At 39.7% G+C, this 72,089-nt stretch overlaps 2 protein-coding genes across 2 annotated transcripts; both read left to right on the top strand.

The window, feature by feature from the left end:
- The first annotated feature begins 16,986 nt into the window (after window positions 1-16,986).
- LOC140242373 (uncharacterized) lies at window positions 16,987-48,802 on the top strand. Its single transcript, XM_072322110.1, has 8 exons — window positions 16,987-17,052; window positions 39,173-39,425; window positions 39,896-40,029; window positions 42,622-42,815; window positions 43,392-43,587; window positions 44,226-45,030; window positions 45,900-46,103; window positions 46,864-48,802. Exons 1-8 carry the CDS (start codon window positions 16,987-16,989, stop codon window positions 48,636-48,638), a joined length of 3,627 nt encoding a protein of 1,208 aa, XP_072178211.1. The 3' UTR covers window positions 48,639-48,802.
- An 11,751-nt stretch (window positions 48,803-60,553) lies between these two features.
- On the top strand, window positions 60,554-63,161 carry LOC140242745 (uncharacterized). The gene is made up of 2 exons (XM_072322502.1): window positions 60,554-60,949; window positions 62,892-63,161. Exons 1-2 carry the CDS (start codon window positions 60,554-60,556, stop codon window positions 63,159-63,161), a joined length of 666 nt encoding a protein of 221 aa, XP_072178603.1.
- Window positions 63,162-72,089: the final 8,928 nt, after the last annotated feature.

Raw genomic sequence — 72,089 nt, 5'->3', positions numbered from 1 at the left:
AAGCTCGCTCGCTTCGCTCGCTCGCATTTAATCGCTATGCCATTCTCCTGATGCTGCTGCCAGTGAATGGCAGCAGTTGCTCCCGGTGCGCCCCGGCCCCTTAAAAAAAGCGAAAAATATAGCTACAAACGGCAGTTTTTGGACTGTAAAATGTCAAAATTTTGAAGCTCGCTCGCTTCGCTCGCTCGCATTTAATCATTACGCCATTCTCCTGATGTTGCAGCTAGTAATTGCCAGCATGTGCAGTTTTCGCCCGATGCGCCCCCCTTAATTTCCAAAGCGAAAAATATAGCTACAAACGGCAGTTTGGGGAGTGTAAAATGTCAAAATTTTGAAGCTCGCTCGCTTCGCTCGCTCGCATTTAATCGTTATGCCATTCTCCTGATGTTGCTGCTAGTGATTGCCGACAGTTGCGCCCGGTGTGTCCCCCCCCCCCCTCATGATTTCCAAAGCGAAAAAATACAGCCACAAACAACAGTATGGGGACTGTAAAATGTCAAAATTTTCAAACTCGCTCGCTTTCATTTAATCGTTATGCCATTCTCCTGATGTTGCATGCTGCCAGTAAATGCCAGCAGTTGTGCCCGGTGCGCCCCCCCCCCCCTTAATTTCCAAAGCGAAAAATATAGCTACAAACGACAGTTTTGGGACTGTAAAAAGTCACAATTTTCAAGCTCACTCGCTTCGCTCGCTCGTATTCAATCGTTATGCCATTCCCCTGATGTTGCTGCCAGTAACTGCCAGTAGTTGCGCCCGGTGCGCCCGCCTTAATTTCCAAAGCGAAGAAATACAGCCAAAAGCGGCAGTTTTGGGACTGTAAAATGTCAAAATTTTCATTCTCCTGATGTCGCTGCCAGTAATTGCCAGCAGTTAAAGGGTGCAAGGGTGGTATCGTCCAGATTCGCATTCAGCACAGTGATCGAAATAGGGTAGAATCATCAATAAAATTGTTCTCAATTGCGAAACATTAAAATTGAAATACGTGGAAATTTCCGGTTTGGGCGGCCATTTTGAAATCGGAATAGGATACAGTAGAACCATCAATTGTTCTCAATTTTGAACCATTGAGAATGAAATACGTGAGAATTTACGGTTTTGGCGGCCATTTTGGCGGCCATCTTGAATATCTCAAAATCCTCAAGGATGCAGGAGATGCATCATCCAGATTCGGATTCAGCACCCTCCAGACAGGGTAAAACCATCAATTGTTTTTCAATTTCTTACCATTTAGAAGGAAATTCCATAGTATTTTTAAGCTCGCTCGCTCCGCTCGCTCGCATTTAATCGCTATGCCATTCTCCTGATGCTGGTGCCAGTGAATGGCAGCAGTTGCGCCCGGTGCGCCCCGGCCCCTTAATTTCCAAAGCGAAAAATATAGCTGCAAACGGCAGTTTTTGGACTGTAAAATGTCAAAATTTTGAAGCTCGTTCGCTTCGCTCGCTCGCATTTAATCGTTATGCCATTCTCCTGATGTTGCTGCTAGTAATTGCCAGTAGTTTTCGCCCGGTGCGCCTCCTTAGTTTCCAAAGCGAAAAAATACAGCCACAAACGACAGTTTGGGGGACTGTAAAATGTCAAAATTTTCAAGCTCACTCGCTTCGCTCGCTCGCATTTAATCATTATGCCATTCTCCTGATGATGCTGCCAGTAACTGCCGGCAATTTTCGCCCGGTGCGCCCCCCTTAATTTCCAAAGCGAAAAAATACAGCCACAAAGGACAGTTTTTGGGACTGTAAAATATCACAATTTTCAAGCTCACTCGCTTCGCTCGCTCGCATTTAATCGTTATGCCATTCTCCTGATGTTACTGCCAGTAATTGCCGACAGTTGCGCCCGGTGTGTCCCCCCCCCCCCCCCATGATTTCCAAAGCGAAAAAATACAGCCACAAACGACAGTATGGGGACTGTAAAATGTCAAAATTTTCAAACTCGCTCGCTTTCATTTAATCGTTATGCCATTCTCCTGATGTTGCATGCTGCCAGTAATTGCCAGCAGTTGTGCCCGGTGCGCCCCCCCCCCCCTTAATTTCCAAAGCGAAAAATATAGCTACAAACGACAGTTTTGGGACTGTAAAAAGTCACAATTTTCAAGCTCACTCGCTTCGCTCGCTCGTATTCAATCGTTATGTCATTCCCCTGATGTTGCTGCCAGTAACTGCCAGTAGTTGCGCCCGGTGCGCCCCCCTTAATTTCCAAAGCGAAGAAATACAGCCAAAAGCGGCAGTTTTTGGGCTGAAAAATGTCAAAATTTTCAAGCTCACTCGCTTCGCTCGCTCGCATTTAATCGCTATACCATTCTCCTGATGTTGCTGCCAGCTAGTGATTGACAACAGTTGCGTCCGGTGCGGCCCCCCTTGATTTCCAATTAAGCGAAGAAGTATAGCTACAAACGGCAGTTTTTAGCATGTAAAAGCATTAGGGCCTATGTCAAACTTTTCAAGCTCGCTCGCTCCGCTCGCTTGCATTTAATCGCTATGCCATTCTCCTGATGTTGCTGCCAGTGATTGACAGCAGTTGCGCACGGTGTGCCTCCCCCTTAATTTCCAAAGCGAAGAATATAGCTACAAACGGCAGATTTTGGACTGTAAAATGTCACAATTTTCAATGTAAAAAGATTTCACCGTGGGAGGGAGAAACCCCCCTACATACCCTCCCCCCCCCCCCTCGCTTGCTTCGCTCCCTCACGATCTCATAACTGCTCCCCCAATCCTGTCTACGCCGGTGATAGGCCCCACTATTTAGTAGGCCTTCGCAGTGATGTCGCACAGGCGGAGCAAGAGCTGAAATACCACGATTTAGTCATTCAATAATATATTGTGAATATTTCATTTTCTATTGGTTTTTTAAAGAAAAAAACAAACAAAAATTTCACCAAAAGTGTGCTCCAGATCGCTGAATTTCAGGTCTGAAAATGCAAAATCTTCCTCGTGTGGGAGAGGACACCCCCCCCCCCCCCATACACACCCTCCCCCCGTTAACCCGGTCGCTCCGCTCTCTCTCACAGATATTTCAAAAACAAAAAATGTCTTCATACTTTTAAGGTCTGATTTTCCTCCGCAAGTCATCTGACAAGCAAAAAAAAAAAAGCAACAACAAGAACAAAAAGTCTTCATATTTTTGCTGCCACTTTCCTCTCACTTTATATTTCATGCAAAAGAGTGGGACATCCGATCCCTGTAAAGTGTGCGTGTGGGGGGGGGGGCACCAATCTCTCCCCCCCCCCCCCCCCCCCCCCAAGGCTGCGCCGGTCCGGTTATGGGCTTGTAATCGTGGTGATGGTGACCATCCCCCCCACTCCTCAGTACGGATTTACGCCGTTGGTAGGTACAACAAGTAAGTTTCGAGCAGAGGATCGGAGACATCTAGAAGGCTTGTATGGGGTAATGAGTTCTGTAATGTAGTGCGGGGCTGTTCCATTTACTCCGGATCTCGCGATGTCACGCAAGAAAGGCGCATCTTTCTGGTCGTCTTTTCCATTTGTAACTTTTAATCATGTTTAACACAATGAGTAAGGACAAGCCAGTACAACATTAAAATTGTATAGGCCGACATAACTTTATACCTAGGACATTTTCGTTGGGTATTCGTAAAAGAAGGCACGTGGAATGGCAGGCAGGGCAGATGTGACTTTACTTGGATGAGTTCGGTAACATAGCGCGTTTGCCTCAAAGGACCCTAGTTCGATTCCCGGGTCCCACTGAGCAATGTTGTGTGTATAATCGTACCGTCCCCTCAACCAAGATACAAAACACTCTGTCCCCTCGGACAGGACATAAAATGGAGGTCCCGTGTGTGAGAGATTCACAACTCATGCACATTAAAGATCCCGCCTCATTCATTCATCGCAAAGAGCAGGGTGCGTAACCCGGTGAAGTGGTCCGGCTTTACATCCAACTGGACCCCATGGAAGACCAGATATGGCAGCTGAATATCGAATGGGCTATCCAGCCATCTTCTCAGACAGAAATGATAAAACAACTAGCAAACAAGCGAACAACAAGCAAACATGCTTACGCCATACAATACAACTATATAAAAATTAAGTAGGCCTACATGTTGTTGATTCATGTATCAATTCAATTCACTTCATCATCTTTATTTATCTATTCATTGGCATTATCCAACATCCAACAAAATCACCTGAGACCAACAGAATGTATCTTTGCCCGAGCCTACTTGAACAATGGGTTGCTCTCGCTGTCAAGAAGAAAGTGTGCCCAAAACTTGCCTGACGTTAGCATATTATCTGCTGAATTAAGCGTGCTGGCTAATTGATTTCCAAGGCAGATGCCTATGGTGTACGCAAATGAGTTCGACCATTTGTACAGATACTGTACAAGGTTACCTGTTTTATTTCATTTCTATAAGATTGTTATAACATAGATACAGAAAGATAGATAGATATGTACTGAGAGAGAGATAGATAGATTAGGTAGGTAGGTAGATCGATAGATAGATAGATAGATAGATAGATAGATAGATAGATAGATAGATAGCTAGCTATAGCTATAGATAGATAGATAGATAGATAGATAGGTAGGTAAATGCAGAGCTAGAGAGGGAGAGTATAATATCATAATGTACGTCAATTATTTAAGCATTGTTTAATATTTTCACTTTCATTTATCCTATTCTTTTGTAACTGCGCTTTCAGTTTCAAAAGCTGGGAATGGGGTAAGCTGCTGCAAGTTCGAAAGCAACCCACCGATAAAGCGTACATGTTGATACTTGTATACTATAGCGTATATTGACTTGATCTTCCTCTATATACTCTGCACAATGTATAACTAATGTGCGGTGATACAAATTGAATAGGAGCTGCTATGACACACTCTAGATTAGTGTACACTAAGAGTTTGCATTGTCAAGTACGTTTCAAAAATCATTCACTGACACTTCTGTATATTGCTAGAAGTGACCGAACCTCCCTCAAATTATCAGATTTCATTTTGGTACATGTAGCTATCGTGTATCAGAAAAGGATTTCTACACAGCAATCAAATAATGAAAATAGCCTGAAATTCAAGAAGACATCACGATAGATCGGGTGTTGAAGAATAATGCTAGTATCAGTTGATAATTATTATTATTCTCGACAGGCACTTGCACGCATCACCCATTGAAATATTATGACATAGCGCCATCACGTGACTAAACATTAGTGTTGAACGGCCCTCACTATTTGAGGTAACTGTGTTACATTCAGTGTCATTATCTTATTCTGTAATAAATTTTATTACTCCGTTAAGTACACAGTGAAGAGTATGAGAGAGAAATGTGTGTTGAAATACAGATGCAAATAAATGGCTTCAGGTATATCAGTTTGCTTACATAAATCCAAATAAATTGTGACTTTTCAGCCCTATATAGACAATAGTAATGTTTACATAACATTTTATGAGAAAATGTATGAGCCAACATTTAGTGGAACTGTGCTTTGAGTTTGAGCGATACACTTTGCTCAATACAACTGCCTTCCCTGCATTCCTTCTGAACAATCAACTTCGAAATTTCACAGGTAGACAACACTGAATCCTGACATTTCGTACATAATTATTTGGTACATGTAAAGCGCGTTTAGTTGCGGGGTTCTCTTTGTACTCGAGGATTTTGTAATGATAGGCGGGCATGATCATAACTAAGCGTGTTCGAAACCGTCAAGGACCTATATATACAGCCATAATACAATGAAGTAATTTTACGTCAACCTGTGTGTTCCTTTGCCCGTGTGATAATTTTCCCAGCCTCATTCTATTTTCATTAACCTTAAGATTTCACAAATTACTTTCTAAATTGGCAGAGTCGTATACTTCGCAAGTTTTCCTCGAACCTATAGTTTTGCTCACCTCATCGGATACATTTCGTCCTATAATGGTGGTATATCAGTATATAGTTTTCTCTTTGGTGAGTCATCAGTTTTCACGTCTGCAAAGACCAAAACTGTGTATTTGAGTCAAGTGCAATGCTTTTGTAACTCTAGGGTTTTCGACATTCTTGCTTGAATGTTACGTAACAGCATCCCATGCTGCACTTTCACGTCAAAACCGGACATAACAAAGATAACAACAAATGCCAGGAAATAAACTCGGAAGGACACTTCGAACAGGACTAAGTTTGTCAAAAATAGCCTGACAACAAAATTAAGAGAGAAAAAAGGGAGAAAAAGAAATAAAACTGCAAAAGAGTCTCAGTTGATACACTGTCAAACAAGCCTCTATTCTCCCAGTGTCCAGCTGGTACCTAATGGAATCATAATTAATCAGTTTTTCTTGTTCTTTTCTATTCTGTCCCGGCCAGCAACATGTACAATAATCAGTTATTGACTGTGTGTAGGGTTTAAGTTGTTCGACCGCCCTTCAGTTTAAAAGTGGATCAACTTTATCTTGAGGTTAGTTATATTTAGGTGCATCTCGTCCCATTCAAATACTCGATGGAAATTTATAATCATGTGCAATGTGATTATAAGTATGCTGACAGTTTTTTCAAGGACATCACAAGAGTGTCAACTTCATGTGATATAGCGGGGACTCTGTGGTATTTGTTCAGGGGTCGCATTTTTTTTTTTTTTTTTGGGGGGGGGGGGGGTTGCTGAGACAAAAAAAAATCTCCTGGTGGAACCCTCGGGAGTCATGGGTTCTGTTGTCTTGTGTGTGTTTTAAAAAATCTTGTGTTGTGTTTTTTTTTTTTTTTTGGGGGGGGGGGGGGGAGAGATGCAGCCCACAAAAAAAGAGGAAACTTTGGACTGTTTACATCAATACAAAGAGGTAATATTGAAGGGAGCGATGTGAATATACATCAATATCGCCAAAGCCAGTCGTTTGTTCAGACTTTGATGTAAGTGTTGACTTGCAGACAATGTTTGCCAGTTAGTATAGTATTAAATTGCCATTGACTTTTTCGTGAACGTGATAACGCGGTATGAAGGAGGCATTATAGCTACATTGTAGGATGAGTATACATTAAAGGGACAGTATAGTTTTGGTTGAGACCTAATTTCAGGTTTCTAACATTTTTGGTGAGATAATGAGAAATCTCTTATGAAATATGAAAGAACGTATAATTCTATGAGGAATTCAACGTTTATTTGATGAAAATTGGTTTTGAAATGGCTGAGATATCCAAAAAAGAGCGATTCAAAATAAATATGGGACCCACACTTTATTACGATCGCTTTGTTTTACTTTGTTTTTGGATGTTTCAGTCATTCCAAACCCGATTCTCATCAAATAAACTTTGAATTCCTCTTAAAATAGTATGTTCTGTGCTATATCAACGGTGTTTTCTTGGTATCTCGCAAAAACTTAAAAGCCCAATTCTCATCTCCATCAATACTGTACCATCCCTTTAATTTTTTTCGATGTTTTACGTATTATATCGTCTTTATCACTTCAGTCAATTTTCATTACAACGTATTTCTTATCCCAAGGTTCCTCGATTATATTTTTGTCATTTACTTTGTTTTGACTATGCAACCTTATTCTCTGTTACCAAAGAAAGAGAAATGTTTATGTTCTTTTCGAAAAATGAAATAAAGCATGAATTGAATTGAATTGAATTGAATTGAAAAAGCATGATCGCACAATGCAATTGCACAATGTTTGACAAAACGAAGCACACATTGACAGAGCATGTGCCCATGTTAACCCACCATGAGCCTATACACCGTTAGTTGTATGTCAGTATAGATAAACAAACCAAATACGCAGCGACTGCCATCGTTAATGTTCATGTTCATGTTCATTATTCATGTTTTCGCTCCCTCTCTCCTACCACGCACCCCTCCCTCTCGCCCCACCTTGCCGTGCCAGCACCACGACTCTCGAATTGCACCCCTCTGAATGCCACCAGTCTAGGTTCTTATTGAATTTATACAAGTATAGCATGCTGCCAACGGGACTTGAAGAGTTAATTCTAGGCCTATTATACATCACCATGCCACGCTTCAAGTTGATAGTATATGAGGTGAGACGAGCTAAAGATATCTCGAGCAAACGGTTTCTTTCCCTTTCTCTTAATCTGTCTGTCTGTCTGTCCGCCTGTCTGTCTCTCCCTCTTTTAAACGCAACCACCATTTCGCACACATAGACACAGACGCACACTCCATATCACATACAAAAACCTTTCCGCACATTAACCATGGAGCTACAAGTAGCGCCATGCTTATACACAGCTCACGGCAGCACGGCATATTAGCTTTGGTAAATCATCCGAGACATGCGGACACACGAGCGCGAACGCGCGACCACCCTTCCGGTAAGTTTACATCGCGGCCGTAAACTCCGTTCTGTTCCGAGATGAGCAAGGGAGCTGCACCCTACGTCCTTTCTCCGTTCTCTCCTCCTCTATCCCACACCGTCTTCAGAGAGGGAAAGCTAGCGGACCGCGATCTCGCGATTAGGCGTCCAAAGTGGGAGTGACTATCATCCGAACTGCCACTGTGTCTGCTCTCTGCCGTTAGTCTGTGCTTCTTGAAGACCTCGGAATGATAATGAGACATGGGGAATGGAAACAGTAACATACTAAAGGTAAGTGAATGGAGCTATTCCTGCAGTCACAGAAAATGAGGGGTTAGTAGCTTTCATCACTCGAGATGTACAAGAGGAAAACCATCTACAGTTTTAGTTGAGAGGTTGAAGCATACATGATTCGCCTTGCGTGGGGGCCCATTGTGCAATGACGCGTGGCTGCGTTCATTGTGTGGCTATATCAAGGGCGACACCGCCATCACATTGTCCAGGGGTGTTTTTATATTATGCGGAGTTATTCTCTCTAATCTAGGAACTTAGAATAACGCATTGCATTATGCATGATTATGTTACAACACAGCTGCTCGCAGTTGATCAAAGAGATGCATGGGAAAAGGCTTCCATCTCTCTCCGCCCACATCCCTGTCTATAGAGTGATATATTGATTATTTTGATTAATGGCACCAGGGATGTGCAGCACCTCCCTAATGGCACCAGGGAGGTGCAGCACCTCCCTGATGGCACAAAGGATGTGACTTTTATTATCGGCGCGTTCCGACAGGTCAGCAACTATCAGTGTTTGGTAGTAGGATTGTCCGAGATGATAAGGCGATGAAGTGATCATTGTGTAACATCACGCATTCCACCTGTTTTGATGGGTAGTACGTAGCGCACACCAGACGGGCTGGAATAACTTAGGCCTTCGGATACTTTCACATGTAGGATAATTTCAAATAGGCAAGTCATAATAGCTCTCCCTTTTCATGAATGTTATGGTGGCAAATGCCATTGCATGCCCGTTTTTGTCAGCGATCAATTAATTTTGACGAAATGAATAAATAAAGGCACGTGTTCCGCTTGCGCTGGCACAAGACCTTGTTTAACTGTTGTATGATCATTGAACGCCGGACGTACCTTACTGCAATAATTAAACAATAGGGGACAATGGTAAAGCACAACAATTGACATCATGACGGGTCTACGTGTCCTGGGAATTTCGCAAGGCCTATGGGTGAGGCACCTCCCTGGGTGAGGGGAGCCCCGGAGGGGACCTATATGGTCCTCTATTACCCTTTTCTCTCCATTATAACCTTGTTCTCAATGAGAGTTAAGTAAGAGAGAAAAAAAAAATTATCTCTTGCTAATAATATGTAACAAAGTAACAAAGATATTCACACACAGTCATTTCGCATTGTTTCTACGACATCCTATTTTATTTCTTCCGTCGATACTTTTGTCAATGGCGGGTGGTCTGGGAGTCGCCTATACTTCTTGCTTTATTATGTACGGAGCTAGGTATCACAAGAATAGTCACCGCATGGTAGCTGCATGCCACTCGTGACAGACAATCAAGTGAAAGTATTAACTTTGGTTGATAGTCAAATGGGGGACACTCGTGGCTCGGTTTCTGAGGAGACGGTAAAAATCAATAGCCGTGTTTAAACAGTCAATCCTATAGAACCGGGACGTGTCTTAGGGATGCTAATGGCTAACTGTATACTGACTGACAGGGTTTTATGCGCTTATACGGTGTTCCCTTGTGTAATGTTCTATTTTTCAGCACTCTGTACTCTATCTCTCTCTGGTTTGCTTTGCAGTATTTTAATTCATATTTCCAATGTCTTTCCTTCCTTTACTGTATTTCCTTTTTTTTATGAGAAAACACACATTTTTTTCTTCTTCTTCAACTACTTTCAAAGTTCTATGGGCCCACTTATTCTCGCAGTGGATTATACCGCAGGGCATAGCAGGGTCATTCATGAGTCATCATCCAAACTCACAAGCTTTGCGTCAGATTACCTTTCAAGGAAGCTGCACAAAATGCAGTTTTCATTGCGTGAATTCCTCTTGAATGAAGGAAATGAAATTGGAAATGTTATATCCCAAGTGACTTCTCTTTGTTACATTCACCATCCACAGTCCTCTGTAACCAAGTAAAAGTGGTACAGGCCTATACATGCACTACTGAATAGAGGCACTTTCATAATTACGTGACTAGTATTAACGACTGAAATTCTGAAATAGTGAGAGGTAAACGTAAAAACTCGACCAGACAAACAATCCTTTAAACCTGCATCGACAGTTACTTTTCGGATTTTTTCATAACTTTACTGATGTGTACGAATCAAATTTCTGTATTTACTCAATCCACATTTACATTTCAGTTAAAACACCCTTATACATTATCTTTCCTCTCGGAGACCTGTACTTTCATCAACAAATCACTTTCCTGTTATTCTTTTAGCACACAGGATCTAGAAGTCCAAAAATGTTCTTGTGAACACATGGTGAAGGTGACATTTCTTATTGACAGGCATCTGAGTTGCAAAAAAAAGTAACTACTTTGGCTTTCGAAACCTGCTATGTAGGTGTGTATCAATAATCTAGTCTAATCTTTTCCTCTTTGCACACTGATTTTGAGGATGGAATGAGGAAAACAAATAATTGGGGAGGGTCATTGCACGACGCCATTTCTGCCTCAAAGCTTTTTAGACAGCTTCAAAGTATTACATGAAATGTCAGCTTTCAAGATGCGCTGTTTCTTCGTTTTTACTTTTTTTTTATGGTACGTTCCCACTGCCGATCAGATCAACTCGATCAATCCCGATCAAGCTTTTTCAGCCTGGTCGGGCTGGCTCGGCATTGGTATTCGGGGTCGATCTACCTTGATCGGCATCGCTCCTGCTTCCTTCACGATAATTTTGGACATGTCTAAAATATTCGAGTAGGAAGCCCGAACACCAACAGCTCGGGTAGTGATCGAGAAGAGATCATGCTGATCGGGAATCGGTCGTATAGAAATCTAGTGTGGTCGGGACGGATTTTTCCCCGAGCTCAGTTCCCGATCATCTCGAGTTATACTCGAATGCTACACGATTGATATCAGATCATCTCGATCCAGGATTCATCAGTTTCATGAATAACTCGACCGCTACACGACCGATACAGGACTGCTATCGACTGATACTCGACTAAACTCGATCATGCTTCGACCGGCACTCGATCAAATACCGAGCACTTTTTGACAGTGGTTGCAGCAGGTGCAGACGTACTTTCTTAGCACTCATTTATTTTTCAAGTATTAAGAAAAAACATATGCAGTCCTTGGTAACGTTAAAAAGTTAGATGTCGTCAGTTTCTTCATCCACTCCTGGCCCACTGAAGAAAAGAAAAGGGCCACGAAGAGAGGGAAAAGAGAACAAACCCTAAACAGCAGACATGACAGAATTAGACTCTCCAGACAAAAATACCAGAAGTAAGAAAAGAAACACAACTGAAACTGAGAAAAAATTGGTATTCTGGTAATATGACTGTAACGTGAAAGGAAATTTTCTAGATTATATACTTTACTTATAAACTGAGAAATGTTTCTTGATTTCTTTTGCTAGCTTGTCTGTTTCAAAGTTGAAGTTGGTTACGTTGATATAAAATCTATTTCTTACGCTGACGTGTTAAAACAGTAGTTGTAACGTAGATTCATAAATGCTCAGTGACTTAATTTACTTTTATTTACGTAGATGTTACACTTTTGCTTCGCTTAATAAGGTTTTTTTTTTTTTTTATTGAGAGTTGTATGTACATTGCTTGAAGTCCACCTCGATATCGATTGGCTGGGATGAGTTGACAAAAAAAAAAAAAAACCAACCAAGATTTTCATATTTTTTTTGCTAGTGTAAAATGTTATATTATTTTATTTTCATGATAATGTACTCTGTTCCACATATCAGCACACTTCATGAATTTAGAAATTAATATGATACATGTATTTTCTTTTACACACTCTTGGGCCTATATAATTTATAAATGAATACATATATATTTTTCATTCACTTTTTCATTCTTTGATAATGAGAACAATAATGACAGAGATAGCACGACTCATTTGGGGTGTAGAATAGTCATTTTTTTCCAACTCTATATAATGGTGCATTTATGGGCATATAGGCCTATGTTTCATTTTAGACCAAATTAATTTCAGCCCACCTATAATGTCATGCACTTATACGAAGCGTGGCGGTGTGACATTTCTTTTCTTTTAATGAGATATCAAACTTAGATTTGCTATTCTTCACATCCAGTGAAAATATCGAATGCATATGAACGAACCTATTATAGGTATTATACATGGTGTCCCGGCAGACAGAGTGCTACAAAATTGTCTCTTATTTAAAAAGATATGAAAGACTGAATGAAATCGTTACATCATTCAATAGATAGAACACCTCAAATTTTATTTGACACAATGATAATCAATCTTCGTGCAGGCGCTTTGATCTCCATGAAAATTTGTGATTTACAAAATCTGTAACTTTCCGAACTGATATCCTACTTGACTGAGCGATAGTGAAGCCGTAAAAACTGATAACGAATGCGTCAAAAATAGCTACTGAAAACGGATGAAATGAATGAATACAAGTGAATGCATTTTTGGTACCTTTTTCAGTGGCTTACAAACAGTAGTGATCAGTCTTTGTCATCGGTTTTTTTTTTTTTTTTTTCAGGAAATATGAGTACAGAATCGAAACGCCTGCACGAGAATTGATGATTGTGCCTGGTTTCAAAATAGGAAGTGTTCTTCTATCAACTATAGGTTTTCCCGGCCAATTTCGCACTTTATCAATTTGTCAGTCCAATTCCTAATTGCTGCGTTCAATTTAGCAAAATATACCAAAGATGACATGTTTGGTATAGTTTAATTTTATGATCTCTTCATTTAAATTTATATTGGAGTATTCAAATTACCTTCAGCCTCATTCTAAGTAACACTTTTTCTATTGAAATTCGTAAAACAAGCACCATTTGGTTATTCGTTCATTCAGTTTAGAATGATAGTCACGTGATCACGGACATGCTGCTCTCGTTTATTCCAATTCATTTTTGGGCAATCAATTTAACATCTTTTGCAGTCAATTTAGCACGCATGTTTATGGTTTGCTTCTTTCTTTATTTTCTTAATATAGTTATTGTTTTCCAAGCGTCATTACATATCATATTTTCGTACTTATTTCAGAGATTTTGGCAACATCTTTTTTTTCTTTAAGGTGCTTGGTGACTCTTCAATTCCGAAGATAGTGAAACATGTGCATGGCCACAACGTATCTCGCCGTTGTGCGCTTTATTCCTTGTGTCGGCCAGTTGTAGGAAGTCAAGGTTATGATCATCAAATATTCCTATAATTCGTTTTCTGTCCCCTTGAGAAATACGTCTGTATCTAACTTGTGCCGTCATGACTGTAAGAAGATGAAGTTAAATTAGAGTATTGGTACATGTAGGCCTAAAATGTCATGTATGAAAGAAAAGGGGCGTTACAGAACAGCAAAGTTATATAATATGGTCAAAAATACGATACTGTGTGGATGAAACAATAAGTCACATAGAAATACGCTCTTAAATGTTATCACCTTTTCAAAAAAAAAAAAAAAAGAAAGGGCATGACGTTAATTTCAATGAACATGTTGGGAATTTGACTGCCCATACGCGAAACTGAATGACTGAAATATCCCTTTCGCTAGTGCTGGCGAATTTGAATGACTGAAGAGCACGTGCCAATTTGAATGCCCGTTTTACGAATTCGAAAGGCACATGTGCAAATCTCATTGATCGGAATGCTAAATTGAACGAACAACTTGCAATTTTGAATGACTGAATGTGCAGTGATGAGGATTTTCGCTAAATTGAATGAACCTTTCATCAAATGGACTGACAAAAGGGCGAAATTGGCCGGTAAAACATATACTAAAGATAATCATTTCTGTCGTTCATTCATGCTTTTGCAATTAATAGTCAGTTTGTAGCACTCTTTTTGGCCACGCCGTATTCAAGCATAAATACTGAGTTGTCTCATATAACCAAACGAATACTGTAACCAATTCTTACTTCACCCGATCACTGTACGAACCTGCCGACCCCTTCGATGCAAGATCTTACACAGATCGAGTCATGTCGAGCTGGTCTAGGAAGTCTAGTAGAAATCGAGTATTGACCGTGTAGCGATTGTGTATTGATTGTGTGTATATCGGGATGTTCGAGTAGAGATCTGTGTGGCTGTCGAGGAGAGATTCTGGAGATATCGAGAATGGTCGGATGCGGATCGTAAAAGATCGAATAGCGGTCGGGAAGGGATCGTGTTGAAGGACGATCGAGCATTTGGTCGGGATTGCTCTGGCAAAAATAGATGATCGGGATTGATCTCGCTTGATCGAGTTGATCTGATCGGCAGTGGGAACGGGGTATAAGAGTTAGGTTTCAGACCTTATATGCAGACAACATTTGCATGCCTTCAGGGAACTACGCATTTTCGCTTCTACTCGATTTTCCCACGTTTATCGCTGTCACAATAGAGAGTTGTATTTTTTGTGTGTATGTGTGCGTGTAGTTTCAATAGATAGTCTTTCAAATTGTTATTCACAACCATGGGCTGTGCACAGTTTACCCATACTCCACCACCTACCTAGATGTACATTATACACAGTCATGTAACGGTGCATGGTAACCCAGCCACCGTGAAACTATAAAAAATTGATGTCTTTATCCCGATCGTTTGCATGGTAACCCAGCCACCGTGTAACTATAAAAAATTGCTGTCTTTATCCCGATCGTTATAGGATTTTCGTGTAGGGCCTACATGTATTTCTGATTTGCTTCAATGCGCGTGTTAACTTTACGCACAGCTCTCGCAGACACAGCAGGGCATTTGTCTCTGTTGTACTGCGTATGTACACTATTTACGAATTGTTTACTCTGGCACATTCTGGGCTACCAGTGTGTGCGCAGTGTACACCTGTAATATATCGTATGTATAGAAATCCATCATTTAGAGATGATTCGCCTTTAGGAAGTATTGTTATTTCTGTCACTGAAGAGCTATTGGTATATTGCTTTGTTTATGAATTATAAATAATATATCGACAGTGGTATCGTATTTGTTGGAACCGTCTATACAATATTAACCCATCGTCAACGTAATTTACGTTATTATGTTCTGGTGCGTACCTGTGTAAATTCTATAAGTTGCACTAGTAACCACGAGTACTAGAGCTCTTGAATTTATAGAGTTGAGGACAGTGAGGGGGCAGTTAAATATTAACATTCAATGGTCACTCTAAACGGTATGTAAACAAGCAGTTAGAACGGACGCCAACAAGGGATAACTTGGACTTCGCCCTGTCCGGGCCCCTATAGTGTAATGTTTCTAATAAAACTCTAACCACTTTCAATGATTGTAGACAGTCATCTGAAAGTATTCATCGACGTAGATTGACACAAAATTTAGTGTGTATTTAACCCCATTACCCTTGATAAAAGAAAAATACCATAATGACACTATTTAAAGGACAAGTTCACCTTCATATACATGTGGATTACGTGAATGCAGCAATATTATGAGAACACATGAATGAAAGTTTGGGGAAAATCGGACAATCCGTTAAAAACTTGTGAATTTTTTAATTTTCTGTGCAGTAACTGCTGGATTAAAAGACTACTACAGTGTATGATGTCACATGCGTACAACAATATAAGGAAATTATAAAAAGAATTTTACAAAATTTAACTTTTTGAAAAAAGGTGCACATTTTTTCCTCAGCCTGTCACTGATGTATGTTAAAGGTAATATTATTCCCCCTGCCTTCTAAAAGAGGCAAGTCAAGCTTTCTTTTATTAATCGAGAAAAGTGAAAATATGTTGGAATTTTCTTTATGTTTTCTTTATATCGTTGTACTCATGTGACATCACAAGCTGTAGTAGTTTTCCCCTCCAGCAGTGACTGAGCAGAAACTTCAAAAATTCATAACTTTTGAAAGGGTTGTCCAATTTTCCTCAAACTCTCACTGATATGTTCTATTAATATTGCTGCATTCACTCAATCCACATGTCTATGAAGGTGAACTTGTCCTTTAAAGACCATGGGATGTGATTCGGTACTTATAAAGCTGCAACACCCTGAGAAGTTTCAGCGTTAGGTGATATTATATTGATTGGGAGGAGAGGATGAATGTCGGAGTGGGTTCTGCTGGTATCAGCTGCTCATTGGTAGTAAAGAAAGGTAATAGAAGATGAATTATAGAAGATGAAGGAGGAGGAGGCGGAGGAGAAGGAGGAGGAGGAGGTGAAGGAGAAGGAGGAGAAGGAGGAGGAGGAAGGGAGGAGGAGGAGGAAAAGGAAGAAGAGGAGAAGGAGAAGAAGGATGAGGAGGAAGAGGAGGAGGAGGGAGAGGAAGTGAAGGTTACATGAAACGCATAGAGGCAGAGGAACAAGGATGAAAAAGAGAGCGAATGTTGATGGGTTATGTAACAAAGTCGATGGTAGGTAATGATAGGTATACATATCGATGAAGAGAAGAAAAGGAAGATGATGAAGACGAGGAAGAGGAAGAGGAGAAGGAACAGGAGGAGGAGGAAGAGAGGAAGAGGGGGAGGAGGAGGAAGAAGACGGAAGGCACGCGAGACGAGTAATAGAAGAACGATTATGAGTAAAGAGGATTTAATGTGTTGGATGGCAATATTGATGGAAGTTGGAGGTTATGTTCGATGAAGAGAAGATGAGGAAACGGAAGGATATGAAGAGGAGGAGGAAGAGGAAGACGAAGGTGAGGACAGAGAGAATGGATGGGTTAGGTGATTATGTTGATGATAGTGGTATAAATAATTGATGAAGAGGAGCTGGGTTGCGGGATATTTATCAATTTAGCGTTTGAACCCGGAGCGGCTATTGATGCATAGTGTGACAAATCAATTCCATCCCGCCCCCCCCCCCCCCCCCTCCCCACCACTACCACCACCACCACCCTCCCATACCCGGTCCGATCTCGAGTAACGAGGATGCGGAGAAATGCAATGATGAGTCAGACCACGAAGAGCCAGACGAATTCATTATGACAGAAAAAAAAAAAGAGGAACCGATAGCGTTTATGCAAAGAGGTCATTCATTATGTGTGGGGAAAACTCTCACGTGAATTAGAAGAGCGGGCATATGGTGATGGGACGGGGGAAGAAACCTGCACCAAACCTAAATGAGTTTCAGTAGCTTCGCTTCTATGTTCTACGTGCTCTCTTTCTTTCTCTCAATGGGTATTGGAAAAGATATAGCAACAATTACCACCAGAATAAGAGAGAAGAAAATGCACTTGTACAAGAAATGTCAGATTTTATTCGTCCACACGGACTCGTTATAACATCATCATGATCCTTATGATACCTGGAAAATTAGTTTGCATGCAAAGCGCCAGGAGAAAGAGCAAGATTACACGAAGAGCTTGATCACAAAACGGAATAAGTGTCCATAAACATTTCAAAGTAAGTCCATCATCAGATATAAGAGCAAAATAAGACTTCTTCAGTGAAACCTCACTTGTTGCACAACAAGGATTATTTTTCACTTTATGGTAAGAATATTCTAATATAATATTCTCACTATTTTCTTTGTGGTTTTAGCGGGTCTAATCGCAGTAATATCTCAAATTTCCAAGCAATGAGTTAACTTATTTTGATGACACCAAATTAGAACGCGTATCTCATATGAAATTCCTTGGGATTACATTAGACGATAAACTATCATGGAGGCCTCATATTATTAACATTAGTACAATAATTTCACGTAATATTGGTATCATTAATAGACTTAAGTTTCATATTCCATTGTCTTCTTTGCTGACGTAGTATTTCTCTTTAATTTTACCTTATCTTAATTACGGTCTTTTAGCATGGGGTAGCGCTCATCAAATTTTATTAGATAGACTATTGTTATTACAAAAAAGGGCACTTCGTGTTATTTGTGGCGTCCCGCCACGTTCCCATACAGATCCATTATTCACTAAATATAAAATTTTAAAGATTGAGGATTTGTATTTTTTCAACTTGGACAGTTTATGTTTAATTTCAACGCAAATGCACTTCCCTGTATATTCAATTCAATGTTTAAAAGGAATCAGTTTTTCCATAATTATTCCACCAGGCAATCTTCTGAGTTTCATTTATTCCTTCTGAGAACATTATTGGTTCAGAATACATTTATATACACAGGCCCTAGATTCTGGAATTCATTAAAGGACAAGTCCACCTACATATATATAAGGATTGAGAGAATGCAGCAATATTAGTAGAACACATCAGTGAAAGTTTGAGGAAAATCGGACAATCCGTTCAAAAGTTACGAATATTTCAAGTATCTGCACAGTCACTGCTGGAAGAGAAGACTACTACAGTGTATGATGTCACATGCGTACAACTATATAAGGAAAATAAAAAGAGAATTTCACAAAACTTTACTTTTTGAATAAAGTGCACTTTTCTTCGACTTGCTACCGACGTATCTTAAGGATAATATTATTCCCCCTGCCTCCTGAAAGAAAGAAGTCGAGTGTTCTTTTGTTATGCGAGAAAATTGGAAATATGTTGAATTTTCTTTATTCTTTCTTTATATCGTTGTACTAATGTGACATCACAAGCTATAGTAGTCTTTTCATCCAGCCGTGACTGAGCAGAAACTTCAAAAATTCATAACTTTTGAACGGATTGTCCGATTTTTCTCAAACTCTCACTGATGTGTTCTACTAATATTGCTGCATTCACTCAACCCACATGTCTATGAAGGTGAACTTGTCCTTTAAGTTGCGAAATAAAAAATTCTCCTTCCTTGTATTCTTTTAAGCGGAAGTTGAAATCCTTTCTGTTAAACCCTCTTTGATGTTTCGTTTTTATTAACCAAGTCTCAAAAACCACAGGGTTCATCATCCAACCATCAATCAATTAATCTCTGAATTTATTATAATGAAATAGCCATCATAATCTCTGCGCGGCTATATGCAGCCACCAGCTGTCTGAAGCACCTCTTCAATTCCCTCTTCAATTCCTTCTTTCGTTTCCTTGATCAGCGTGTAGGCATTCTCTTTCTTCCTTCCTTCCTTCCTTCCATTTTTCCATCTATTCTGTCGAGTCGTGTCATGTTGCTGTGTGTCTCCTATTTTGTTCCGTCTTGTCTTATATTATACTTGTGCTAAGCATATGCAAATAAGTATTTCATTAGATTTTTCTTGAGGGGTTCACAATCTACAAGCTTGCTTTTTAGTGGACCTCTCAGTTCTTTTTTTTTTTTCAACTGAAACACAACCTTGTATTTTTTTTTTGCGTATACATGCATAAAAGTAACTTTATTATTGTATAATTTGATATCATTTGCAAGATGTATGTATACGATTGTGATATGATTCCTAATTTATACTGTGTTATGTTCTGTTGGAAAAAGGTGAAGAATGAAATAAAATGAAATGAAATGAAATGAAAAACTCTATTTGTGACCAAATTCTTCATATACTTTTCATACGCCGGGCAATAGGCGTCACAATATTAGAGGTACCTACAGTCACAGAGGTGTGAATAAGTTTTATCAGAGAGGTGAGATGACGTCTCACCTGTCTGGTTTCATTCATGTCATGTACAGTATATAGGACGTTGAATATCAAGTGAATGAGTCATCCCGATTCCGTGCGAGATTGTGGTCCATATATTTTGTAATCGTTTCCCAGGTCAACATTTAAGTGTACATATTTTACTCGCTTGGCGGAGAAACTGTCTTCCATTAGATTGTTTGGTCGTTATTTTCTTCTTTTCGCCATTTCTTTTAGTACTTCATCGTATGTGTACTGCCCTGTTTTGTAGCTATAGACGGGACATTTATAGGGCTAAAAAAAGTGAAACAGGATCAAGCCGTCATGTATCGTGATTGCATTTGGAACTGAATTTATGAAGAAAAGTGAGGTTGTGGGGAAAAAAGCTTCAAGGGAAACATTGAAACGCATATCGTGCAAATTGTGGAACAGTTCCTGATGGAAATTCAGAATGATATTAGAAAAAAAAAAATGATGAAGCGTGATAATTCTTGTAATGACTGACATTGGCTTTCTTCGGAGAATGTTTGACTCTGACATTGTAGACAAAGGTCAACGGTCTGAGAAGATCCGTTTCGCTGCCCTTCCGGTCTCAATGATGAAATACAATTGTAACAATGAGTTAAGGAGAAACGAATGGATTGCCCTGCTCAGCTCGGCCCCTTGGTCGTGCTGGTCTTCCGAGGTGTCTAGCTTGAAATGGATGGTTACACTTGGAAAGTATAACACATTGGATCAACGAAGCAACATAGTATCATGACATATCAACACAATACGTCTTTACAACAATAGAGAACAGTCCATTCCATAGCGACTACACTACTTCCCAATCCCACCCACGACTTATATCCCAATATACCGTAATCATTTACATTTGGAAGTTAGGAATCATTAGAAATTATAATTGATTATTTGGGCATTGGGAATGTGGTATTTAACAGCACTTCATCTAATGCAGAACCTATTATTGATGTAGCTTAAAAAGAAATCAATTATGACTGTCGTGGTTAACTCATTAGTAGTACGTTAAAGGGGTAAAGTATTTAGAGTGGATGCCCCACGGAGATCATACGTTTGCGAGTTGGGAGTTCGCTGCCCCAGCAGTATGATCGCTACTGCCCCTAATCAATTAGCGTTAATTACATGTGTCTGAGTGATGTGTTGCTGAGAGTAGCTACAATGAGTGTAAATAATGAGACATGCTCCCGTGCCCTTGGCACCTGATGATGTTTGAGTACATTTGTAAATATAAATGGGGTATGAATGATCTGACCCTATAGCATCCAAGAGATATCCGAGACGCATATTATGCAAAATGGACGTATATAGTTATGTCGACTCGTTATTTTGTCTGAATGCACACGATGTTCATACAGATAAAAATAACATAAGGAGTCGATCCTGTGCATACAGAGAACGTGTTGACGAAGGACGTGGTTCTACTCTTAGGTAACACTGCTGACAGCATGGTGATAGTGTACATTGTATAATATTTTGTGGGAACGTGTTCTATACTGTACGTTATTAGATACCGTGTGGCCGCTATGTTTTCCCCCAATTCTGAATGATAACCCAGATAATGATAACCCAAGGCCGTAAACTGGATAGTATTCTCATCTCAATTTCAAATACTTGTATTTTTGGAATTAACCTAAATGTGGATTCAATGATCGCGTCAAGAAACAAACCAACCAATAAACAAAGTTGCAATGGTGCAAGTTTGAGAAAAAATCGGACGCATATTTTTTTTTTGTGTGTGTGTGTTTTGATTTATTTTATGTGCTGCCCTCTCTAGCCGTGGATTTTATAACGATTCACCATGTGACGTAAATTATCTTTTTAGATGTTTCTCTCCACAAAATGAGATCATAACACTATGCTCGATCTGTATTATTGCGAAAGCCACTCGAAAAAGGAAGGAACTAATCTGGGATTTAAATCCGCGTCACCTACTGCTTTACCGGGCAGCGGCACTTCCACTGAGCTGTAAACACGGTTATATTTGAACAATATGATACCATTATGTTTGAACAGTATACACGATTTAATGTTTGAACATAATACCCAGTGCCACACCTCTCATTCATTTTGCTTGGTCTTAATTGCAGTTCTTTATAGTTTCCAATAGGTCAAATTATGATAATAAAGGGATTTTAATTTTTATTTTGCTCAGCGAGTGTCGATACATCTAGACTTCTTTTTTGTTTCTCTTCTATCCCGATTTCTTGATTGTAATTTATCATTTGATTTGATGCCATTTGATATTTGATATGAATTTATCATTTGATTTGATGTCATTTGATATTTGACATATTCTGTGTATGGCATTACTTCAAAATATGCCTTATTTTCAGCAACATCATAAAAAATTATAATCTATTTATATCTATACTACACACTATTGATGTCACCATTCCCTGTTCTTTCTGTTTCACTAATCTTTTTGCATTTACCGAATATTTGATAGATCTTTAATGTTTGGGCATGCATACATCCCCTTCAGATGCTGATGTTCAAGCAGTACTGTAGATATGGGCATTGGGCAAAGCGGAATTTAGACTAAAATGGCAACTCTCGGTGAAGAAGAGAAAGGGAACAGCTTCTATGGTGCGCTGCAGTTTAAAAGCGTGATTCAAAACTTTGAGTGGCGACCAGTTTTGCTGAGATTAATTTGTTCCCACGAGCCCCCGAAACCTCTCTGGAAGTCGTTAAGTGTCATACAGTAACGTGTTGTATAGTTTCTACGGTTTCTCTCCCTCTCACTCCCGCTATATTCATACACAATAATTGACAATAGGTGATATCGTATTTCCTTGCAGTCGGCTCAACGGACGCCTCATATTTCAAATGTCACTGCAGAATCGGCAACGTGACTGGTAATGAACGAACAACTCCCCTTCACTTTCGAAGTCCTTTAATGAGACTTGTAACTAATTAGTAGATATGCTTGCTTATAACCCGTCCTAACTGTGTATTAGATGTAGCTTTGGTTCCCCGATTATTACTTGTCGCTGACCAATTTGTCTATATAAATTTTGTAGGACCTATACTTTGGCGTAGATAACATCAGATGCATCCTATTTGTCATTTTAATATATATATGAAGAGTTTGTTTGCAAAAACCGATAAGTCCATATTTGTCAAATGGAGATATTTGCGATTAAAGGTCAAGAAAAATAAAGAGAATAATAAGAAAATTTTTGCTTCTTTTGACCATAACTTCAAAAATATACCTTTATATGTAGTGACCAATGTATCATTTAAAAGGTATTATTTTGTACTTTATGACAGAGACCGTACTTCAAAATCTTCAAAAATGGACTTATCGGTTTTTGCAAACAAACTCTTCATATATATATATATATATATATATATATATATATATATATATATATTATATCCACTTGAAAATGTGAAATAGAATGAAAGACAACTTAAAGATTCATGAATAGGAATGAAAGTGAGGGTTCGGTGTGATATTCAGGAAGATTATTATGCAGTTACTAGTAGTATACGACTGCAGCATGCAGAGGACCGTTACATCTACCGTTCCATCACGCCAAATTGTAATTCTCGTGTGAGTTTCCACCCTTCTTCGTACTCTCAGACTGTTGGAACGAAGACCAGGCAACAACACATCAAAGACAGTCATTATTTTACTGGTGCCCCCAAAACGTCGATGGCTCCAGACGTGGGAACGATGTAGTAAATTCGACATTGATTTGATACAGATGTGATGAAGTTAGGCTGTTTGGTATTGAACGTGTTGTCGAACTACAGTCTGGTTTTGACGTTTTCTTCTCGTTAAAGGGATCGTATAGTTTTGGTTGAGACTTAATTTCAGCTTTCTAACATTTTTTTTTTGGTGAGATAATGAGAAACTTCTTATGAAATATGAAAGAGCATGTAATTCCATGAGGAATTCAACGTTTATTTGATGAAAATTGGGTTTGAAATGACTAAGATATCCGAAAGAAAGCGATTCTAATAAAGTGTCGGACCCACCTTTTATTAGGATCGTTTTGTTTTACTTTGTTTTTTGGATGCTTCAGTCATTCCAAACCCGATTTTCATCAAATAAACTTTGAATCCCTCTTAAAATGGTATGCCCTGTACTATATCATAAGTGTTTTCTTGGTATCTTGCAAAAAGTTAAAAGCCCAATTTTCATCTCCGCCAATACTGTATCATCCCTTTAATGTTGCGAGTCATGGTATCCATCTGTTGAATATATAGGGTATTCGGTTACAGTTCGCTCTTGAAGTCGATATGGCATTTCGAAGAAAGTCTTTTGTCTGCGAGCTAAAGGGATGGTAGAGATGGGGGCTTCAGGTTTCCAACTTTTTTGTGAGATATAATGAGAAACCTCATATGAAATAAGAAAGAGCATGAAATGATTCTAAGAAGGATTCAAAGCTTGTTTGATGAAATTACTTTTGAAATGCCTGAGATATTCAAAAACCAAGGGGGCCTTACACTGCAAAAACATCGATGTTAGCATTAACACCACGGGTGTTAAATCTAACACCGATCAAGTGTCAATAGAGGACCACACCCACAGGTGTAGAAAGTATATTGTGATGGTGTTGAAAAGTGTTCACCTGACACTTCGTGGTGTTAATTTAACACTGTAACTGGTGATATTTTGACACTGCGTTGGTGTTAATTCAACAGTGACACCGCTTGGTGTTGATTTGATATTGCTGGTGTTAATGTCAATGGTATAACACCCGCCCAGCTTCAATAGGAGACCACACCAACTGGTGTTACTGTGGTGTAAATGTGCTCACACATTTTTTTTTTCAAAAATCAAGTTTTTATCGGAAAATTCTTGATCGTCTTGTTGAAGTTCAAAATCAACAAGAAGAACAGTAACTAAGAAACTATTCAAAAAACAATTTTATATTTTGAAGTGACACCCGGAGGTGTTAATCTAACACCACAAATGAACACCGGAAATTTAACACCAGCTCGGTGTTTCATATTTAACACCGGACTTTTTGCAGTGTATAAAGGTATAGGAAAACTCTTTATTAGGACCACTCTGTTTCACTTCGTCTTGTTTTTTATGTCTCAGCCACTTCAAAGCCAATTTTCATCAAATAAATTTTGAATTCCTCTTAGAATAGTATGCTCTTTGATTTCATAAGTGGTTTGTAATTATCCCGAAAAAAAAAAGATAAAATATGAATCCCCATCTCAATGAAAACTACGCTATCCCTTTGAAATAAATACTATCGTTTTCAAACGACGGACATGCTCATAACTGTCGTTAGCCTTTGTATTCCTAATTATTTGGAGCTTCACACTCCACACTAATAGCTGTTATCTTCACCTTCGATCCCACGGATCATCGTTGTATCTGCTTCGTGGAAAGCCTCCATAATATTTGGTATTATGAGCCAAGTAATGTTAAAGTGTCGGTGCAGACATGGGCGATTGTCTGTTTACAGTTTATTCTCCTCCTCCTCCTTCACATTCTTCACTCTATCATCCGTCCAATTTCTCTTTGTCTTCTTCGTTCATCCTTTTCCTTGTTCATCACCTATACATATTCTTACTGTCATCATCATCATCATCATCATCATCACCACCACCATCTAGCATCGTCATCATCACCACCACAATGCGTCTTCTTTTTCCTCTTCTTTTCTTATTTTACTGCTAATTACACCACAACCACTACTTACTGTCATTACTATACTATATAGGGCCTACTACTACTACTACTACTACTGATACTACTACTACTACTACTACTACTACTACTACTACTACTACTACTACTACTACTACTACTACTACTACTACTACTACTACTACTACTACCACTACTACTACTACTGCAATTTGTAAACACTATTTTGTCGACTCCGACAAATCATCAAATCATTTCTAACATCATCATTAAATCATTATCGCTGGCATTCTCTTTCTTCTTCTGTCGCATATCTTCCCCTCCTTTCCCATATCATTGCTCGTGTCTTATTCCGAATCCTAACGTTCTCTAACATTTCCATTGACTGCTTTGGTATGCCGTAATCTCAAGGACGCCTCAAGTGTTTTCATTTTTCTCCTTCTTAACATCCTCTCCTCGTCCCCGCCTCTCTCTCGTCAGTTTCTTTTCTTTTTTCCTTTTTATTTAGAAGAAAAATACTTTCTCCAGCCTTCGCGGCAGCTCGTCAGTCAGCGCACAGATTTGCTTACAAGATCTTTGACCTTCAACCTTTCGTCGATTTGCCATTGACAACCCTTGTCCCCCTTAATCCATGTGGTGTTACGAAAAGGTCCCTCGTCTTGACAGCTTGGTGGACAAATTCGAATGAGCTACTTTCGTCAATTTTGTGCATATACACATGTATAACGAACATCATGAAATAACGACGGTGTGCTGCGGTGCTTCTTGAAATGCTAATTGCTATCTCCCTCCTTATTTTCAAGGGATGGGATTGATTTTAAAGGGATGGCATTCATAAAGTTTTTGGTTGAGATGGGGATTCAGCTTTAAACTTTTTGCGAAATGTAAAGCACTATTTTATAGGAAATATTAAAGAGCATACAATTCTAAGAGAAATTCATTATTGATTGATTATTGGTTTTGAAATGGCTGAGATATCCTTAAGCAAAGTAAAAAAAGAAAGCGATCTTAATAAAAGGTGGGTTCCCTCTTTTGATAGGATCGCTGTGTTTTTGGATATCTCAGCCATTTCAAACCCAATTTCCATCAATTAATAAACTATGGATTCCTCTTAATATGTATGCATGCTTTGTCATATTTCAGAAGAGGTTTCTCATTATCTTGCAAAAAAAAAGATTGGAAATCTGAAGCCCCATCACAACCAAAACTATATCATAGTAACCGATCAGTGGGAATCAGTGGGAATGCTGAGGGATGATTGTTCCAATCCTTGTGGGATTCATTTAAGAGTACATTATATATCTACTGTTGTGTGAAATTCGTTTGCTTCAGAACGGTCTCATATTCAAGTAATGTGCAAATTAATGCCCCGTCACTGACCAGGCACACTAATCTGGAAACATTTAACTGCACATTACTTGAATATGAGACCGTTCTGAAGCAAATTATTTTCACACAACAATAGATATATAATGTACTCTTAAATAAATCCTACAAGGATTGGAACAATCATCCTCCAGCATTCCCACTGATTCCCACTGATCAGTTACTGGCCATCCCCTTTAAGATTAATCCCTACAGCTGAATGTGATATAATGACGACATCAAGGGCGACATCTCGTTGTTTTTGTTTTGTCTGTATACATTATGTGTGTGTCTGTGTGCTTCCGTGTTCGAGTGTGTGTGTGTGTGTGTGTGTGTGTGTGTGTGTGTGTGTGTGTGTGTGTGTGTGTGTGCGTGTGTGTGTGTGTGTTATAGAATAGGGGGATGGAACCTACCCCATGCACTGGGAAGTCCTATACCAAGGAGGTACTAGGCGAGCCTAGTACCTCCTTGGTCCTACTACCCAAACCTCCTTGGTATTTAGTTGACACGCCGGTTGTTTTCCACAGTATGACTGTGCTCATCGGGAAGGAAAACATACGTTTCGAATGATCTACACTCTCGTATGACATACGGGCCTAAATAGTTTAGTTCAGTGTCGTAGAATTTAATTTCACTTGAATTGGTCCTTTTTTTTTACTTCATGTATAGTGACTAAGTGTTAACATAATTCTGATGTTATTTTGGCATAATTATGAATGGAGAGAAAAGCTGCATCTTATAATGAGAAGAGTTACTGCGCAGCCTCATGAATAGTTTAAAGGGTGTGTACAGTTCTGGTTTAGGTGAGGATTTAGCTTTTAATGTTTTGCGAGATATTCAGAAACCACTCTATGAGATGTCAAAGAGGATGCAATTCTAAGGGGTATCAAAAGTTTATGTGATGAAAATCGGTTTTGAAATGGCTGAGATATCCAAAAACAAGTTAAAGCAAAGAGATCGTAATAAAAAGGCGTGGCCTGTCGCCTTTTATTATCATCACTTTTTTTTTTATATCTCAGCCATTGAAAACCGATTTTTATCAAATAAACTTTTGATACCCCTTAGAATTGCATACTCTTTCATATTTCATAAGAGGTTTCTTATTATATCACTTAGAACTGAGGAATGTTCAAAACATGAATCCCCACCTCAACCAGTACTGTACAGTCCCTTTAATTAGGCAGAGTCCAATTTTGTGAAATTAAGCTATGGTGAAGTAAGCGTTATGCAATGTATTATTAGCAAAGACAGTCACCTATTAGTATCATTTCAGAGAAATGCAATCAATCGGCCAAAGAAGCCGTGGCAGCATGCAAACTTTTGAAAAAAAAATGGCAAGTTTTCATTGTTTTCATGCAATTTCTCAGTGGTAGTGGGTTGAGTCATGGAGCTACACATTCAGTGTATCCAGGATTTTTTCTGGGGGAGGGGGGGGGGTCGTAATCACAATTTTTAGACCTTTACCTTTGCGAGGGAGCGGAGCGACCGAGCGGGGGGAGGGTGTGGGAGGGGGGTGTCCCCCCCCCTCCCCCCCCCCTCAATACGGTAGGAAGTTTTTGAATTTTATATCTTAAAATGGGGCCATTTGGTGCATACAAAAGTGACTTTTTCAGCGTACTTAAAAACCCCATTTATGTTAAAATTGGTGATAAAACCTGTGTTGGTCACTTACAAGTTCGTTAATCGGTAAGTTGAAAACTGCATAAGTGCATTTAAAAAAAAAAAAAAGTTGCTGACTAGCTAACCTTACACCTTTCTAAAGTACATAGACCCCAGGGTAAAAAGCCCTCGAAAAACAAAAATTGTCTTTTACAAAAAGTGGACCTTTTGAAAATTTGGAGGGTCGTACGACCCTCCCGACCCCCCCCCCCCTTGCATACGAGTGCTGTTCGTTATTCCGAAGGTTCGTTATTCCGAAGGTTCGTTATTCTTTGGATTATGTCAACTTTTTCTTTTCTTTTTGATGATGGAAATGAATAAACTATTGAATTGAATTGAAATGAATTGAATTGAATTCCGAAGGTTTGTTATTCCGATGGTTCGTTAATCCGATATTCCCTATACCTAGAGATTCGTTAATCCGAAAATGAAAAAGGGTTCGTTAATCCGAGCATATGTGGCGTTATTCCGAAGGTTCGTTAATCCGAAAATGAAATAGGGTTCGAATTTCCGAAGGTTCGTTGATCCGAAATGAAATAGGGTCCGTACCGGACCTTCGTAATAACGAGCTTTGTTTCGATTTCGGATTAACACACCTTCGGAATAGCGAACCTTATTTTATTTTCGGATTAATGAACCTTTGCAATAACAAACCTTATCACATTTTCGGATCAACGAACCTTCGGAATAACGAATCTTCGGAATAACGAAGCTTCGGAGTAAAGAACCTTCGGAATAACGAACCTTCGGGATAATGAACTGTAACCGACAGTCCCCCCTCTATTGACGATAAGTATTGTTTGTTTGTTTGTGTGTTCATTTCCATCTGAGCAGATGGCTGGATATAGCCCATATTCAGCTGTGCTACGAATTGCTAGGCTGGTCTTCCATGGGGTCCAGTTGGATGTGAGGCGGGGCCACTTCACCGGGTTAAACACCCTGCTCTTTGCGATGAATGGATGAAGAGGGATCTTCTACGTGCATGAGCTGTGACTCTCTCACACACGGGACCTCCACTTTATGTCCTATCCGAGGGACAGGGTGTCTTGCCTCTTGTTAGAGGGAACGTAACGGTATGATTACATACAACATTGCTCAGTCCAGACTCGGGCTCGAACCCGGGTCGCATGGGTCGGAGGCAGACGCGCTAACGACTGAGCCAACTCACCGCACCAAGGTAAATGACCTGATGAACAATTTGCATTGGATCGACTGGAAGGCATAACATAAGTATTTTGTTTGGGTGCAGGTTAATTGGGACGTGTATCGTCTTACAAAAATAGCAATTTTGCTTTGCTTAGGGCATCTGTTTCCCATAATACCCCGTGGTTCTGATGCGTCACGCTTACTCAATATTTCCACTGAAATGGACTTTATCTCTGTCGTATAATACGAAAGGGTGGGTATATCATCTCGGCACAGTAATGGTTGTGTCGATCAAATTTAATCTGAAACATACTCTCATTCCCTTCGCCAAGCTGTGCGGCAACACAACGCGGGGAGGGGCTCCCAGGTCCCTGGTTAGACTTCGTGCCGCTCCAAGACATTCGCCAATGTGCATTCGTGTTAAACAAATGATAGGCTGCTGGGAAAATGACAGCTCTTTAAAGATACTTCGCGCATGCCAAAACAGTCAACATTACACCGCTGTCTTGTCAGAGATGTATGGATGGACAGCATTCCTCACGTACCCTCTCAGCAAGATCTGCATCCATCTTACAGTCTCCAATTTGTGGATGAAATTCCCGCGCACCGGTAAATTCTGGCGGGAATGTGGTAACTGCAGCGGCCCTTGTCGTATGCTCGGCTGACAGATGTTTGTATAGCCTTCACTTCAGCCGTAAATCTGGAGAGATTTATTGTTTTTCAGATAGAATAGATAGATCGATCGCGGTCCGTGAAGAGTTCTGCAGACCCAGATGAAGTGTACCAGCACTGGACCTCCCTGATCAGCATAATTTATTAAAATTTTTAGATACCAGAAAAAAAAAATCCCCTTTTTCACATTTTCTAGGGAGCAGAGGAAAAGGGAGTGGGTCAAAGCCCTATATAGTTTACTGCCACTGGGAACCAGTTTTGTCTTACATTGTCAGTCCAGGGAGGTGCTGTCAGTCGCAACTTGAGACTGTGGAAAGGGTTACTTCGCTTGACGATTGAGTTTGGGTCGAATTGTTCTCCAAGAGTAATGCTCAGTTTTATGTCATGTAACATTAAAAGCAGGTATTTGTGATGCTATTTTAACGGTTATGTTTTTATAGCCATGGAAAGTTTGAGAATGATGACAATGAATATTGTTATACGGTTTGTCCAAGGCTTGGGTCGCTTGGTTCTCAGACGTGCGTGATTTCAACACTGTGTTTTTCCAATGCAATAGCCTGATCCCTAAATTGAGAAAAATGCATTCAGTTTGTTCATTTCAGTTCGTCTGTCTGAATGCTATCTTCCTTGTTGCAATACGCCGCTTGCTTCCTCGCTTTCCGAATTATTCACTTTTTCGCGGTTCTAATTTCAACGGGCTTGACCCTCTCATCTCAATGACAAGGGAGTGAGCACACCTCTGTTGCTATGGTTACCGCTGCGGAGGGTTTTGGTGTCCATTGACGTTCTCACAAGAATCCATCCCAAAGACCGCGACCCCGGATTCAAGCATTGTTTACATGGCGTGACCCGACATGTTTTCCACCACCAAGTTCTTCGAATCCTGCTTTTCTTTTTGAGGGAAGTGAGAAAAAGCACACAGGTGAACAGTGATTCAGTTAAAGTGATAATCAAGTCTACAGGCAAGTTGACTGCTTCTAGTAAAATGAAGACTGCGGAACAGTGAAAGTTTTATCACAATTGAACATAATGATATAATTATGCGATTTTCGTGAGTTTGGTGATGTCTCTTAAGTATCCAATTCGCATACATTGTTTTATTTTTTTCCGTATTAATTCAAGAAGAAGAAAACCTGTTTTGCCTTAACACATTTGCGGAGTTTCAAGCATATAACAGTTACAACCGTGATGAGTTTTATGGTAGATCCTTGTTGCGGAATCATCAACCTATAATTTATGATACATGTGCATGAGGTTTTTTTGCCTACGTGATCACTTATAAGAGTTTGCAACCGGTTTTACTGCTGTTTTACGAAACATGATAAAATACATGTATAATTCAGCAACTTTCTTGGTCCTATTTGGTCAAATTTTACCGTGTTCTGTTTGATTGACTTATGCTATTTAATTCAACGGAAACATAACATGTGAGTGCATTCTCCCCTTTAACCTAGTACCTACCTGAAACAACAACAACAACAACTTTTATTTGTCGCTAGGCATTTGGAGCGGTTTAGGGAGGAGCTTGGTTAAACCGATCCATATGAGCGAAAATGAAAAAGTGGGTACAGGACCTCGTACAATGTAATACGCGTACCAATGAAGCGGCAAGCAGGAATGAGGGAAAGGGGTCGTGGACGATTTAATTGCTAACTATCACCAAAATCAGCAAACTTCAGTTGAAATCTGAATCAATGTCCTTGTCCAGACCTCCTGGAGTGTAACTGACCACATCATAATGAAATTGAACTTTGATGCCTTTATTAATGTCAAATTCCGTAGTAAGTTTGAAAAAAATCTTGATTATTCAGACACAGGCAAAAGTAGTCAGTGCATTTCAAACTCAAATTAGGCCTACCGACTGTATTACATGTATTACAAAGATACGTGTTCTTTAATAAAGTACGATTTTACAATGTTATTGTAATCCATCTATCTATCTTCTATCTATCTATCTATTTATCTATCTATTTATCTATCTATCTATCTATCTATCTATCTATCTATCTATCTATCAATAATTACTTATCTAACTAACAACCAATATAGTCTATCTACATTATGATTATATAGAAATGTTGTGATATTGAGACACTTTCGTGAAGCCTGTCCTGATATCTCTGCTTCGAGAAGTCACCTCATATGACACGGCTTTGCCGTTAGGTGGCGCGTGTCAATCTGTTAGCAGCTGCTGGAGGTTATTCAATCTCTCAGTGATTCACTAGTGGATACCTCAATGAGAACAATTGTCTGGCCACCGTGTGATATAAAACTGAAAGTGCTTGATTATAAACGCGATTTTACTTCCTGCTGTGCGCTTTATAATAATTTCTGAAGGTCGTGTGGTTACTGTATTGCATGGACAATGGCGTTAATTGTCTTGTGACAACTGTGTTTGTGTATTTTTTTTTCCGTGTGACTTTGTATTTTGACGTATCCGTCTTTGGTATCGGTTCTGTTGTAATAGGCTCTCATCTATTGACCACAGAAGTGCTCTCGATTTCCAACAATAAAATGTTGTGTACTGTGTGTGAAACTATATAACCCGCTATAATTATGATTGTGCTTCCGAGTAGGCCTATTTTTCTATTTTCGCTTTTACCAGCCCAGGCCAACACGTAGCCTTTTCTTTTCCTTATTTTCCGGTGCCATTCTCGTGTGTAATGTATTTGTGTACTTTTATTTTGTACTGTTGCACTGTATTGTCTGTCTTTTTTTTTTTTTTGGTGTGTGTCAAGGGATTATAATGTCAACAACAGGTCATTCTACCAGACCGTCTCCAGCAATCAAAATTGCATTAATTTTCATGAAACAAGGTTTTATCTTGAATGATCTGTACACTGTGTACACTGTATAATTTTCCGGTGTTTATCACTTAATTGATAACTGTTATGAACAATACGGCGTACTCGGGTGAGAATGATATGGTGAACACTACGGTGAACACTACGGTGTTTTACGCACATTAAAGCAGTTATTGATGGCATAACCCCCCCCCCCACACACACACACACACACACACACACACGCACACACACACAAGTATCTCATTTACCTGTGCATCATTTTCCACTAAATTTTGAGCTCCACGATCTTCATACTTTGAGTTGATTTGATTTGAGTTGATTTGATTTGATCTATTTTTTCCATAACAATCTTAGATGACATGCAAACGAAACAACATTGCATAACACTGAAAAAAAAATAGAGTCTAAACATAAAAATATTAGTGCAGTGTTTGTTGAACTGGTAATGATGATACGATTAATTATCATAGACGGAGACCTAACGAAGCGTAACTTGTATTAAGTATAAGTTACCCATTATGATGACGTAAAGGCCAGAGGTAGGGGATAATAGCGATTACTACAATTTTCATTAATACGTGTTCACAATACTTAAATTGCGCCATCACGGGCGTCGTCTGTATGTACTTGCTTGCTGCACACACAATACTGGTCAGGAACATCTAACTGCGTGAAATTGTGTCTGATAAGTTTTGAGCTTCACTTACCGCCTTTCCGATCGAAGTGAGACTGGTGTATGAAATCTGATTTAATATCATGATTGTCAGGATTTTGTTGTCATGTTGATTGATTGATTTCATATCTGCATTTCTTTTTCATACACGAATGTAACGTGAAGTTCACTGAACAAAATAGTTGAGCACAATATTGTTTGAATCTAACAGTTGAATGTAATGTAAAGGTGTCGTGATTAATTCAAGTAAACGACATTATTCCATGATAATTCAAAATGAAGACTAGGAGTTATTGTTTTATGCGAAAGCAAGCTTATGCTTCACATATAACTACTGTTAAAAAGAACAAATTAAGCAGCTCTACATATGATAGAAATTACACGAGACCATCATCCTAAGCAAATGCTTGAAGAGGAAAAATGGCCTCACAATATTAGTTGTCTATACAATACGACAAATTAAGGGGATACCCGAATCACCCACCACTTACCGAGTGGAGGAAAAAACAAAGAAGTAGTGAAGGGGAAAAAAAAACCCGCAGCAATGTATCGTGCAAAATGTGAAGAGTTTGTGTGGAAATGAGCTGTGTGTATGTGATAGTGAATGTGTCTTTTATGTCCATGTTGTGTACGTTCAGTTCGGGGTCCTTTCTTGAATTATAGAAGTGAATAGTAAGCACGTTAACGACGTGCTATAAAGCACTGATGGTTTACATCGTGGCATATGGAATGATGACAGGCAGGCACAGCTTGTTGTGTGATGATTAAGTCGTGAGTGTAATTTTAGACGAATATACTGCAAAATGTCCGCATAATGATAAAGAGTCATTTTATATTCCTCCTGCCGTGTCTCGTGGAAGTGGATTATGGCATAAGTGTGCTCATGCTCATCCGGAAAATGTGCAGGAGAAAAGAGAGAGAGAGAGGGGGGGGGGGGGGGGGGGAGGGAGAGATGAGAGAGAAAGGGAGGATGTGGACTGGGGTGAAGTGAACATAGGAAGGAGTGGGAGGAGGGTTTAAGGAGGGTTTAAGGGGGGGGGGGGGGAGACTGAGGCGGTCACGTACGCAGAGGTTTACCCCATCCAGAAATGTAAAACAAAAAAAATAAAACAGTCTCACATCCACACCTGCAAATGACCGATTGTGGTGGTCAAGACGCGACAAATACCTCCATTCCCTAACTGGTCATCTTGGCGTTACTGGTAAAGAGGAAAAGAACCATTCCACCACTCCAATATATACTTCCACAAAGTCTGTGACCTTTCCCTGACAATAACCACCTTGGGTATGCTTTATTTACTGTTGTTGTTGTTTTTGTTGTCTTATTCATATTTCCGGAGGGGGAGGGGGTATATAGCTACAAGCTCTTACCAATGAGGGAGAATGGTGTTTTAAAATCCAAGAATTTTCACTGTATGTGGCACACAGCTGTAATTTTGTGCATGCAGGGCTTATGGTCTGTCGTACATGATGATATACGCAGGTACACCCCCTCCAACTTATTGAAGGTACTCTTTACCTTTGAGAGATGTGATTAAAAAAAAAAATGTTTGAATTATCGCATTCGATGCATGTGTGTAGGACAGTTGAACACACGAAACATCCAACCATTTAAACATTTTCCAATAAAACCTAAGATATCAGGAGATATCACTATTTTGCTAACTAAACCATAACTGTAGCCGGTTTATTGTGGAAACGATTTTATTATAACTATTGTTCACACTTTGTATATCTAACAATACTTAAAACATTGACTGTATTAATTAACTTTTATACACTGGTTGTTTCTATCCCTAACATTTTCTGAACTATTTTGAAGCACTAAAGATGGGTTTTTGTTTCATCTGCAAATGGTAAACAATACATTTAAACGCTTGACTGCGTCTGAACTTCGAAGTCGTTCTCACTACTGTGCTTATCTGGGACCTGGTTTCTTACCATTCTACGGTAGGATTTTAGGGAATTTCCTTCATGCTTGCAACAACATGCACTCGCTCACAAACACACACACACACACACACGCGCGCGCGCGCGCACTCACACACATAATTATATAAATATGTTTAGTGTACAAATAAGGCGCGGTCAGACTGGCAAAAGATCGCGAAGTTTAAGATCGCGATCTTTAAGATCTCGAAGTTTTGCCAGTGTGACCGCAAACTTCCTGCGAAACTTCCCGCGAAACTTCTCGATCTGTTTGTGGGCGGTGTCTCCGAAGCGTGAGGTCAATTTCATGTGCAGATGCGCATTGTTACGTCACAATCACTAGCTATGGGACGGCGCACTCTTGCTTGCGCGCGTACCAATGGCCAAACTTTGCGATCTTAAACTTCTCGATCTTTTGCCAGTCTGACCGCGCCTATAGAGTAGACTGCATGTACATGGCATAATATTGATATTATGATATGTTGTTATTGCATTTTACATCCGGAAAAGAAACCTTGCACAACGATTTTTTTTTTCAGACAAGCATCACAATACAGGAAGTTTACCACTGAGGACCACTGCGTCAAGGATTATTAATTTATTCTGAATTCTAATGTAAACAGTCATGGTCACGTGGTTTAGGGTTATAGCTGTTCCGCGAGGGCACAAAAAAACAACAACAACAACAACCACCAAACAAACACCAAAAACTATTCATTGCACCCTCGTGGAAGTCGGTCCAGGAAGCGGAACTTCCACTACTGTGATTTATGACCATAATGATCTTGTCGATTCCGATTCGTATATGAACGTCGGTCGGTGGTATTTAAATGCAAAGTGTAGACACATTTACTTCACTTCAGTCAGTGGAACATATTGATACACCAGGACGACTCTATCCATCGGAAGGTTGCATTTTGTTATAGCTTGCGGTAGAACAAATTGTTATGGACGAGCCGGACAGAAAATATTACTTTGACGAAGACTCGGTAAGATAACAGATATGATAATGTAATTCATATGATACTTATCTGTATACTGATTATCCCCGGTATCTAAGGCTATCGATTAGTAAAAATCTTGCTAGCTTGTTTCGTCCTCATTGGTTTGAGTACTAGTATGATACTGTTTGGCACGTTGATAGTTATGTCTTATCTCTGAATCAGTTGTTATAAGTCGTGGCAAACGGATCTCTGTAATTATTCACTCTTCAGCGCGGCTCATCAATAGTTTCGTCATCTTCATAAACTTCCAGAGTCCCCCCCCCCCCCCAATAATATGTTCGTGAATAATGTCATTTGCACCCATTGTATTATAGGTATGCTTATGTTTTTGTTTAAGTTATAATGTTGTCGCTTAGCTAACTGTGTCGTTCGTTATAATTTTTTTTATGATCCTCAACTACATTGTATGGTATAGTATACTATACTTCACGGTTCCACATCCCTCTCTATTTTAACACACACACATTCACGCACACACGCACACGCACACACACACACACACACACACACACACACAACACACACACACAACACACGTACACCACCTCTACCGTGGCAGCCTGCCAACTTGTTTACACGCGCATTTTGCGAGTTTGAATTTTCACGGCAGCGCTCTCGCACGAAATAGCAATGAAAAGTTGACACAATGGTAATGAAAGGGGAATTTGCCCCTGTAGTTCACAACTTCTTGACATGAACAGCGTGACCCCACAGTCATACGTGTTTAAAACGACATTAATTTCACGTGATGGACGTCTCCCAACTCGGGTTGCGTCTCGGCTATAGATTAAAGCGCAGTGCCGCGTCATGCTCAAGTTGAATCATAAAAAGACTCCAACTGAATAGAAGAGTCTGATCGCAAAACTTGTTAAGCATCATTTTAAACAGTTTATCGTAAGTTCATCATCAGATAGAGCAAAATAAATCTTTTCAAGTATAGTACAGTTTGTACCTCACTTGTAACATCGACAATGAATATTCTTGAAGTTATGATAAAAAATCCCACTTTTTCTTATTATTTTCTTTGTTTTTGCAGCTTTTATCGCAAATGTCTCAATGTAAAAAGAAGGGAGTTTAAAGTCGTTTTGCCATCAAACTCCATGTCAAATTGGTAGATCGTTAGGACTTTCCAAAAATAGGACGTAGGAATCATTAGATTTTGATATTTTGCCTTGAATGCAATCAAGTATAATATAGTGCAAACTTATGCCGTGAATCAGATTTGACGTTTTGGAGGGATTGTTTCGCATTGCGTTTTGTAAAATCAATGACGATTTAAACACAAAATTTCTAGATGTTTGAGAACTAATAACAATATGATAATGACCTTATAAAAAAGGGATTTAGTAGCTGATTTATCAATTATTAGCAATATTGTCTAGTGTTCCGTGCACAAACCAATAGGACCGAGAGTTGTAAATATGGTCAATTAAATAATACAATGTCATGTTAAATGTTTCGTTTGTCCATTTCATTCTCTAATGTTGCCTTTTACAAGAAGTGGAGATTTACGTTCAAGCATATCATGTTGCTTGAGTGAGAGACTTTGTTTTCCTTAGATGTGGACCTACTTGCATTTGCTCGTGAATACATCTAGTCATGTTGTTGTTGTTGATGATGATGATAATGATGATGATGTTTCAATCGTTGAAGACAGGTCTAGATCGTAAAGTTTTAATTTTAAACGAACTTAAAAAACAAACACACACACATAGATATGTGTGCCCTCATTCCAGATCTCCTAAACCAGGCCCACCTCCCTGCCTGAACCGTGATAGATATAAATGGATATAAATGGATAGAATGAAAACAAAATGACGTCATGAATTGTAGTATGAATTGTAGAAGTCGCCCTATCCAGTGATGACGGCACCAAAACATTTTTTTTTTTTTTTTAAATACATAACTTTTAAATCGCTTGTCCGATTTACCTCAAACTTTCACTGATGTGTTCTATTGATATTGCTGCTTTTACCCAATCCACATTTATGTTTCGGCTTTGGTTTCATTGAAGCGGAAGGAAAAATGAATGTCGACCCGGAGTAGATGTGAGTATTGGCCTACTCCATGTATAAGCCATACTTGGTACAATATGTAGCTGAGAAGAGCTCAAGAGCTGGTCATTTTACTGAAATTCTGCATAAAGGAAAACAAATTCAAGCCTACGCAATCAAAATTACACAATAAGAAAGAGTGGTATTCACTTCCTTTTGTCTAAAAATTCAAAGTACGTGGATATCCGTGTTTGAAATGAACTTTCGATTTGCTTCGTTCCCGTAATGTTGTATGATAGTACATTGTAACTCCATGCATTGTACAAGGTGCTGCATAGATGTTGGAATGCCTAATCTTGTACATGATTGGTTGCTTTTCCTTCAGCCCACTTCACCGCCGCTAAGTACAGACGTTTTCACCAATTTCTCCTCCGCAGGAATATGCAGCCGATTACTCACAATACCGCCTCTCATCCCTACTCAGCCAAATCGAGCCCCATTATGACGTCATTGTCATCGGATCCGGGTACGGTGGGTCCATTGCGGCCAGCCGCTGTTCCCGGGCAGGAAAGAAGGTGTGCGTGTTTGAGAGGGGCAAGGAATGGTGGCCGGGGGACTTTCCGGAGACCGCCTTCGAAGCGATGAAGAATATGCAAATGACGTCGAAAGACTGTAGCACGCTAGAATGTGGTGAGTTGAAATGAAACTTTACAAACGTTGTTCCATCTATTCTGATGAAAATGGACTTCCTGGAATCACACCGGGGGAAAACGTGGATAGGTGGGTCTGGTAAGAGAGAGGGGGATCAAACACACACACACACACACACACACACACACAACCCAGAGGTAAAGGGAGATAAAAGAAGAGTGAGGGAAAGAGAGGTAATAATTGAACCAACTCCACATGGTGAAATGCTGGAGGCACATTCATTTTAGTATTTTAGTCACCGTATACCAGATCCTGAATCCTCCATAGCCACACATAGCTAAATTGACTCATGAATGAATGAAGATATGCATAGTTATGAAATACAGCAATCAGCTGGTAAGAGAGCTATAGGATATTATGCATGCATATATTGTATGCGATTACATTGACTGATGATTAAATTCTGTCGTGTTTCCATTTTTTCTCTTTCCGTTCATTTTCGCATGGAGGCAAACCCACCGACCTCTATGACATCGTCATCGGGCCCGAAGTCACCGTCGTACAGGGATGTGGCCTCGGCGGCACGTCGCTTATCAACGCCAACGTCGGTCTGGACGCTGACCCTCGGATCTTCGAAGATGAGGTGTGAAAAAGTACCCATGGCATACTAGAAATGTCTACCCATGCCCTTTTTTTTTTTGCCCTTAGACAGGAATGGGAAGTCATCAAACAAGTGGGGATGGGGTCATGATTGTCCATCAGGAAGTAAACGTTAGTCTGTGGCAATTTTAAAGGGATAGTATACTAGTAGTTCGGGTTGAAATGAAGGTTTCAGGTTTCCATTTTTTTTTTTATTGTGAGATGATAAGAAACCTCTTCTGAAATAGTAAAGAGCATACAATATTCTTAGAGGAAATCAAAGTTAATTTTATGAAAATTGGGTTTGAAATGGCTAAGATGTCCAAAAAACAAAGAGATCCTAACAGAAAAGTAGGACCACTTTGTTAGGACCACTTTGTTTACAATAATTAACTTTTGTTCGTTTGTGGGTTTTTTCGATATCTCAACCATGTCAAAACCGATTTTCAATGATAAACTTTGACTTCCTCTTATTTCATAAGTGGTCTATAATTGTCTCCCGAAAACTTAAAATCTGAATCCCCATCTCAACAAATACCATACAATTCCTTTCATTAGACATTTTTTTTTTTTTTTTCGTCTGCCTGGTATTTTCTCTACGTGTCAGAAGAGTATCGATGAGCTTTGATAGGGGTGGTTGAAAGTGTCAACTCAATTCGAAGTGTCCAGGACGCGCAGTTTTCGTGGTGCTTTCCCGTTTACTTGTCAGCTGTGGCTCCCTGGCCATGCAGTCGGTAGTATAAGACTTTCATCTCCTCTCCTTTCTATTACTCCATCTTCTGTTCCATTCTTCATATCTTTACATCTTCGCAGTTTAGTTCTTTTTTTTTCTTCTTCTTCCTCTTTTTCTCAGAAGTCTGTCCGTCTGCGGGGGCGGATCCAGGAATTCTGTAAAGGAGGGGGGGGGGAGGGAGGGTGCAACTAATATTTCTGGTGCCACTTCCGGGTTTCATTTCATTTTTTTTTTCTTTTTCTTTTTTTTTAAAACGAAAAATAAAGGGGGGAGGCGTGCGCCGGTTGCGCCCCCCTCTGGATCCGCCACTTCGTCTGTCTTTCTTTCTTTCGTTTTTCAATTTCGCCTGTGTCGTCTTCTTCTCTCCTCACGCTTTCTACATTTCTTTGCTTTCAAAGTGAGGTTTTTTTTTCTCAGTCTCCTTTACTCATTTACGATTGGAACTTCTTTCTTTGCGGAAGAAGTGCAACAACTAACCCCGGAAGCACTTTAGCAGCGCTGTTACTACATGTATAGTGAACGGATGGAAGGAAGCCTTAACACATTGCAAATTCATCACTGCAATTTGCAGTTGTTCAGGGAGCATCACAGTCGACTGACATGTCGGGTTTGGAGTGTTGTCGTTTGTTTTGTAGTTGTTGTTGTTGTTGTTGCTGCTGCTGCTGCTGCTGCTGCTGTTGCCATTGTTGTTGTTTCCTTGGGTCATGCAATATACAATAGAATTGCTTCTACCCTCTTAAAGGGGATGGCTAGTAACTGATCAGTGGAAATCCGCAGTGGGAATGCTGGGGGATGATTGTTCCAATCCTTGTGGGATTCATTTAAGAGTACATTATATATCTATTGTTGTGTGAAAATTATTTGCTACAGTGACGGGGCGATCGTTAACGATCGCCCCGTCACTGTACAGGCATGCTAACCTGGAAACATTAAACTGCACATTACTTGAATATGAGACCATTCTGCAGCAAATAATTTTCACACAACAATAGATATATAATGTACTCTTAAATGAATCCCACAAGGATTGGAACAATCATCCCCCAGTATTCCCACTGATTCCCACTGATCAATTACTAGCCATCCCCTTTAATGTTATAATTTTAATTGTGGGCTTTATTAAAGACGGGGTATAAAAATCGTGTGAGCATTCGTGGAGGTGTTGTCATTAGTAGACATGAAGAAATTAATTTTATGGCATTTTAACCCTCACTTCCACGTGCTAACTGAAAACAAAGACGTTGTCAGTCATAGCCACATACATTGAAAGTTGAGGAGGTGTGGTGTCATCACCACACATTGTCGTCTCACATTGACCTATGCGTTATCTTCACTGAATTATCCTATTTGACATGGAATCCATTATCTATAGGCCTGTTGTACCCCTCCACATTCAATTACAATCTCTTTTTGTTTAATAACATGGTGTTGATGACTAATAGGGGTCAAACGGGTTGAAGTGGGTCGATCGACCTTAATGTTTATGATTTTTGGATCACTTTAAAGGAAACAAAACAAAAGAGGAGTTATGATATGATGAAGTCATTGAAGTCCTTTCCTTAATTACTGGTGTGGTTGGGAGCGACTATCTCTACTATGGTGAACATAATTATGGAACTTTGACACTTCATAACTTTCTTATTCAAAGTCCGATTCTTCTGACTTATCTCGCCTGATTTGCGACACTGTTGATTAAGGCTTCTGAGTGCTTTGAGGGCTGATTGGCGCAGTAAACCCCATAGCATTGTACACACTGTTCAAAGTCCATGGCACAGAAAGGGTTAAATGAACTTGCACATGGTGCCGGAATGCGATCGTGTTTTGTAACGTTATCGTACCTCTTCTGATGTTTGCGGTTTAAAGGCGTGGCCGGCAGCTCTCCGTAGTGACCTCACTAACTTGAACGGAGCAGATCGTGATCACGTGATGGCAATGCTGAGACCAGTAGAGTACCCGGATGCCCACCCGTCGTTGCCCAAGCAGGCTGCCATGAAGAAAATTGCCACGGAGATGGTGAGGGACATCGAGGACCTTGGGGTGGAACATTTCTGGAAAAAGTGAGTATCAGATCTTTCCTCAGCAACAGCCTTCTCAATTTATTGTATCATATTTCGATGTGTATAATATATATCTCTTCTCATGTGATGTTCCTTATACTGATATTCTTTGTTGAAATTAAAATAAAAGGACTTGAGTGAATGAATGATTGATTGAATGAATGAATGAATGACTGAATGGTGAGTGAAAGACTTATTGTCTTTGTCGGGTGTTGTTTCCATGATAAGTAAGCCCAGCACACGACTAGATCATTCTACAGATCTGCATTATGTAACAAGTGCATTCAGTTTTGTAGTTTATTGTATTCCCTGTTTTTTTTTTCTTGCAAAATATTGATTTCGTTTTCCTGTTTTGGTATTCAACTCCTTCCTTCGCTCAAACTCTCTTCTTTCCTCTCTCACCCCATCTTTCTGTCTCTGTCACTCTAAATCACATTTTCTCTTCATCTCTTTTATTTCATGAGTGTTGATATCACGGTTACGGAAAGATATAAACAGCTTGACAATAATAAATAATATATCGATGTAAACAGCTCACTATCTGGTTGCTCTGGTGTTGTGTCCGATTATGTGTAGGGCGCCCCTCTACGTCAACTTCAAGAAAACCAAGAAGAACCACGTGGGGATTCCCCAGCCGGAGTGCGTGGGCTGCGGCAATTGCTGCAGCGGTTGCAACACGGGCGCGAAGAACACTCTCAACATGAACTACCTGCCGGACGCAAAGGCCCACGGCGCGCAGTTTTTCACCGAGGAAAGTATTGAAACAATGAATGTAATGCCAGTGCAATGTTTTTAATCAGTTTATGATCTCAGTCCTTATCTCTACGTCTGTCCAGGTGTACATACATGCATGTATCGTGCATCCATTATGATCAAAGTACCTGTCTGTTTATCTTTCTTTCTTTTTTCTCCTCTCACAATATTTCTATCTGTATTATCTATATTATAATGCATTTTAAATTCATATGTTATTACATTGAATTGGTATTCCTTTTTTATGAAATGAAGTAGGACTACAGCAGGTGGCCATGAATATTTTATTTTTGAACTGAAAAATATTCTTTTGTTTGTTGATCACTATCTATTTCAATCGATGTTCAGAAAGAAGAGGGAAAATTCACCTTTCACTCTATCTGTCTTCTTACAAGACCAGTACCTTTACAAGTCATCGATGTGTGAGAAGTGAAACCTTCTTAAATTTTTGTGCAAAGAGACCATCCGACTCTTCATAAAGCCATATGATAATTAAGGGCCTACTGCAAACTGTAGATTAGTCATGTTAGTATTAAACATGACAACCTAAACGTTCTTCTCTACGTACGCTAATTATTGCGAAGGACAGGCAGAAGTGTCTATTATGTAAACTATGCCCGTCACGTTTAAGTTTTTTTTTTCTTTATCACATGACAGGTCGAAGTGACAGCGGTAAGTCGAGATGAGTCCGAAGGTCGGTGGTTGGTCCACTACCGCACCCACCACCAGGACGCGTTCGACGTCAACGAGCGTACGGTGTCGGCGGAGACCGTCATTCTCGGAGCCGGCTCGTTGGGCTCGACCAGTATCCTGCTCAAATCGGCTGCCCGCGGCCTTGCCCTCTCGCCGCGGCTCGGGCAGGGGTTTACGACTAACGGCGACGCGCTCAACTTCAGCTACAACGGCACGGACAAGATACGCGCAGTTGGTGTGGCACTCGCCGAGCTCTCCAAGAAACCAAAGACAGGACCTGGTCCATGCATCACGGGGTTCCTCGACATGCGCAAACACTTGCCAGACATGCCCCTAGAAGATGGTCTCGTGCTTGAGGACGGCACTCCACCCGCAATCCTAGAGGTCCCCTACAAACTCCTCCTCAAAACCACCATTGGGGAAGACACATCTCCATGTGAGAACGAGCTGGAAGAACTGATCAACTCCATCACAGGCAGGGCTTTCGAGAACACTTTGGCGTTCCTGTCGATGAGCCACGATTCGGCCGACGGCCAGCTGCGCCTGGACGAGTCGAACGGCCGAGTCTGGGTTCACTATCCCAACGTCGGAGAGGGGCGGAATTTCACGAAAATCTACGACGCTGCACGATCGGCCACGAAGGTGATGAAGGGTGAGATCATTGCCAATCCGATCTGGAGCGGAATCTTGCCGAAGCTCACCGGAAAGAAGGGAGCAGTGACCGTCCATCCCCTCGGCGGCTGCATCATGGCCGAGTCCGGACAATCAGGTGAGAGAATGTGACGTTCCGCTTTGGCGTCCATATATGACTGACTGCGCATGCTCAGCGTGTCTCTCTGCTTGTGAAAAATGAAAACGAAATTCATGGTATATTATGATTTTATGTGAATATACAACTGCAATCACCCTTGCAAAGTATGTACGCGTGTGTCTGTGTGTAAATTATGTGTGTGTGTGTGTGTGTGTGTGCGCGCGCTCGCGCACGCGGGGGCCTTGGTTATTGGGGTAGTGAATTACGTCTTCCAATAAAATCTGTGAAAATTCTTGCCAGGCCTTCAAAGTGCCGTGTGTGACTTCATTATAGGTGTTTTCTCAAGTTGGGCTGGAATATTTGTTGCCGTTGTATTGTTTCATTTGTTTACGTACCGAATAGACTGTAAATGATATCCCTCGTAATGATGATGACAATAATAATTAGAAAATATGATGAAATAATAAGAATGGGTGTGAAGTAAGGGCATTTTAATTTGTGCAGGTTTATGATATTTGTCATATCGTGTGGGGCAACTGTAGAAGCACACGAAAGCAGTCCAGCACACACGACACAATATGCATTACACTAGAGGAGCCACGGCAATGTAAGAGCCCACTATAGGAATGAATCAACGAAACCATCGTCACCACACACATCTGGCAGTTCACTTGATGTACAAATCCTATATACAAGAACAATAATTATGTAGTCAAAGATCTTCCTTTTGAGCAACCACCCGCTGTTGGTATAAGTTCAATATCTGAAGCAATGGCAGCAGGATTGGTTTAAGTACCTCACTGCATCTGCATGATGATTTGGGTTGAATTTCAGACATACTACCCTCTATGCATTCATCCATGACCGCCACCAATTTCTCACAACAGGTGTAGTAAACCATGCGGGTCTTGTCTTTCGGGGAGACACGGACGAGACCTACCCGGGACTTCTCGTCGTAGATGGCGCTGTGATGCCTCGTAGTCTTGGCATCAACCCCACTCTCACCATAAGCATGGTCGCTGAACGGTGCATGAGACTTCTGGCGCTAAGAAACGAGTGGAAGATAAGCTATGACTTCAACAAGCCCCTAGGTGAGTTGAGTATGTGAGAAGAGTGACAGATGCGGTGCCAGTGAGAAGTAAATCAGCTCCATGCGGACTTGTTATGGATACCCATCCTGCGTGGTGTAAAATTCTTGCCCCATCCCCACCCCTCCTTTCAACCAGAGCTGCATAAAACACGACTTTCAAATAAGCAAGTAGGATTTTCATTTCTTTTCTTTATTAGAGTGTTCTCCCACTTTTACCTTCGAGCTGCCCCCCCCCCCCCCCAAAAAAAAAAGAAGAAGAAGATAATCTGGTGTTTTCTATCAATACCGTTCTGTGGATTTCGACGAGTAGGATGTTGCATAAAATTTCTGTAGATTTGTCGTTCACTAGAACCTGATGTAGAATTTTAAATGTATATGACGCGTGCGTAGTACAACTCATCTCACGTAAAAAGTGATATGACATATCGTACTTAGTTATATAGTGACATTGTTTGGTATATCCTGTAAACAAAAGTTATTTATGTAAAGCATGATTCTGATTCCGATATATGAACGTTTAGATCCCTCCATTTTTCCGCCACACACAATCCCAATACCTTACTCATTACTTCAGCAGTAGAAAAGACATTGTCTAATAAGGGTTGAGATGACTTCGGTTGGAATCTGTGTGAATACAACTTCTTCGAGTAAACAAAAGGAAGCTAAGTGTGTATTAATTTTCTCCAGATGGCAACTGAATCGATCACTTTGAATGCGTCTTATGCTATATCTCCTCGTTTGTTTGTTTGTTTGTTTTTCAGAAAAGAAACCCAAAGGGGAATGTAAACCAGGGATAAGTTTCACGGAAAGGATGGTGGGTTATCTCGACGTCAACGGCACCAAGAACGACTGCGAGTTCACGCTGACCATTGAGAGCAGCGACGTCGAGCACATGTTACAGGTCGACCCGGAACACGAGGCAACCATTCACGGCACGGTGACGTGTGAGGCCCTCGACAGCAAGCCGCTGACTGTTTCGAACGGTCGTTTCCACCTGTTACGCGAAAGCGACGACCTGGTGGAAACGAGGGAGATGGTGTATGAAATGTCCCTCCACGGAGCCGACAAACGCTACGAGTTCAAGGGTGTGAAGGTGGTGCACAAAGACACGGCTCTCGAGATCGGCGTTACTGACACGACCACACTGCAGATAACGATCAGAGAAGAGGACGCCCCCAGCGATTTTATCTTCGGCACTGGAGTGCTGGAAATCAAACTCTCCGACTTCGTCAAGCAGCTGTCCACACTAGAAGTCACGTGTTGTTGTGAGAGAAAGGAAAAGATAAAGTGGAAAGCGGCATTCGGAACATTCTTCGCTGGCATCTTGCTTGACTCTTACGGTGTTTTGAATCCGTACGGCTTGAGTACTCCGGTCGATCCGACTGCAGAACCGAGAGAGCGACGGCCGTTAAAACTGAACGGAAACGACCCGGAAGTGCATCAAATAAGGGCTCTTGATGGCACCCACCTCCTGCTGACCAGGTACAGAGGGGGCACGAAAGGACCAATCATCTTGCTCCATGGGCTGGGAATGACACATCGCATCTTTGCCTTGGACACGCAGGAAACTAACCTCGTCGAGTTCCTCGTACAACACGGCTACGACGTCTGGTGCCTGGACCTCCGGTTCTCCATCGCCCTCCCTTCGCACAAGAAAGGATGGTTCATCAACGACGCGGCGGAGAAGGACGTCCCACCCGCGGTAGACTACATGCTGAAAGTCACAGGCGCACCGAACATTCAGGCTTTCGTGCACTGTGCTGGTTCGGCCACGATGCACACGTGTCTGCTAGGCGGACACCTTGACGGCAAGATCCGAAGTATGGTTGTCTCGCAGGTGGGCTTCCGGTTTGTTGTCAAGCGACTGAATCAGCTTCGAGCCGAGGCGCGCTTGCCGAGGTTCCTCCAGTGTATTGGCGTGAAGGGAATGAGTGCGTACACAGACATCGAGGACGCGTGGCACAGGAAATGCATGAATCGAGTCTTCGACACCCTCTCGAACATCACCACCGAAAGCCGGGAGCACTGCGACAGCGATATCTGCCACAGAATCACCTTCATCTATAACCTCCTTTGGCGGCACGAGAACCTCAACCCGCAGACCCACGACACCCTCCACGAGTGGAACGGCTACGTGCACGTCGACATCATGAAGCACTTCACCAAGTGCGTGCGGCACGGATATATCATCGGCATGTGCGACACGGACGCTTACCTTCCCGACTTCGGTTCCGAAGATCGACTCCAGTCGGCCAAATATCGTGAGGCAATGAAGCACCTGGACCTCCCCATCCTGTATTTCAGCGGGAGAGAAAATAAGTGCTGGCACCCAGACACCACCAAGCGGAGCTACGAGCTGTGCCGGGAGGCGAACCCGGAACAGAGTTACGAATGGTTCGACTTGCCCAACTACGGACACCTCGATTGCCTCATTGGCAAGGACGCTTCCGACGATGTTTTTCCAAAAATCTTAGAATTTTTGGAGAAATACTCCACGCCGGCAGACATTCCCCACAGTGGCCATGGCGACAACTAACGATAAAAGGGAGAAAAATTATCCTACCGTATTTTTTTACGGTGCTGTAAAGTGTTATTCCTCGTGAGCACTTAAATCGAATGCAATACATGTATATTTTGTCACGTACTCCACTTCAAATATTGTCCGTTTTCTATGGAGAGGCAGTTGCTATTGTTAGAAAACAAAAATACCAATCAGTATTCCATAAAGTACTCGTTTTTCTTAATGCTATATTGTTAGCTATTTGATATTGGTATAAAGTTATTCTTCTCCATCATTTTAGTCTAGCGTTTCCTGCCTTTGAGTCTACGAGAAAAAAACTAGTTAAAAACAAATGACGAGGTCGTACAAAATAGGGTGGAAGCTGTTAGATAGGACACACTGTGTATCATTCCGTCCTTTGCCACATGAGAATCTTGCTATCTGAATTTATGGATAATGTTAGATTTCTACGTGATTATTTATTTGCAGGAATTTCCTTCGTCCCAAGGGTGTTTTAAAGAAATATGAATTACAACGTGTATAGCCAGAATGATTTTGTACGATCATAGTCAGAAACAAAAATAAGCAAAGTATGAAGTTGTTTTTCACCAACAAAGAAGCGAATCGAATAGTAAAGGGGCCAGGGAAAAGAGAGTAAAATAATTATATGGAAAAGTGTTAGATGGAAGGACAGATATGAATATTCCAAATACGAGAAAGAGAGAGGAAACTATACACAGGCGGGGTTAAAGTTAGAATTCTTGCATTGAGTACTGATATATTTCTAGTACCTATATTTCCTTTGCAATCTTATGGTCAATGTATAATCCGATCACTAACACAGGAAAAAAATTAACTTTCCAGTAGAAACTGCATTGTGAACTTTGTTCTACTTTGCTATCGTGATCTTTTACCAAGTATTGCTCAAATTTAAAGCACAAAGCATGAATTCAACATTAGAATAAATATGTCTGTCATAGCTAGTCGAATATTGAACGTGTATTTAGAATCAAACTTGCCAGGATGATGCCGTGTTGTAATAATGTTGGTTTGTATGATAACACGTGTGTGCTTATTGTTTTCATTGTGCCATCTTAATACATGTACTTTTTGTATATGTATGCATTAAATGTTTGTTTGCTTTTTGTTTTTGTTTTTTCAGGCCGTCGTATCTTCATGCTATTGGATTATTTGACAATGGCCTTCTGCATTCATATCTCACATTATCCAGTCAGATCATTGTTTGTTCCATTATCCTGAATAGCTCCAAATCGAAGTGTTGAATTTGCCATTTTTTCAATCTGTTAACAGTCTATTGTTCTTGAAAACTTCAGTAATGTTCAAATATGTACAGAGTGTATGCCTTATTTAGTTGTTGGGTTTTTTTTTTTGGGGGGGGGGATGACTTTCTTTCATTTGTAAATAACTTGAAATGAATTTAATTTAATTGAATTTAAATGGTTTTAATCACTGAATCAAACACAGATGTGGTTTTGTTGTTCGGAAGCACCGCCGGACAAAATCGTGTATTATAGAACTAACGTTTGTAAATGCATCACTTGGATGTTCAAATATGTCGTATCAGTAATATGATCGTGATAATTGTTGCTATTGTTATTGTTATTACGCTGTTTCAATCTGTCATCATTGTCTTTGTTATTGTTTCAAATGAGTATTTCCACCAACGTCATCACCGATGTCATTATGATACTTGACATTGTTTTCATTACTATTACTCTTAACATCATTGTTGCCTTTACAGAGGAATGTAAATGTTTGTGTAGGCAGGAATGCAGCATATAAGAGAAATGCAGCATATTTGTGTAAGCGTCACGTACTGTCCCTCAATTAAGCAAGGATGGATACAAGATGAAAGAAATGTTCAAATTCGGTTCTGATCGTATAGATACCGGGTCATTTGTGAGGGCATTTTAAGACATAGTGAGACCGCATGTGGAGTTTCTGAGGCTCCGGCGGCAACTTCGTGAGCGGTGGCAAAATCTTCAGGTAGCCCTCGTGTTTCCTTCTTGCGTCCTTCGGCTGATATTCTTCATAAAGAACATCTTCGTGTAGCCTTCGTAGGGGTGCCATTGCGTGACCTTCTGTATGCATAATTTTTGCTATTTCTGTTGAGTGGCTATATTGACCAAGTTCGGGGCCATCTTCGCGCGAAATTAAAAATTCCATATTTGTATGGCCATCTTGTGTTAATTTCGGGACGGTGTGACGTCACCCAGAGAGCTGGATCCTCGATGTCGTTCAGGGAGAGGGTTTACATGACTGTTTTCCCAAAAGTATCCATGGGCCTCTAAGAATGAATTAAAAATTTAATTTGCAAGTAAAGCAACTTTACAAAGAGTAAGGGACGTTAGAATGACGAAATGCTATTGTTTCCTAACATTCCGACCACTATATTATTGGTATGTGTGCGGGTTTTTTTTTTTTTTTGGTCATAATTGGTTTGTGCTGTAACAGTACTAGACTCGTTTATCGGTATTACATAATACCAAAATTAATGTATCCTCAAACCCATTTTAACTGATTTTGACATCGAGAGTTCCCTTTGTGTCTTTTTCTTAATCTGCGAGAGGAAGTTCAGTCTCCTAAGGGGATTTTCGTGCTTCTGTCACGGATGTGGTGTATGCATGATGTACGTAATCCGGGGATGTCCTTTCCCCGTGCAGGGGCGGCGGAACCGGGGAGTTTGGGGGAAGGGTACACTTTGGCTCTCCTTTTTTTCTCTCCAATAAAGTTGTATTGTTGTTTTATTTCTATTTCATTCGATGCTGTACATTCCGCTTGAATGTTTGAACAAAGTGAATGTACAAAACATAATATCTCCAGTCAAGGAGTAGACCAACACGTGAACCATTCTACATGTACTTTGATGTGCAAAATAGACACATGTACAAAATGTTCACATGCACACATCATACCCTGAGCCTTATCACCACCCCATACACCCACGCGCATAAACACATATATACTCACATCTCCTATGTTTATACATTTTCTCATGTTTTTTCTCTGCGCCAAATCATTAATGAGCCTTGCAAGTTCATGCATACTCGCAGTATTCTGTTTCGTATTGAAAACCATCATCATTTTTAATACAGTGTATTGGTATGACCTACGTCACTTTTATGAGTATAATATCATTTTTCTTCATGTCATAACTACAGTCTGTACCATGATTTCTATCACTCTTGAACCTGTATCATTAGCACCGTAATTGCCACTTGTCCTCAGTACTGTCATGGAGCTCCTAGGTTATTGTAGCTCCATGGTACTAATCAAACTGTCCCCAGCACTATTCGACCTGTCCCTACCAGTACTGTTCTGCCATCGTTGCTATTTTTGTCTTACCTGCAACTTCATATCAATAGAGCCAATTCTTGTCTTCACGTCACCCTGCAACTCGTTTCGGTGGGATATCTCGATGGCACCTCGATGAGGCGAAGAATGAAAAGTCCAGTGTGAACTGTTCCCCCTTGAAACGATCGCGGTTTATCCCTCACGAAATTGATAAAAATCTGACATAGTTGGAGAGATAAACATCCAATGTACATAGACTCTGTCTGAGATCGCAAAAAAAAAAAAAATTCTACGTTATTGTCTTCCTCCTCTGAGTAAACAATGATGATCCTTTTCTTCCGTCAATCACTTGTCCATTTAGACACTTGTTTGACGTACTCTCTTCTCACCAAAACGAGGGTACGCGCGTTGTTTTCCGCTTCGTGTAAACCAAAACCCAAAGAGAAATGTGGATTTAGTGAAAGCAGCATCATTAGTAGAACACATCAGTGAAAGTTTGAGGAACATCGGTGCATAAGTTATGAATACACTGTATTTAAAGTTTTGGTGTTGGAACCGCTGGATGGTGATCTATCACTTAGTCTACTCTCACTTCGTCCAATAGCCGTTTAGTCTCAACCCACATGGTCTTATCCCATTTCGTCTATAACCAGTTTGTCTAATGACCATTTAGTCCAATTCCAATTTAGGCTCATTACCAGTTGGTCTACTTTCAGATGGGCTATGCCTATTTCGTCTAATATCCACAGTTTATTAGACAAAATGGGGAAAAGTCCAACGAGAGAAAATTGCAATTAGACTGTCTGGTCATTAGACAATCTGATAATTAGCCAAACTGGGCTTTAGACCACGTGAGAATTGGACCAAACGGGAATTAGACAAAATTGATAGTAGACTAAATGAGTTTAGCAGTAGTGGTGTTAGACGGACTAGGAAGTAGACCATCTGATAGCAAACCAAGTGGCAATAAACCGATGAGGAAAAAACAACCGTTTGAAAGAAAATATAAAGAAAATTAAACATGATTTCATTTTTCTAGCATGATGAAAGAGCACTTGACGAGCTGACTTGACTTTCAGAAAGCAGGGGGAATAATAATGTTGTCTACCCCTAACATAATATGTCAGTATCAAGTTGATGGAATGTGTGATTTTCATGAAAAAAAGAAAGATTTTCTTTTTGGAATTCCCTTTGTATTTTCTTTCTGTCGTCTACACATGACGTCATGAACTTTAGTAGTCTCCTCATCCAGCGGTTCCAACCCCAAAACTTTAAAAATTCATACTTTTGCATCGATTGTCCGATTTTCCTCAAACTTTCACTGATGTGTTCTAATAAGGTTGCTGCTTTCACTCAATCCACATTTCTCTTTGGGTTTTGGTCTCCTTTAAATTTTGCGTCACGTGGTATCCCAACTCGTCATGATAGATCAGATATCGTGTGTCCTACAAACGTAGCCCAAACAATCATGATGGCGTTAATGGACGCCAGAAGCTCCATTAAAGAGCGCCCTTGCAACAATTTGATTGATTTGAAAATACGGCCCCTGATTTACGCGAGAATTTACTGCTTTACTGCTAAAGGAAAAAAACAATCACTTGTGATAAATGCTATTCAATAAGCTACAGTGAAACGTCGATATAAACATATCTAATATAGCAAAGTACTTAATATAACAAATTATTTTATCCGGTCCCAATTGATTTATCACCTTTGTTTTGTATTGTTTATTCACTATTGCAACTATCTGATTTAAAGAACAAATTGTCATGGTCCCAAGGATCTTGTCATAATGAATTTCCACTGTATAGTGTATCATCTCTAACGCCCTTTGGGACTTGACAATCATCTCTGATTCTGAGTAAATTGTTGAATCATTCATATCTCGTAATGTTTTCTTTAAATTGTGCTATTTATGGCACTACTCAGTGTAGAAATAAACCACAAATCAGACACGAAATGTGAGTAAAATTACCAAATACGTGCACATGTCCATCAAGATATCACTTAGTATCGTGATTGTATAGCACTTTGCAGGTAATGCATGTTGTCGGTCAGTCTGTGTAATGCCATGGCATTTTATGTTTGATGAAATAAAAACAAGCTTTTGTTACCTTACAGTTCATTTCGTGTTGTTGCGCTATTGTTTTGTTCGGCTTTCTTTGATGAACTTAAAAATGTATAATTATTACGTCAATCAGTCAATAATGCAAATGCGTTAGATTGAACACGGAACGGAATCCGATACATAACACGCAGCTTAGGTAACGTAGAACATTGAAGAAGATAAACCAATTGAAAAATTGTAGAATATCATTAATGGTACATGTGTAACTATCGATACCCATCTAGCAAATTGGTCGGGCTTCTACTTGTACTACTTTTTTTGTTCCTGAAAATGGTAGTACAATGGATAGTTACGTTTTGCTCTATTCATTACAAGGACTTCTGCTAGTTGCAGTGTAATAGGTTTAGTTCTGGCAAAACAGTTAAAAACAATATTAAAAGTACGTGTATGTATAGGAATAGCTGAGATAGCGATGGTAGAGATGAGGATTTTTGTATGGTTACGTTTGTTGTTGGTACCAGAAGTAGTTTGATTGGTTTTTATTGTTCCATATTCCACATTTCAACAAATACATAAAACATAAACATCACAATACAAAAGCCTGGATGAATTGTCAAGTACAGCTTATAAGACAATAAAACATGTGAAATATGAGGAATCTACATAGAAGCATTGCTTGTAGGGTGTAGATTCCCAGATGCGGATATGAGATTATTTCTTACTTGGTTATGTAATTAAAGGAATGACAATTTGTGAATTAAAAAAAAAAGTAAAAAGAAAAAGAAAACAACAACAAAGAAAACAATGTCCGCGGCACAGACTTCTTGAGAGTTGCGTGATCACCCGATCGAGGTACAGGTCAGATGCAGTGTACAATAGCAGAGATACCAAATGTGTACAAAGGAAGTTCAGGAGATAACACAGAAATCACGAGCGAGGCACATGTTACATAATCGATAATGTCAGTAATGGGAAGTATGAACAGAGAATATCGAGGAGGATTGAAGAATAGCTATAGATATGAATTCAGAAAAACTAGTTTAAGTTTATGTTTAAATGAATAAAGAGACTGAGATTGGATTATTTCTGTTTCCAACTCATTCCAAAATTTAGGTCCTGTAGTGGTTATTGTTTTTAAAGCAGATTACGGTTCGTACAGGAGAAAGATGAAAAGAATCCTTTTGTCTAGTAGGGTAAGAATGAACTTCAGTATTTTTGACAAACATCGAAGAAAACACATCAGGGAGACCACCTGAGTTTAATTGATGCATAAATGACCCGATATTAAAACGATATAAATCCTGGATCTTAAGTGTTCTACTGGAAAAGAATAAGACATTAGTGTGTTCGAAAAATGTGGCGAAGTTAATTATCCGTATAAGCTCTTTTCTGTATCAATAATAAAGAATTAAGTCTAGTTGTACAGCAATTTCCCCATGCCAGGATTCCATAACCTATATAAGGCAAAAATAGAGTAGAATACAATGAATGCAGAACATGTTTAGGAAAAAACTGTTTTAACTTATACATAACACCTACATTTTTTGATAATAATTTACGCAAAGAATCAACATGAACTTTCCATGTCAACTTACAATCAATATAAAGACCAAGGAATTTTATATATTCCACCTGGTTCAATTCTACGTCGTTTACAACCAACTTACCCGGTAAAATATTGATTATATTGCTAAAAACCATAACTTTTGTCTTGGTCAAATTCAATGACAATTTATTAGCCTGAATCCACTTAGATACTGATTTTAATTCAGTATTTATGGTATTCAGTAAAACATGAGGGTTTCGATTTGAATAAGAAATACTACTGGTGTCATCGGCAAAAAGTAGAAAATAGAGAAGAGAGGACGAACTGCGAAAGTCATTCATATAAAGAATAAACAATAAAGGACCTAAAAGGGATCCTTGCGGTACCCCACAAGTCATAGGCTGTGAATTGGACACATGGTCATTCAAACTAACAAATTGAGTTCTTCCAGTAAGGTAACTTCTAAACCACTCGAAGGCCCTCCCACGAATCCCATAGTGTTGTAATTTGTATAATAATATTTCATGGTTGATTGTGTCAAAGGCCTTGGAGTAGTCAAGAAAGATACCTACTGTATGACACTTGGCATCGATCGCTTTGATAATTTTCTCTATCATGAGTAAAATAGCATGAATTGTGGAATGCTTTTTACGAAATCCAAATTGATTTTCATCTATTACATTACAGTCATTTAAGAATCGGAATACACGTGTGTACACAATCTTTTCAAGTAATTTAGAAAAAGAGGTTAATAACGATATAGGTCGATAATTTCCCAGTTCGTCCTCTCGGCCCTTTTTATATATCGGGATAACTTTAGTGATTTTCATCCTAGTAGGCACTATACCGTTCAGCAATGACAAATTAAATATATGGGCGAGAGGTACAAAAATCTCATGTATAACATATTTCAGAAGATAATTAGAAATTCCATCATAACCAGTACTTTTGTTGGCTTTAAGATTATTTACAATGTCAATGACTAGGAGTACGCGGAATACTACAACTACTAATATTAAATGTCGAGTACAACCGGGAGAGATTCAGAGGGTTCTGAAATAGCTCAGTGACGTCAGTTTCGAGACTTTTTTTTTTGTTTAAAAGGAACACAGTCCCCCTCCCAGTCCCGTAACGAACATGATCATCTCTTTTGAACTCTAGGATCAATATAATGTGTATAGCTACATTTTGCAACGACAAAGACAGCTCCAGAAGGATGAGCAAAGTTCAGAGGGAACAAAGCAATAATGACGTACACCTTTTTGATATTGACTGAACATGGCCATGCTTTACCGGAGAATTCCGTCAGTTTTCCCCGATTAATTTTTCTCCCCGCCCCCACCACAAACGCACACTTTGAGGAACTTAATTAACATTTTGTAAACATGCATTGTAGGAAAGCAAGGAACCTCGGTCAAAAAAACACGTCGCAGAGCTTGTATATAAAATACAATGTATAGGTATCACAAAATAGCGCGCTCTTCTAGTATACAAAACCTTTCAACCTTACAACCACATTTGTCAACTGCGCCGTACATCTCCACAGTGAATACTCGCGGGGGTTTCCCTTTGGCTTCCTGACAATAATAATGATAACACACACGGATCTCTCTTTGAGCGAATGAATTTGAAACCCAGATGCCATTATTACATATTCTATACAAATAGATATAGCTCCCTGATAAACATAGTAACGTCCTTTCCACTTTACCAATTACTTGTGAGGACAAACGCGGGATGTAAGGACGAAAGGGATTTTATTTTTCTGAGATATGGCAAACATTGCTCTATCTCACTGAGCAAAGATCGTGTTTATCAGGAGAGTTAATCATTCAGTTGTCTCCACTTTGCTGAAATCAATGAAAATGAAGTGACAAGTGACACAGGGTACAAAGGTAAAATACCCGCGGTCAAACAATATTGTACCATACAGCTGTTCGGAAAGTGTGGAACGACTTACGAGCGACTCGTGATCAGTTCTTGTGCTGAATTATGGAAATTCTGCTAAGTATAGCACATTCTGTACTGATCACCAGTCGCTCGTAAGTTGATCGTAACTTAACGAACAGCTTTATGAACCAGGGCCCAGGTCGTTTGCTAGCGTACACAGAGACACACAGGCACACCATTGCATACACACTCACGACACACACACATTACGCTCACAGCGTACCATCCATTAGGTTTTTATAGCAACTGTCGTTTAAGATGAATGGATGAATGCGCCGTCGGCAGTAAAAAGTCCATAACTGATAACAACGAAATTATCAGCACTCGGGAGTTTCCCTGCGTTGGTAAAGAAAAATACGTTGAATAGGTTAATTTGAATAATAAGCAAAGTCCGCTTTCGAGGGCAGTATAGCTTATTATTTGTTTGCCCGTTTTATAACTTACCTTGGAGTTCCTCCTCACAAATTGCATGAGAGCATAATCTACAGCCTCTCTCTCCTCATTTTTGAAGAGAAGGAGTCGGAGGCTGTTTCAAGCTGTACCATCTGTCATCTCAAAGTCGTGTCGTCATCTCTTGCGACTTTATGCCATATAGACAGTGTGAGGGTTAGTTCCACAAATATACTGCGATCCTAATGAGATCATAAACTCAAACCTCCGAAATTGCTCTACGACAATCTTGCCCTTGGACGCCAACATATGAGAATACTGCATGCATCGTGAGTATAAAATTCTGATTGATTTGTGGAAGGTTCGTGCAATCCCACCCGAGAGAGCGAGAGAGCGAGATCGAAGAGACTTGGAAACATATTCTTTCATGTGTTCAATCATATAAAAGGAAGGACAAGATCACGGGCATGTTTAATAAGATAATACATGTATATAGCAACGGGTACCTTATATCTATAGTTTACAAGTATAAGCCTAAGCCACCCCCGACACACACGCGCGCTGTGGCATAGTAGATTCGACTCCCGACTCCCGATCGGAGGACCGAGTTCGATTCCCGCCCAGTGCTTACGTACTTGGACCATGTTTTTACCCACCATGTCCCTCTCGACCCAGGTGTATAAATGGGTACCTGGCAGCACCAGGGTAATGATAATGGCAGGGCCCTCTAGTAGAGCAGTGGCAACACTGAAGAGGCTACCCTGGATAAATATTAGATAATAGACCTTATTATTATTATTATTATTATTATTACCATTATTATTATTATTATTATTATTATTATTATTATTATTATTATTATTATTGTTATTATTATTATTATTATTATTATTATTATTATTATTATTATCATTATATACCCCATATTTATTATCTTTGATTGTATACAATATTTTATATCTCATCATGGAGATATTCCCATCTCTCTGAAATTCTGATCCCATCAACTATTCTTGAGAATAATGTTTCATTTCAACTCGCCTAAAAGTCTTTGATGTTTTCAATTCCACACAAATACGTGTTGTAGAATACAGCTGTATGCTGGCAGTTGACAATACCCCTGTGGAAGTGTTTTATTGTACAAAAGAATAACGCGTGTAAGGTGTAATTGGTTTGTTTCTCTTTTTTTTTTTCAAATCGTACTTCCATTCGTTTTTGTCATTGTTTATATCTTCTCAGATGTCGTCGAAGTGAGGTTTAAAGAATGTCATCATGGAATCGTCTTGTCTGAGAATTCCTGTAGGCTTGGATCACAAGTCTTTACTCCGACGCTGTGACAAAGCCCTCATCACAATAGCCTTGTGTGCCAGCGTCCTACATCTGTCCACAGCATGTCGCGATATATGTCACTACAGCGACTGGGTGCGAATGGCAAACTGTTCCAGCAGGTCCTTGAGTCGAGTCCCCGCCACCTGCAGATCAGCGCGCACCCTCGAACTCTCGAACAATCAGATCCATCGCCTCTACGACGGCACTTTCAGCGAGTTTACCGATCTACGGTACCTTTACCTGATGAACAATAGCCTAATAGAAATCGAAGAAGGGGCCTTCAGGGGACTCGAGGAATCGCTGTATTACGTCAGACTGTGTGAAAACTGCTTTAAAACTTTGAATGAAGATATCGTCGATGGTCTTGGACACGCTGTATTTCTACTGGTCACAGATGGGTGTGTCGCTGACATCGACGATCTGACTTTCAGTCGAATGAACGCGCTTCAAGAACTAAATCTCCATGGAAACAGATTGTCAAGGCCACCATGTGACACCTTTAGCCGCAGGAATGGCCTGAAAACCCTAGTGTTGTCTAAGAATTCAATCAGCTACGTACCTGATCGATGCTTTGCAAGATTTGCCTCGTTGGAGACATTAATCTTAGATGGAAACAACCTCACAAACGTTAGGAACAGGGGAGCACTGGTTGGCTTGGAAAATCTGCAACGCCTTTCACTGGAAGGGACATCTCTTGGACGAGTACCGACGTCTGTTCTCCAGGCCGTCTCCGGTCTGCGCTCACTGTCACTGGCAGGGAATATGTTGCGGCGGATACCCGCCAACGCGTTTGCGGGACTTCACAACTTGACTGAGTTGAGTCTAAGGGACAATTTCATAACAGAAGTACCAGCTGTCGTTTTCAGAAACAATCATCTGCTAGAGGTCATTCATCTCTCCGAAAATCGAATATCTACCATAAAACCGGACGCCTTTGCAAGCATGAGGTATCTTCGCGAACTCCATCTCCATGGTAACCTCCTGGGAACCACGCATGGTTTTGCCGTGCAGCTGCAACGGGGGGTCTTGAGCAAACTCTCTTTAGCGTACAACCCTCTCCGCTGCGAATGTTCTACGTTGGCCCTAAGGGAATGGCTGGAGAGAAACCCAACCAACGCCGCGTTTCCTGAAGGAAGAGCAACATGCGAGTTTCCCGGTAACTTCGGGACCATACTAGACATTCACAGAATTCCCGCGGCTAGACTGTGTCCTTCTTCCACTTTCCAAACGCCCTCTTCAACTGTGCGACCATCCGTCGCTTCGCACATTCACACTACGTTTCAATGGCTTCTTAGGTCAGAAAGGCAAACCAGCTCTAGAAGCGATCCAGCGGATTATGGCGACCCAGCTGGTATGACGGTGACATTCAGCTCGGTCTCTCCCGACGAACCTTCAGGGCCAATCCTCCCACTTACTACCACCACCACAATAGTACTCATCTCGCTAATATTCCCACTTGTTCTGGTATTCATACTGACTTGTATCTTCGCGTACCATCGTCGGCTTTCCCGGGAGGAGAATTGGTATCCTCCAGAACAAGCTGATTACCCGTCTGTAAGGAAATTCAGCTCGAAAGCATTTGCCGTTGCTCCCCAGGTTCCCGACCCGCCCCAAAGAAGATGGTCACTGATGGTCATTGATGGTCACCATGGAAACGGAGACTGGACGGAGACGGAGAAGAATGGAGACGAGTTCTCCATCTATGAGACCGTCAGGACGTCATGTCCTGCCACTCCTACAACAACTTCAGTAAGAACAAAGAAGGGGCATTAAAGGGAACGCAAACCCAAAGAGCAATGTGGATTGAGTAAAAGCATTAACATTAATAGAACACATCAGTGAAAGTTTGAGGAAAATTGGACAATCGATGCAGAAGTTATGAATTTTTAAAGTTTTGGTGCTGGAACCGCTGGATGAGGAGACTACTAGAGGTTATGACGTATGAGTGGACAACAATATAAAGAAAATATAAAAGGAATTCCACAAAAAAAAAAATCACTTTTATAGCAAAATGAAAGAGTACTTGACTAACCGCTTTCAGAAAACGGGGGGATTAAGTGCTACCCCTAACATACAAATGTCAGTATCAAGTTGATGGAATGTGTAATTTTCATGAAAAATGAATTGCTATTGAATTCCCTTTATATTTTCTTCATGTTGTAGTCCTCTCATACGTCATAACCTCTAGTAGTCTCCTTACCCAGCAGTTCCAACACCAAAACTTTAAACATTCAGAACTTTTGCATCGATTGCCCGATTTTCCTCAAGCTTTCACTGATGTGTTCTACTAATGTTACTGCTTTCACTCAATCCACATTGCTCTTTGGGTTTACGTCCCCTTTAACCTTTCACTGATTGTTTGCATTTGTATTTGCTCTGTGCTTTTTTGTTCTATTAACTTTAGGGTAGTTTGGCGGGGAGAAATCTCAAGACATCCTCTACTCACTTTCACTTCAATCTTTCTTTATTAGATACTGTCGGTATTTTCAAGTGCGTAAAGCCTTTCTTCCAATGCATGTTCAAGATGGTTCTTTATGGAATACAGTGAATGAGAGGGAACAAAATGGCACAGCAGTTACATCAATATCAGAAACAAAATGCGATATTTTTTTTAACTTTTACTTGTTTGCACAGAACAGAGATAGTAGTAGAAACCACCCACGTAAATTAAACTACGATGATGTCATTACCTCACAATTTTTTTTCATTCCCGAAAACTCAAATTCAGTGATGTCTGTGAAATCAATGATAAATGATCGTTTTGCTGTACCACTGGGGAAAAAAAAAAAAACTTTAGGGAATTAATTACTATCACGAACTAATTCATTATCGACCGAAAATTATTCTAAATAATTGTATTTTTGTGTTAAGAAATAACAATTAGAGAGTTGTGACGTCACAACATCATCACTTCTTCTTCGTGATTGCTTGCGTGGTTACAACCAGTTTTAGGGCGTTTTAAATTTGCGACGCGGACGGAAGAGGAAAAGAAACTACCCTGCTCATGCGCAAGATCGCTTATCAAAATAGATCTCGCGACGTGTGAAGTTTCACAAGTTGTGGGCCATTTCGGCGCCCGCTCAAATTCACGACACATAGAGCTACTTTATACAATGATGACGAGCGACATTTATGGAGGCGCCATTTCACTTTGTATAGGCTGCATCTTCGCAAAGTGCAAAGCTACTTAGCAACTCGACAAAGGGGGAGAGGAGAACATGCAGTCACCGCAACAGTGGTCTTAACTTCCGCGTAGCAAATCTAAAGCTCCCTATCATAATGTCAGACTCTAAAGTTCCACAAGAGTCTTATTTCATGCCTGACTTTGATGAATTCAAACTATCAATCAAAGTCAAGTTAAGTTCTAGATGATGTGACATTGAAATAATCAACATTATGGACCAAATGACTTTCAGCTGTATGCTACGAATGTCACGAGACTGTTGTGACTGCTTCCTCTTGGCTGTAGGTTACAGCCTTAACGACATGCCACATTATTAAAGTAGGATATTGACCAATTGCAGTAAGGAAGTTGCGTTGAGTGGCATGAAATACTGATCCTTAACATTCCACTTCGGCAAGATTCTCTTGAGAACGAAGCATGAAGTAGAGCAATAGGCGATAAAGAATTTCCCTGTTGCAAGATAACTATGTCTTTTTTTTTTTTTTTTTTTTGCTTTTTGATCAACAGGTCTCAGAAATTGATAAGTGTTGGTCGAGTGACGCTGCTAGTCATCAGGTGAGAGTCGAAGTGAAGGCCAATGATCTCGATGATGCTGACGATGATCCCGTGGTTGGCGTCGGCGGTGGACAGCCACTGAACTCGTCCATCGACGAAAGCCAGAATAGTCATACTTACGTTTCCAAGTCCCGCTTCTTTTCTCACGAGCCCATCAAACAGTCCGAAAGTGAGGACAGGACTTGTCAAACAAATCGAACTTCAATAACTACAGACGTGTGATTATTCAATTGACACGTTCTATGTGTCAATAGTATACATAAACTATACCTGTTTACCCACGGCACTTTTTATCCTCCTGTGTTGGTGTTCATTAATTTTGCATTTGGCTCTTTATCAAGCTTGCTTAAAGACACCAAATAAAAAGTGATACATAGGAGGCCCTCGAGAGATAATTGGCATGGTATTTGGTTCCATGATGTCAGTAATTTCTTAATCTCCGTATCGCACAGGTGTTTAATTCGGTGTATGGTATACGTCACAGAGAATTGTAACATGTAATAAGCTATGATATCATCTGCAATGTGACGAGCATGGGAACCACAAGAGAAGTGTTAACACAACCATTTACGATAACATAGGCTGAGAAATATCAAAAAGTCTTGTCAACTATTTTCTTTAAACTATCTATCAGGGTTTTAGATTTCTTGAAGTTCTTCAAATATGAGTACACTTAAAACGTATCAGTAAGAAATTAAAAAGGAAAGAGGTATACATATATTTTTCCCGATTAACTGGTTACTTTATCATACAACTATAATGGAACAAAAAATAACAGTACTGCATATTCAGAATCCGTAGTTACATGTGGGATATACCTATAAAATAATCTGGAATGATAACTTTGTCGTTACAACGGGAAAAGAGCAAGTATGTATCATGTATGTTACAATCGATCATTAGTTCAACTGACTGGATTGGAATGATTGTTGATCCATATGTGACAACATAACTCGTTAAAAACAAAATATCCGAAACGGTTTATCCTCGCTACAAAAACAATCACAACAAAATAATTAAAAACATAATCGTTGTCATGACAACAACAAAAAATAATATCAACTCGGGTAACATGCAATATGTTTCTTTTAACATATCGAAACGAAAGTCAACCGCTCCATTTTTATCATTTGAAAAAAGTCTTTATCCAGTGCTGGCATTGGATATGCATGTGTCAAATACTAGATATTATATCACTGCCTCTCCCACTTCACTGTAAGAACGGGAAAATGACTTTAAATTCCCTCGTTTTGCTTTTACTTGGTCTAACCAGGTTAACTAATATTTACCTCAGGAGTAACAACTGATTCTTACTGCGATTCATGTAAAGTGTTTCTCTATTTCCTCCTGATTCTTATTATGTTCTGTTTTGTTTCTTTCTTGTATAGTTATGTAAATGATAATACCTTTTTTTGCGTTGTACATGTTTCAAACAAAAGTCATCATTTCAAGTGGAAATGGCCGAAAAGCATTAACTGAAAAAATTCAACGCTGTCTTTAATATCTCTCTCTCTCTCTGTACATATATATATATATATATATTACAATATGTTACAAAATCTGGAAGCTTTTCGTGATTTTCATTGAACCCTTTGTTGATAAAATGTAGTTGTTTCTTTCCAATTAGCCTCTTAATTGTTTCCTATCATAATTATAGTCGTCACTGAATCTTGAATTTGCAAAACATTTCATCAGATTGAAATTCCTTTTTGTCTCTAAACTTGACATAATATACGTGCAAATGCTTCTCTTATTTTTGTTATATTGTAAAGTATTAAGCCAGTTCTGTTTAATCTCTCTCAAGTGCATTAATTTTCGTGTGGTGAATTTCAAAGGTGTCAATTCGCTGATGATAAAATCATGGCAAAAGATCATACATGTATATCCAAACTGTTTTTGTTACTAAAAAAAGAGCACAAAGATATTTCCCAACTTATTCAAGAGTCATTTTGTAAAAATTATATTTGTGAATAACCGGAAAACTGAAATAAATGGAAAGTAATGATGTAATTACGACCTTCGATATCAATTTGTATAAACACTACTTTCACAGTTGTTGTCGTGTGTTGTTGGTTATGTCGTTTGAATAGTTTTTGTCTCGCGATAGGCCATTGATGATTGATGTGACTATATTGTGTATACTAAATCCCAATTTAAACAATTAAACAAACGGGATGTATAACTAATGAACTTTTTTTTTCAACTCGTGGGCTGTATGACTCGTGGGTGTCGGTCTCGTGGGATATCTCCGTTAGGTAGGACAGGCATATAGGGCAAGTCTTCCGAATTGTTGCTCAGGAGAATCCTCTGTTCTCAAGTGGTGCACACGCTTTAATGGACCACCAAACTGCCCCATTTTACTCTTCTGAGTGCTCGGTGGCAGTCATGTCCTGCCCACTTAAAAATGGAGGAAAAAAAACAATGTCAGGGGATCAGATTCTTTTTGTATTTTCGTCCGTATCCTATAAATGAGGGAAAACGCTGAATACTGTAAAACATGATGTATTCGCGGCACGAAATTTTTGCGAATTGGAGCCGACGGCCTTTTTCGTGGCAAGAAAGTTTGGCGAATTGCCACTTGCGTTCAATGCATGATATAGAGTCTAGTGTAGATAAGAAATTTCACGTGCATTTTAATTTCGCGAATCTTCGCGCTCGCGAAATTCGCGAAATCAAAATACACGCGAACATTCCTCGTTTTACAGTATGTGTTGTAACCACAATGCCTATACATGAATAGGGAGATAAAAAGAGAGAATTAGGGGCCTAGTATAGATCGGAGAGGGAGAAACATTCTGCGCCAACAATGAAGGTGAAACAAAGAGGTAAAGGTGGGTCCCACGTTTTATGAGGACCTCTTTGTTTTTCTTTGTTTTTTTTTGATATTTCAGCCATTTCAAAACCTATTTTTATGAACATAAGCTTTCAAGGTCTCTGAGAATTGTATGCTCTTGAATAATTCATGTAAGTGCAAAACTTAAAATTTGAATCTCCATCTCAAAGAAAACTTTACTATACCCACCATCCCTTTGCGTCGAAGACATCGCGATGTTATTGCTTCATACGATGCACTGAGATGCATGTGTTAAAACGGCGACTAAAAGGGAAGGGGAAATTCCCCTTTATTGTTTGCTCTTTTCAAGAACAGGATTACGTAATAGAGCAGAGGCAGAGCGACGTGTACAATTGTAACAATAGAGGGCCCAGACATAGGTAAAGACAGAGAGAGACAAAGAGGGGGGGGGGGGGGGGACCAGAGAGAGGTGAGACGTGGGGAGGGAAAGGGAAAGACGGGGATATCTTAGGAACGAATAAAGACCCGGAGAAGGACGGACTTGCATAAAGGGAAAGGACAGTCCATTGCTATTTTTAGAGTAGGTACAAATATACCGTATTATATGTCCCCCCCCCAAAAAAAAAAAAAAAAAATACAACGGTACCCTCCGCAACGATAACTTTCAAAACAGTGAATCAATTCAGACACAATTTCAGGGTATAAAACTATAACTCATTGCCCATATCTTACAGAAAACCCCATTCAATTTACTTCCGTGGTAAAAGAGAAATGAGGATTTTTGTATAGAGCATGTCGGATATCCCTTGTCCAAGTTCTGTCTGTTGTGTTTACACATTAATATGCAGTTCCAAGAGCATCCAAGTGTTAAACCTGGAAGAATCAGAATCATGACATGCTTTACAACAATACACATTTCTCTGTGATCTCTTAACCAAATTGAATGGGGTTTTCTGCAAAATAGAACCAATATGTTATATTTTAAGACCCTGAAGTAGCATTTAGACAGTTTAATCATAATGAGTATTATCAATGCAAAAATCTGATTGTAATTTTTTTTCGGGACATACTGTAAGGACAATATAAGTGTGAGATGTTCTATTCCACTTGAGGTTTGTTTAATGTTTTCTTTAAACGATAGTTTGACATGACTCCGGCAGGAACTCAACTTTACAATGCTTTTCTGTCAAGCACGATTCACTCTATTCAGCTTTATACAGGAAACTACTAAATAATATCACTGGTTTATTATGAAAGACACAATTTGATAACTCTACCGATAGTTGGTATTGTCAATGCATGGAGAACCGGTACCATCTGTTTTAGGCGTACAAAATGTTCATTTACTTGAAAGCTTATTTGGTGTTTTCAAGAGATTGTTTTGAATCCTTATATTTAGTACATTCGCTTGCTTGTTTGCTTGTTTGCTTGTTTTTTTGCTCGTTCGTTTGTGTAATGCTCTGGAGCGTAAATGAGATGGTTATCCTTCATCGGCGTTGTTTTCATTCAAATTCATGAAATTCTCGGCGTTGTTGTTGTGTATTACGTGGTGCAAATGACGAAATGCGCTGAAGGGGGGAGGGGTTCCCCATATAGGCCTATATATCGATCGAATTTGTTCGCATGCGACTGCTGAGAAGGACAGCTGCATGAATGAATTTTCTGAACGGTGCAAGATTACGAAAATATTTTCAATAAAATAAGCATGCACTATCTTGTTCGAAGCTGTATCCAGGTCAATGTAGCAACACACCCTACTACAGTGTGTTCACAGTGTGTTCATGTAGTTAGATAATTGTGAAAACGCTCGAATCTAACATTGTGAAGATAATTTCACACTGTGTGGTGTAGTTTCACAGAGTGTTCACATAATAAAGCTTTGTTTCACACTGTGAATCGATGACTCACATTGTGTTCACTGTTAAAATGCTCGAATTTACGTGAAGAGATTTGACACTGTGTTTCTCACACTGTGGGACACTCAGTGTTCTTTCCAGCAGGGCATGTATGGGCCAACGCCTTTTAAGAAATGGTGGTATGTTTTGATGGCCCAAAAGTTTGTGAATGTGTATATTGTTTTTATAACATTTTTTTTTTCTCATCCAGAAAAGGGGAGAATAACTCGCGGCTCAGTGCTTGATAACTGCACGCATTTCAGCTACACGTAGTTGCCGGTACTAAGGTTACCAGATTGCCCCTAATCTTCACGGTCAAACTCAAATTAGGTTAGTGTCAAATTTGGCCAAACCATTCTTTTTTTTTTCTCTCACGGCCATATTTCATTTATCCAACTGATGAAAGAAAGTATACCCTAATTGTAAATATAATCCTTTCATGAATGCGTGGTGTCTTTGAAAAATCATGTTCATGCATCAATTCAATTTTGAATATGGTACAGACCCAATAAATCTAGTCACAGTATAGGCCTACGTGGTATTTGAAGCCCTTCATCATAAGCTGCTGAGTTTCACATCATGGTCTATGATCATTTTCATATGTTTTATTGCATTCTTTCATTAATGGTTTTTTTCTTACTTCTTAGTAACAGTAAGTGGTATTTGAAGCACTTTATCACACCTGTCAATTGTCAAATAATTAACATGGTTTAATTATTATGTCAAAGTTTACCAAATTTCTTTATTAAGATTTTGTTCTTTTTCTTATTATTTTCTTTTTTTGGGGGGGGGGGCACAAAAAAAAATCAAGTATGATTATTTTTTAGTGGCGCGAAAGGGCTACCGAAAGAAAAGGTTTGTGTCGAGCCATATATTGATTACATGTGCGAATGTGTGGGTGTCTTTAATAGTGCGAAAACAGGAAACCACGGAAACAATAACAAACACAGAACAAGAAGAGCTATGTTGTTGTTGTTGTTTTTTTCTTAATATGGATGTTGTTGTTGTTGTTGTTGTTGTTGTTGTTAATTTTTGGATTTAATATCATTAGCCATCATGGTATAGTGTTACATGCATTAAAGCAAGCAATGGCCGATCAATAATTCTAATCCCGGGAACAAGAAGATTGAGTGTCCGCGAAACAAGAACAGCTCCTCGGATCAATTCAGAAGAAAATCAAGTTAATGCCAACAACGTTTGAATGAAATCAAATTTGCTTACAGTTAGCATTCTTTCGTCTTAAACATGAAAGTTAAAATATGAGTACAGTAAAATTTCAAAGTGACTTGCCATTCATGCTAATTGTTTGTGTGCCTGTGTTTGCGTGGGGTGCATGTCACGAATTCGACATCCACGAATCATAAAGTCCACGAGTCATACTGCCCACGAGTCATACAGCCTACGGGTCATAAAGCCTATGAATTCGACACTAAGCAATCGAGGCCCACGAGACCGACACATTTAAGCACCTTGTTGTAATGCAGAACTCGTGGGCTGTTTTTACCATTGTCGAACTCACAGGCTTTATTAGCCTACTGTCGAACTCATGGACTATATGACTCGTGGGCTCTATGACTCATGGACCTTTTTTCAATGTCGAACTCGTGGACTGCATGACTCGTAGATGTCGGTCTCGTGGGATGACCCCGTTTGTGTGTCCGTCCGTGGAAGAAGAACAGCAGCTCCTTGGAGCAGTTCAGAAGATGGTCACAAGATATCACGTCAACAACGCTTGAATAAAATGGACTTTTGCTTGAATTCAGCATTCTTTCATCATGAGTATGAAAGCTGAAAGTACTAGCAATCACTGCCCCTTTCACCTTATTCAACGCTGAATGTTAAAGAGCGTAAACCTACCGATGGCAAACAACATCGTACATTGTGGTTGAAACTGTTGGACCAGCAGTGGTGGAGTTTATGGAAAATTCTAGCATTAGCTAACTTCCGGAAATATGTTACAAAAGGTACTTGACCATTGGCAATACACAGGTAAACTAAACCATCCATCCTAACATTCACCTTTACAAGCGTATAGGTAAGTTGTCATAGCACATTTGGTGGTGTTTTGTTTGTTTGTTTGTTTGTTTTTTAGGGGGGCATTTTCCTTCGGAAGGTATCAACACAGTGAATTAAGTAAGTAAATGTCCTTTTACTTTCATTTCAGCTTTTTGCGATGGCGTTCTTGTAGGCCCTATTTTGTATCTTTCGTGGTATTACACCTAGAAAACTATAACACAAATCTAAAACCAAACCAAAGCAAACTAGTATAATTCCGGAGTAAATTATGTCCTTCGTCATCAATGCATTACATGTTCAGGATTATAACAATAATGATAACAGTGAGAACAGGTACATTACATAAATCATAGTAGTGATAATCATAACAGTAATGATGGTATCCAAAGGACTAACAATCACTTGTAAAGCTTTCGATAATAGGTGTTGTTATAAAGCGCCTTTCCACCACTTTGAGGCGTTTAAATCAATTTACAACGTATGTTATATAATAACCAAATCAACGCGGTAACTGGAATCAAAAATTAATTCATGCCTCCGAAGTGCACAGTCCACTCGCGGAGGAGCGTTACATTAATAACAAGCACTAAAAGCGACAAGTTGGGGAACTGCTGAAATCTCTTCACTGTAATTTAGAATCATACCTGCAAGCGATTCAACCTTACTGAAGAAGTGACACAAAGGTCCACAATTTTCAAAGTTATCAATTATCAGTGGGTATCTTGCTATAGCACTTTCCTTTGGGGGATAAATCGTATACTTTTAGGGTTTATGTTCACCTTCTTTTTCACTCCAGAAACCAACAGTGACATTAGCAACTACATCAGTTAGCTTTTATGCGCACCTGTACCAATTAATCCTGATGCTCTTACAGACTATCAGACTAATTGTGGCTGCCTCACTTAACGCGATTCGCTAAGTGAGGAGTTTCGGTCGAGTTCGAATAAGACGAAACCCTCCAAAAGAAATTCATTCAACTGTCCAACTTGTTTATGGATCAAAGTTCGCAAAACGAATCATTTATTGCGTTCATCACTCCCGAAGGAGTTCAACAAAAGTCGTACATCAGTCGAAGTACAGAAGACGAACAGAAGATGAACAGTAGGACAGAAGGACAGTAGATATAATACTGGAAGGAAACAAACAGATAAAGCATACGACAAGTTTGAGAACGAAGATACAAATATAGCGAGAGTGACTAATTCTAAAGGACTATTTTACAAGTGCGAATGACAAAATCACACACAAACAGAATTGCTAACCCTATCCAGCATACTCTCCAGTTACATCAAAAGTTATTTGTGTTTATAAGCGAAATGTCGCTCTCGAATATTACATTGCACAAACCAAATTGCATACTTCCATCTTAAAGAGTCACTCGAATATACACTGTAGTTATGTGTATCGAGACATTAGAATATATTTTGAACTTTAATCATGTTGACAAGGAAATCCAAGCAAGAAAGCTTAAGAAGCAGAAAACTTTAACTTTATGATATATATATATATAATATATATACATATATAAGCTTCATTCTAATGCATTATGTCAACTTGTTTGTCTTCATCGTCTTCATACTCTTATTCCAACACGCGGATAAATACCATTATATATATATATATATATATATATATATATATATATATATATATATATAACATATTGTGTAGCTGAAAACGGAAACAATATTGCCATCTAATTTCACACTCGACAAGTTACTGTAAAATATGATAAAGTATTCAGCTTTAGTGTAATACCAATTGGAGGCTTTGAACTGTCTAAACTGGATAAGACGAATTTCGAAAAGTACGAGGTTCGAGCTTTTTGATCCTATCACGCTGGTGTTCGAGGAGTATACTGACCAGCTTGGCTTTCTGGCTGGCATTCCAAGCCCAAGATATTGAAAAAGCTAACTTAGTTCCCACGCAAAGGCTGCCAGAAGAAGTTGGGTTCAAACAATGGGGGACTACACAATTTAAAAGGGGCCTTTGTTGTGTGCTTGGGAGGTCAAGTTCATGACTAAGATAGGGCCCAAGCGTCCAACTCCTATTATATACATAAGAGATACTGGAGAGATATACAAATTAACAATAGTAACATACTGCTGCGGTGACACTAATGAATAATGTATACATTTTAAGGCATTTACAACTATGTCAAAGAAGATCTATTAAAATTTTCATCCACAATCCAGGGGCGGATCCAGGAATTCCGTAGAGGGGAGGGTAGGGGAGGGGCAAAAATATTTCTGGTTGCAATTATGAAGCAAGAAAAAACAAAACAAAACAAAACAAAACACCTCGCTTCAGCGAAATTTTTCCGTTTCTCATTCCACTTCCGGGTTTCATCGGCTAACGGGGGCGCACTAGTCTTTTCTTCCTTTTTTTTTTAAAGAATTTTCATTCCTTTTGTTTTAACAAACAAAAAATGAGGGTGTGCCCCCC

Source organism: Diadema setosum, chromosome 19 (genome assembly GCF_964275005.1).
Source record: "Diadema setosum chromosome 19, eeDiaSeto1, whole genome shotgun sequence".
NCBI lineage: Eukaryota > Metazoa > Echinodermata > Echinoidea > Diadematoida > Diadematidae > Diadema > Diadema setosum.
The sequence above is the reverse complement of the archived record's forward strand: the minus strand, read 5'-3'. Positions and strand labels throughout refer to the sequence as shown.

What these genes read in the sequence shown, in the direction of transcription:
- LOC140242373 (XM_072322110.1), top strand. Translation starts at nt 16,987, where the DNA reads ATGTTCGATGAAGAGAAGATGAGGAAACGGAAGGATATGAAGAGGAGG. An exon ending in CTGTAGCACGCTAGAATGTG is followed by an intron (nt 39,426 to 39,895) that starts GTGAGTTGAAAT and finishes TTTCGCATGGAG; the next exon opens with GCAAACCCACCGACCTCTAT. An exon ending in GGCCGAGTCCGGACAATCAG is followed by an intron (nt 45,031 to 45,899) that starts GTGAGAGAATGT and finishes TTCTCACAACAG; the next exon opens with GTGTAGTAAACCATGCGGGT.
- LOC140242745 (XM_072322502.1), top strand. Translation starts at nt 60,554, where the DNA reads ATGACGGTGACATTCAGCTCGGTCTCTCCCGACGAACCTTCAGGGCCA. An exon ending in CCACTCCTACAACAACTTCA is followed by an intron (nt 60,950 to 62,891) that starts GTAAGAACAAAG and finishes TTTGATCAACAG; the next exon opens with GTCTCAGAAATTGATAAGTG.